Source organism: Rosa chinensis, chromosome 4 (genome assembly GCF_002994745.2).
Source record: "Rosa chinensis cultivar Old Blush chromosome 4, RchiOBHm-V2, whole genome shotgun sequence".
NCBI lineage: Eukaryota > Viridiplantae > Streptophyta > Magnoliopsida > Rosales > Rosaceae > Rosa > Rosa chinensis.
In genome coordinates, this window is record NC_037091.1 from 48,969,612 (window position 1) to 49,041,543 (window position 71,932).

The following is a 71,932-nucleotide window of genomic DNA, read 5'->3' on the forward strand; positions in this document are numbered from 1 at the left end:
TCAATAGATTTAAGTCACAAACATATGAAAAAGACATATAACTATAATTTACTGTACTACGAAACTTAAGTTCTTTTGTATACAATGGTACTAAGCTATTTCAATCATATTCTTGACTCTACTTGATAGAATTTCTAACTAGGCCACTGATTTGGAGGTTAACTACTACTGCTTCGAGATGGAGATGAGTACTTCTTTGAAAATGGAGAAGAAATGACAAACTTTTGCTACTGCTTGAAGATCGAGACAATATTGAAAGTTAGCGCTACTACTGTTTCGAGATAGAAATGAGATGAAGGTTAGCTTTGAAATTGATGATACGTCTTTGGGATGGAGAAAGACTTTTGCTATAGCTTGAGAAACATGGAAGAAACCTGTATCTTTTGGCACATTGTTCCTTGTCCTAAATTTGTTATACACAAATTTCTTCCCATGCATTTCCACCGCTAAACTGAACCTATTCATATCATGATCATCATCAAAACTACCAAAAACCGGGAAATTATCACATGGTCCAGAACTATAGTACACGTGGTGATATTATTGGCCCACGTGACTCGTAATTATTTCTGATTGACCTCTTAAATTAATTTTTCTTTTCTTTTTTAAACTCATGCATTGTCCCCATTACATTCAAGTGATATTATTGGTTGGGACCACCACATGACAATGCCACGTGATACTCCAGGACCACAAAATAATTCCCCCAAAAACCAAACCGGCTCTCCTTTATACTTCAAAAGTAAAATGAGCAAAACAATCTTACCTTGGAGAGCATTAACAAGACAGCACGATCCTCCGCACTAAAAGCTAGAACAAAAAACCAAACAACCACTACAAAATCAACACAATTTCAGTAACAAAATGCTAGACAATTTCCAATTAAACCATAGAAAACACATTAAAGTCCATCAAATCACAATTACATTGATAGAACAGCAAACCAAATCAACCACCAGAGCTTTTGTTCAACCTAATCAAAAACTCAAATCAAGAGCATTTGCTCATTCTTTCCCAGCTTGTGCTTTTGCTCGCACTCATTTATATTTTCCACCAACCCATTCATCCAGGCAACGTTGTTGGCAATGATTCTGGTCTGAAGGCCCTCACCCAATGCTCTCTGTCTAAAAGTGTCCTCCTCCACCATGCCAGTTTCTGCTTCTTGGTCGTCGACTCTGAGAGAGATTCCGACAGGAAATGACGGCCACGGGGGAAGACGAAGAGAAGTAGCGAGAGGAAGACGGTGTAGATGACCCATTTATCGATCCGAGTGAAATTGCATCTGGGATGGTGGAATTCAGCGTTATGGGGTTATTCTACCTACAATGGCATAGCAGTAATTTTAATAAAAAATTGTTTGAAGAAATCTTTTTTGAGTTCCCAATCTATTAAACCTCTCTTTTTTGTTAATTTCTTTCTAACGCCCTTATAAATTTTTTAATACAATTTGACTATTTATACCTTTGCAATTCAATTTAGATACGAGCCTTCCCTAAATCCCTCTCAAAGAATTCACGAATTGGAGCTAAAATGGCGGCATCGATCTCCTACGGCGTCTCACATGCTTAGAGTGCTCCGGCAAGCGTCGTGGCCTTGGTGTCCACATGTCTCTAGTCCGAGAAGGAGATTATTAGCTTTTGTGGAATTTTCGGTTATCGAAAAAATCTAGGGTTTTCAAAACCTAATCTGTCACACCCTGACTTGGGAAGTGACTAATGACCAGAACTATCCACTGGTTCATTCAACCACCACAGGTAAATTCATTGGGATTCTAATCCTTGCTCTAATACCATTTTGTCACACCCTGACTTAGGAAGTGACTAATGAATAATCAAGTAAATTATACACCCATATTACTTGAATTGATTATCTTAACTGACTCGAACCATAATATTTTCAGGTCACCATGTTTTTTTTTAAATTAACAAACAACATTTCTTTAGTTTTCTCTTTGCCCCGGTTAGGCCCAATATCTCTCGAATTAAGGCCATTGAGAACACCCCGAACAAGTGGACAACCTCAGATTAAGGCCACCGAGAACACCCCGAACAAGCGGACAACCTCAGATTAAGGCCATCGAGGACACCCCGTGGATTCCTAATTGTGGGTCTTTCACCCTAGGGAGGCACAATCCCTACTTAATTATCCACTCGAATCCACGAGCCCCAATCAGGTTTAGGGTCTTTCGCCCAAGGGAACTTGATCCCTCCTTAATTATATCCCGGGCCTAACCAGATTTAAGTTCATTAGTATTCACAAAAATTCTTTCCATTTCAATTTCATTTCAACTCTCAGAACCTGTTAACATAACAACAATCCTATTTGTAATTTTGTATTTATATAATCATTCTGCAAATGATTCCATACATGAAAATTGTATAATTGTAAGCATAAGGAAAAATACAAACCTTACTAGCCATTAAAATAGAATTGGGTAAACACAAGCAATTACCCAATTCTAATTTTGTAATCGGAGGAGAAGCATAGGCTATGCGTCTCCAATTTCATCGGATCACGCCTAAATAGATCGTCACCTCACCCCTGTTGGGAAGGTTCGATCTCTTCCCTTTCTTGTTTAACCCGAGATAATAAAAAGACATGCATAGAGGTAGATTACAGTGGAGCAAGACGAGAGATCGAAAGAGAGAAGAACACGAGATTCATGTCTCTGTCTCTCTCTCTCTCGTTTTTTCTTCTTCTTCTTTTTCCCTTCCCCCCAATTCTTTACAAATAAAAGAGATAAAGGGGGAATGAGTTGGTTGCGAAAGAGACAAAGAAGTTGAGAAAATTTCTTGGTTTTTCTCCATATTCTATACCTTTCTTGACTCTTCCCTAAAACCTCCTCTTTCTCTAATCTTCCCCTCTCCTCTAGATGCTTCGTTCCCATCCCCTTATTTTTTTGTCGGCAAACATATAGTCTCCCATTTTGCTATTTGTTTCATTTACACTATTTATTTATTACTATTATATTGAAACTAAGTCGATTTTTATTTTTTATTTTTCCCAACTAAATTCTAAATTCAAGAACTTTCTTGAAAGCTATATTATATTTCCTAAAAAGAAATCCAGGTTATCACATAATCGGAGATCACAACCATGGATTTTCTGTTCCCGTACTCACCTATGGAGGTTGTGATGCTGAGCTTGGTCCAGTTCAGCATTCTCACACTACTATAAAAAGTTAATCACACAACACTAATCACACAACGGAATAGAAATTTTTCGTTGTGTGTTTAAGTAAAATCTATTGTACAACGGTATTAATAATGTTCTATTGTGTGAATGTCAACAAAGTAATAACTTTTTTCTCAGAACTACATTGCACAACACAATTAAGTGTTGTCCGTTGTCTGAGTCTTAAAAATTTAGCGGCAGATTTCCCTCCACTCTCGAGTCTTGGTTGCCTCTTGAAATCTGAAATTTGGGGTACTTAGTACAACGTTGCTTGACATTGTCCGTTGTGTGATTGAAAACTAGACACCAAATTTTGAGGAAGCTTGCTTGGATATCTTCCACTAGGCAAACTTTGTGCAAGATGTAAAAATTAGACAACAGAAGTTATACTTTTCTGTTGTGTGAAGTGGGAACATAGGTGGCAGCATTTTGAGCCAAAATGCAGCAGGCGACATATTTCCCTCCATGTTTTGACATTTTGATTTTATGTCATACACTCTTACGACAGTGTGTTGTGTTTCTGTTGTGGGATGGACTTCAGAAGTAATATTTGAAGTTCAAATCATTTCTTTTCCTATCATTCTCTCTCTCCCCTGCATCATGTCCGAAAGAAAAAAAAAGAAAAAAGAAAAAGAAGAGAGCTATAACCACTCAACCTGCTGAGCCTGAGCCTATCTCTCAGTCCGAAAGCCAACTATTTCCTCTCTCTCTCTCTCTCTCTCTCTCTCTCTCTCTTTCTCTCTTTCTCTCTTCTGTCAAAATACTGAGCCTAGGACTCTCTCTCAGTGTAGGTCCTCGCTTATATTTTTTCCTCCTCGATATACCAACCCAAATCCTCTACTCCGATTTACTCTTCTCCTTGAAACCCTAATTCCCCAGTTGTTCTTAGTCTTCAGCGAGAAATTGGGGCTTGCTCTTCACTTCTCCATGAAATCTTAATTCACCTATTGTTACTGATGTGGCGGCAGAGGAGGAGAAGGACGCTGAGGTTTCGGAGGAGGGGGGAACGTTGCAGCCGGTGAGGCTGTGGAATCTGAGGACGAGGAGGGCTCCAATTGGTGGTGGTAGCAGAAAGGGGTTGAAAATTGAGGAGAGAAAGGTGAATTACTTGCCGTCGGAGAGTAACGCTCTAAAGAAGAAGGACGGGTCCAAGTTCTCACTCACTCTCTCCAAGAAGGAGATCGAAGAGGATTTCATACAGATGCTCAGCCACCGCCCTCCCGCTACCCCAAGAAGAGGCCCAGAGTGGTGCAGAAGCAATTGGATATAAGTTGTTAACGTTTGGATCCGTTGGGGATCTCTAGTTAGCTTAAGAGAGAGAGAGAGAGAGTGACACGAGATTTATAGTGGTTCGTCTCCCGCCTTAGCGGGAAACTACGTCCACTTGAATGTGTACTAGTGTGTCGAGCCTTACGGCCTAACAAGATTACAAGAGATGTAATGGGATTGATTTTGAGTTGTGGGAGGAGGCATTCCTTTTATAAGGGAAGGAGGCTCCCTCATTTACATTTTCTTAGATGTGGGACTCAAAGTCACTATTCTAGTCTAGAGAAGCATATTGTGGAGGCAACTTGGCAAGGCCAGGAAGGTGGCTTCCCGGTGACGGATTTGCGACTTCCGGATACCGTAGCGTAGCTTGAACATAGAGCTACAAGATGCAAGTGGCGGTTGGATCCCATGAGGGTGTTGTTTATGCTTGGTGAGGTAGCAAACTAGCCTTGCTAGTAGAGGTATCTACAAGTCCCCGAAGTCCCCGAGTAAGAGGAGCTTCTTGGTTGGGGAGTTATAATCATGAAGTCATCAAGCATAAACAATGTCCGAGAGGCGCCTAGCCCCCACAAGTCCCCGAGCTCCGTAAGCAAGAAGGGACTCCTTTAACCTACACAATGAGACAAAAACGCGCATATGTAGAATGCTTGTTGTATTGGTTATCGCTCGTATTAATGGAATGCTAAAAGAATTCGTTTTGTTGTAAGCAACAAATGGTAGAAGAACTCAATATTCCATTAATGTGTATGAACATGTAAAATATTGGTAGTTGTATATGTGGATCTTATGGCCATACAACACGCACAATAGATAGTGGCAAGTGTAATGGGTGTCCAAAGTAATTTTGTGGGAGTAGTCCCGGTGACATAGAATGAAGCGTTTGTGAACTTGGGGCTTAAGTAAAACATGTTGGACATGATCGAGCAAGTTGGGTTGTTTGAGCAAGTTGGGTGTAGTTGAGTGTGTAGGCGTTGTGCGAGCATGCGAGGCGTGGCCCAAGCGCAAGTCGTGGCCGTACTCGATACCCAAGCGAGTCGTAACCCGGGCAAGTCGTTTATCCGAGCATGTTTAATTAAGTCGTAAGTTTCACTAGCTTCTAGATGCATGTCACATGAAAGTGCATTTAAGCATGTATGTGTGTAGCATGTACTTGTAATGTGGATGCTAATAACATTTTGTAGGCATGCTTAAGGGTCATGAAGACATGTATAATCATGGCATCGGCGGTAGCTCAAATTGTAAGAGCGTAAAGATAAGAGGAAGGCACTTATCTTATGCCGATTTGGAGCTAGTTGGAATTGGATTTGACACAAGTACCCAAATCATGTTGGAGTTGTCCAAGCATGACGCTCCAAAATTGCTTCGGCGAAGTTGCTTAGTAGAAGGATGGTGATTTTGCTAATTTTGAGGGGTGATTGGTGATTGTCTCCTCGCAACAAAAAATAGGTGATTAGCGTGTGTGTAAAATCAACACTAATATTTATGTTTTATTTGTGGTAGATCACGTAGAAGAAGTACAAATAATCAAGTAATGCTAGCGGTTGAGTCGGAGCATGTACTTATGTGTGATAACTACCTCAATAGCATATGCACAGGTGTCCATAAGTTGATAACAAGGCACATGCAGCTAAAACACAACTGGAGGGATATTAATTAGTATGTTTATGTGTAATAGTTCACATAATTAATTGGGCGGTGGGGGCGCAGGCATATATCATGTACAGCTACGTATGTGTGTGTCAACAAGCCAATTACTTTGTGCAATTGTGTGGCAACGTAGTCGTCGTCATGCAATTAGTTGGATTAAGATGAACTATGCATGGGGGCACACACATGGTATATAATATGTAACTGTGTTCAATAAAGCAGCATATATATATATATATATATATATATATATATATATATATATATAACCATGAATCACATTAAACTCTGTGGCGCCCCACACCCATGCATGAAGAGCATGTTGGAAGTGAAGTGATTAAACATGCTTGTGCTGTATGTGTGCATGGCAGACAAGGGTACATGGCATAGCACTTTAGTTATGTCTCTGTTAGGTTTCTGCTTTAACTATGCGCAAGTAGAAAGCACGTGTCGTGCATATCGAAATAACACAACTTATCTTGTTGGTTGGCCCTGCTTCAAGCTCAGTGAAGGGATCAGGGGTGCCAGCCAGTGATTCAAAGTGAACGTGGGGATGAAAGCTCGGCGGATTTGCTGCAAATTTGGTGTTGCCGCTGACCCAGTGTGGCGGTGCCACTGACAGCAGCCCCGGCTGACTGAGCCCAGCCATTTCCACTGACTGCGATGAGCGGGAAAGGTGCCGTACTGGAGTCAGGCGGTGGCTGGCCTTGCTGCCATTGATGGAGCTTAGCAGAGTTTGTAGATGGTTGTTGCTGACGAAGCTCGGCGGAAACGTGGCCGGCGGAGCTTGTTTCCCGCTGATGAAGTTCGGCGGACCTGGAGCTCGGTGGAGGCTCCGAGTTCAGCGGTGATGGCTAGCTAGTTATCCGGCGGAATCGAGCTAGCGGTTGTCCGGCGGAGCGGAGCTTACCCGTGGTACCGCTGATGGTTGGGCTTGGTGACGGAGGATGGTGGTTAGCGGAGTTGAGCGGAAGAGAGGTTCCGCTGAAGTAGAGTAGCGGAGCAGTTGAAGTTGGCGGTGCTGGCTGCCGGTGCTGGTTCCAGCGACCATTGCAACTGATGGAGCCTAGCGGAAGAGAGCTACCGCTGACAATGATTGGCGGAGGATGCCGGCGTTGCCGCTGGCGGAGGTACTCCCTAGCGGTGTCACTGGCGGTGTAGCTGGGAAGCATGCTTTGGCGCTGGTTGGAGCATTCGACAGAGCTCGGTCAGCGGTGCCTGGAGCTCGGCGGAGCTGGAGTGCAGCGGAGGAGGTCCGCTGACGGATATTGGCGGAAGGAGTGGAAGAATATGCCGCTGGATGTGCTTAGCGGAGGATTTCCTGGCGGAAGCTGTTGTTGGACTTGGCAGAGCTGCCAGGCCTGGCGGTGAAACTCAGCGGAGAAGCTCGGCGGAGGTTGCCCAGCGGAAAATTTTCTCCGTCGAAGCCGCTGCTGCTAGCGGTACTCTGTAGCGGAAGATGGTCTCTTGAGTCCTTGACGAAGTGCCGATGATGAAGGTTGGCGGTGCAAGACTTTCTGATCTTGTTGAGCTCGGCGGTGATGAAGGTTGCTGACAGAGAGCTGATGGTGACGAAGAGTTGGGTGCCCATAGTGAATTTCTGGGTGTCCACAGTAAATAGGCACACCAATTTTTTTTTTTTTTTTTTTTGTAGGTCAGCGTTGACCTTTTGAGTTGGGCGTTGACCAACCTTGACTGGCGTTGACCGAATGTTGATCAGCCCCAATGGGCGTTGACCAGCCATGATGGGCGTTGACCAAGCATTGACCGGCCCAAATGGGTCAAAGTTCGTGGTAGGTGACGAAGCCTTTGTGTGTCGGCTTCCCACAGACGGCGCCAATGTTAACGTTTGGATCCGTTGGGGATCTCTAGTTAGCTTAAGAGAGAGAGAGAGAGAGTGACACGAGATGTATAGTGGTTCGTCTCCCGCCTTAGCGGGAAACTACGTCCACTTGAATGTGTACTAGTGTGTCGAGCCTTACGGCCTAACAAGATTACAAGAGATGTAATGGGATTGAGTTTGAGTTGTGGGAGGAGGCATTCCTTTTATAAGGGAAGGAGGCTCCCTCATTTACATTTTCTTAGATGTGGGACTCAAAGTCACTATTCTAGTCTAGAGAAGCATATTGTGGAGGCAACTTGGCAAGGCCGGGAAGGTGGCTTCCCGGCGACGGATTTGCGACTTCCGGATACCGTAGCGTAGCTTGAACATAGGGCTACAAGATGCAAGTAGCGGTTGGATCCCATGAGGGTGTTGTTTATGCTTGGTGAGGTAGCAAACTAGCCTTGCTAGTAGAGGTATCTACATAAGTCAATTCCAAATTATTACTCTTTCTTCACAATTTCACTCATCTTCTTCATCTCTCCTAAATTAACTGTCTTTGCTCTTCTTCTTATTCTTCTTCTTCTTCCTTTGGTTTCTCTGGAAGCAAAGTAATGACATTCATGGTGGTTTGGATTTACAGGCATTGTTTTCCGATATATGGTTGACGGAGTCTTAGCTGATTCGTACAAGGTTGCGGAGTTCCCTGAAAATGTCAAGGTATATGCTTTCGTCGGGGTTCTCTTTGAAAATTTCAAAAGTTTCGTGCTTTCATTGTAACAGAATGATAACAAATAAGGGCCCTAGTAGTTTAGGTCTCTAGCTTCTGGATTATAAAGTTTTGCTTCAATGTAATTGAGTACTTGTGTTGTGGGTTCATAAGAAGAACATGGAATTCGAAGTTCCTGCTCTTCTTCTCTTTTGTCACTAATCTATTTAAGTATCAATGGATGAACAAAATTTGTTTAAGTTGCTTCTTGGTTTTACTTACTTGAGCTTGTTTTCAATGAGTTGGAGTTTTCAGAAGTTTGGCTCCTTAATTTTGAACTTGATTTGTTATGCAGAGGTAGCAATTTGGAGCGAATGTTGGCTTGTTTTGATTGTTTTAAGGCTCGGTTTTCTGACTTCTGGTGCTGCTAGTAGCGCTAACTAGTGGTAGGCCACGACACACATTGTGCAATGGGAATTTGATGAAAGGTATTTAGTTCAAATTTGGTAAAAAAAATGAAGAAGAGGAAGTATACATGCTGTCTCTAGCTCCTTATTTAGATACAAGTCCTATGTTGTTTAGAAAAGAAAGAAGCAAATATATATATATATATATATATATATATATATATATATATATATATGCTATAGGAAAGGATGTGGATAAATGTCAAATTCATTGATTCATCTTCCAAAAGCATTTATCATGAAAAATTACAACATTAACTTTATTCCAGTATACTGCTTTGTATTCTTATATGAGATACCTACAGGTGGACATTGTATGTGGAGGATCATATAGATGCGGGAAAGCTTCTTGTGGGGATCTGGATATTGTAATTACACATCCTGATGGAAACCGGCATGAAAGCTAACTTTTCTTTGCCTTCTTTCCTTTGCAGTAAGAACTGCCAGCCAAATAAATAGAGCAATTAATGATATTTTGTTGTTAGCGTGATTTTTTTTTTTTGGTTATCAATGTTTTTCTTTAATCATTGTATCATATCTTACTTTTCGTCACTACTATAGTTGTTTTCTTTCTATTCACCAATCTAGTTTGTGATTTTAGTTTTGAAAGGCCGACTCACTTTGGTCTTTTGTTCGCAATCATAAAGGCGTTTTACCAAAATATATAAAGCATTTAAAGGATATGAAGTCTCTAAGGGCGGATCTGGTTTTCAGTACACAGTGAGGAGGTAATATGATGTTCTATTTGTTTTAATATTCATTTTCATGAATTTTGTGGATTGCATTTGTCAGTGTTATACATGGGGTCTAATGAATGGAATTCAGGTTTGCAACTAGTGCTTGAATGGATAATTTTAGGAAGCATTTGGTTTATGTTAAGTAGGATTTGATGCTGAAAGTAATCATACATACATAGTTGTTTTAACATCAAAATATATGATTTCCGAATGTATAGCCAATGAAATCCTTTAACTTTCTCTGAATATATTATATTTATTATGTAGATTAACATGCATCTTATTATAATAACATGATCAGGGAACATGCATCTTATTTCAGGGGCAATACTTCATTATGAAGCCAAAAGAAACGTTAACTCGATCATTCAAACTTTACCCAGGAACCGATCAAGCTGCAAAATACATCTGTGCAGGTATGATCTGCCCAAGCCATATAGTGATGATAAAATGGCCTAAAGTAATCATGAATGCAGCTATACTTAAGGACTCCAATTTTATAACCTTCTACAGTTGATTTATATGAGCCACTCAAGTCATTACGTGTTGCAGGGTAATCCCTTTAAGTCACCAAAGACAGGAACAACTGGTTTCTTTGACTCAATTGAAAGCTTTTGGAACCATGTGTGGAAGACTTTTATAGATTTCATCATTGGAAAATCTTGCAAGTACTTGTTGCACAGTGGAATAATCAAAATTCTGGATCATTTCTAACTGATATACTCTAGAGTCAAGATATTCAATACTGGAAGTGGCTATTGAGTCATATTATGTGTAACATGGCTAATGCCTGTTCAATGTGCTGGTTGCATTCAGACCATCCTTTCATGGCTCATAAGTATGATCAGAAACTAATCGTCTCTAAACTATCATTTCTCTCATTCTGTGTGAGAAAGCATGACATATATATATATATATATATATATATTTTCTCTATATACACATAAGCCAAGCCTATGTAATGGCATTTGGAATTGCATCTACTCAGTTATACAAAGTTTCATTCATTTCAGTTCTTCATTTCAGTCATCTGTGAGGGTACCCTTGGCCTGCAGTTATTTGGTTGCTAGTGCACTAGAATTTTTAATCAATGACTCAGTTTATGTTTTACTGCCTTGAATTTGTGATATGAGTCCATGCCTAGCCTGGTTTGATTTGTTTAGTATGCATTGCTCTAGCTCTGTATACATTTGTCTAGGACTTATTTCGGGTGTTATAGAGTTGCTTTGTCTTGCAGGCATTGCTCTTTGGCATCGTTAATTGATCGTTAATTGATAGAGTAAAAACGTACTGCATTGATAGATTCATTTATCTTTTCTTAACTAGACTATTGTTCTTTCTTTGTATGATCGTCTCTGCACTTAAATGACAACGTCTTAAATACTAATGAGCTATTCAAATGGCATAAATGACAGCAACCAATATGATTATGCATCACCACTTAACTCTCTTTAATTCATTCTCTTTCATTTTGCATCAGTTATTGCTGCATATATTGTCATGTAACATTTCATTTAATTTTTTGGTCCTTTTATGTTGCTTATGTCTTTGTTAACATTTTTCTGGTTTTCAACAGTCGTCAATTATTACGGTGAGGACTGGGAAGGAAGACATTAGAGCCATAACAAGGATGCCCACTCTGCGGTAATGATCCAAATCTCGAGAAGCAGCGTAAATGAATTTTGGACTGGGATCTTAGAGCTCGAGAAGCAAGTGCTATGGATTACCTCCTTTCAGCATATGAGCTACCAAGTTTGATTCATGGGTCTAGCGAGCAGCTAGGAATAATGCTTTTGATTCATGTGTAGGTAGTAGCTAGGAAGGCTTTCTTGTTTGGTACATTATCTAATAACTTGAATGTTTGGAAGTTTGAAAAACTTATATGATATGGATTAATTAGTGTAGTTCTATGTGGTAATATGGACCATTATTTATGAAAAGATATTCCAGGTATGGAATACATAATGAACAAACAACAGCTCAAAACAATGTTGTGAGAACCAAGCTCGGACAACAAACCTAATGTTGCTCACACAATGGTTGATAAAAAGAATTTGTTGTGTGAACTAACAACCAACAACAAAAGAAAACAAAATTCTGTTGTGTGAGATTCATAACACACAATGGAAATAAAATCATCTCTGTTGTCTGAGTAACCAACAGACAAAGGAGATAATTTCACTTCGGTTGTGTGTTGCTTACCTCAGACAACAAATAATGAGTTATATCTGTTGTCTGTTATTAGTCTCAGACAACAAAGAATAAGTTATACCCGTTGTGTGTTATGAATCTCACACAACAAAGAATAAGGGATTAATTACAGTTTACCCCCCTGAGGTTTGGGGGTGTCATCATTTCACCCCCTCTACTTTTAATTTTGACTTTTTACCCCCTAAACTTTCCAATTTCAATCAGCCGTGTCCAATGGAATAGTCCAAATTGGACATTTAGTCTGACCCTTGAGGGCTAAAATGGTCATTTCAACATAAAAAATAAAATAAAATAAAAAATTATTATTATTATTCTTTTTTCTGTTTTTTAGTTTTTCAGTTTTTAGTTTTTTTTTTTTTTTTTTTTTTTTTTCTGTTTCTTCGTTTTTTTTTAAAGAGTTTTTTGTCTTCAACTTATACACCACAAGTTATAATAGGTTTATAAAAACAAAAAAAAATACTCTAGGTGGTTGAAAGCCGCCCGTTGGTCTACGATATTTGTGATATATCTCCGATAAAGTGAAGAATTTAGGATATATCCCTAATAAAGTGAAGAAATATCTGTAAAAAAATAATTTTACACTTTATTTGTAAATAAATATGTGTAAAAAATGATTTTACACAGATATTTCTTCACTTTATTGGGGATGTACAAATATTTCTTCACTTTACTGGGGATATAACCTAAAATTCTTCAATTTATTGGAGATATATCACAAATATGTAGACCCAAAATGATTTTACGCAGATATTTCTTCACTTTATTTGGGATATACATATATTTATTTACAGATAAAGTGTAAAATTATTTTTTACAAATATTTCTTCACTTTGTTGGGGATATATCCTAAAATTCTTCACTTTATCGGAAATATATCACAAATATCGTAGACCAACGAGCGGCTTTCAACCACCTAGAGCATTTTTTTTGTTTTTATAAACCTATTATAACTTGTGGTGTATAGGTTGAAGAATAAAAAAAAACGAAAAAAAAAAAAACTAAGAAACAGGAAAAAAAAAAACTAAAAAACAGAAGAAAAAAAAATCTTTTTATTTTATTTTTAAATTTTTTTTATGTTGAAATGACCATTTTAGCCTTCAAGGGTCAGACTTAACGTCCAATTTGGACGGAATAGGATAAATTGGACACGGCTGATTGAAATTGGAAAGTTTAGGGGGTAAAAAGTTAAAATTAAAAGTAGAGGGGGTGAAATGATGACACCCTCAAACCTCAGGGGGGTAAACTGTAATTAACCCAAGAATAAGTTATACCCGTTGTGTGTTATGAATCTCACACAACAAAGAATCAATTATATCCGTTGTGTGTTATGAATCTCACACAACGGCAAATTTCTTTTTCTGTTGTCTGACTGTCCAGAGGCTTCCCTTCACATGATATGCCTGCGCAGAATTCACACAACGAAAAATGGAATTCTGTTGAGAAAAGCATTATCACACAACGGTGAAATCACCGTTGTCTGATTTTTCAATCACACAACACTCACTTAGACCACGGTGAGTTTGGTCATCACACAACACAAATCCACCGTCGTCTGATGGCTTTTTTGTAGTAGTGTCAACCCTGACGAGATCCTAATTCTCCTTTCAATTTTTCTTGTTTTCCTTTTCCTCGATTCTCTTTTTGGTAAAAGAAAATAGTAGATTTTGAAATTTATTTGTGCTCTGCTTGAGTAGAGAGAGTACGTAGTTGTGATTAGTAATTGGAGGAAACCTTAGGGTTTCGGAAGCATTTGTATGTGTATTGTGTGCATAGGCGAATGTCAATGCTAGAGGTCGAAGATGGCTGTTTAATGCTGAATGAGATGCTGGTGAGAGGTACCTTAAGTGATCCTTGGCTCGATCCGATTGACAGGCACAATAGGTGTAAGACTTTTGCCACCTCCGGGACTAGAGATTTCAAGAGTTACGCTGACTCCACCAATGTCCCCAACCTCCAATTCTTGTTTTACTTGAACGATTGCAACGGCAGAGCAGGTACGTACAGTCTCAGCAGGTCAAGGATGTCAATGTGTATGACAATGCCTATGCATTTGGGTTTGACTCAGAATTGATGGCCGAGGCTTCCAAGTTCTGGCATGTTTGGGCTTATACATTTTTTTTTTCAATTTCGTCGTTGCATAATGATATACCCTTGTTTTGTTGTTTGACTTCACTCTTCTTCATCTGAAGAGAGAGATGGATCTTTGATAACAATGAGGTAGTTTGTATTTTGTCTACAATGTAACTTCAGTTTTTATAGAGTTTAAGCTGTTACCACTTTTTCTCTGTTGTTTATATTGAGGGCTCATTTACATGGAAGGAAGTGTTGTTGGTGTATGCAATTTACAGGCTTTGATAAGTAGGTCCAGGCCATGGGGCACTTTCATCAAAATGAAGATCATAGATTTATGGGGAAATATCACCAATAGTCATTGAGTTATGATTTATTCGAAACTTAACTCACTGTATTTTCAACAATATCACTTAACTCACTCAGTTTTACATCCGTCTTTCACTTAACTCACTGCCGTTAATTCTAACGTTAGAAGCCGTTAAAATTGAGGGGATATTTGTCAAAACACTTAAAAATCATTTTTAACTTAAAAAAACTACATTTATTAGACTTTTTTCCAATTTTTTTAAATTTCTGAAATTTCTAATAGAAAATGATTTTTTTAACTTAAATATAATTTGAAAAAAAATTGTCTTTTTTAAAAAAAAAAAAAATTTAGAAATGTATTTTTTTAGTGTTTAGACAAATATACCCTCAATTTACATTTATTAGACTTTTTTCAATTTTTTAAATTTATGAGATTTCTAATAAAAAAAAAAAAAATTTAAATTAAATATAATTTGAAAAAAAAAGAAGTTAGAAATGCCTTTTTTTATTGTTTAGACAAATATACCCTCAATTTTAATAGCTTTTAACGGTAGAATTAACGACAGTGAGTTAAGTGATATTGTTGAAAATACAGTGAGTTAAGTGTCGAATAAGTCATAACTCAGTGGCCATTGGTGATGTTTTCCCTAGATTTATTCATTACTTGTATAAGAGTGGCATCAACTTCTTAAAGCAGTTTCATCTTTAATTTCCTTTGACTGATTATACCCACAAGACTGAAGCATATAGTTGGAGTTGTTTTGCCTCTTTTTACATAAATGTTGACTTATTATATTGGTCAATGAAAATGACACTTAAATAGAAAGGAATGGTGTTTGACAATTGTTTATTTGTGAGGGTGTACTGGTGTAGTTACCTCTTTTTCTTTTAATGAATCGCATGTCAAATAAAATGAAGGGAGAGCTTTTAATGAGGACTACTAAAATGAAGACTAATTGAGGACATTTTGTGAGACCCACTTTTTAATCATATTTCAGCAAATCAATCGTTAGATATTTAGATATTCATGTATAGATCATTTATGCAATGTTTCAACCAAATTGAAAATTGTTAAGGAATTCATAATCATGATTTATCAATTATGAACATTAAGGGCGACAACACCAAACATATAGGTGTTATATTCTTCTATAATCAGCAACAACAAACTCTCCTCAAGATTAAAGTGAACCAAGTTATATATGAGGATAATGTGGCGAACTTATTTACTAAGTCATTGCCTAAATCCACATTTAAGAAACATGTGCAAAGTATTGGTCTACGAAAATTATCCGAACTCCCATAATCTTGGTCATCAAAGACATCAGTCTCTTTTCCCCCTTCGACCGAAGTTATTTTTGTCCTACTGGGTTTTGTTACTCGGCAAGCTTTTTAATGAGGCAACTTGAGGAGCATCAATGTTTGGACGACACAAGGGGAAGTGTTGAAGGAAACCTAATCTGTGTGTGCCTCGCCCAAACATGATTACTTCTTCTAGCTGTAATAGGATAGGATATTCTAGATATCCTAATCCATATTTAGTTAGGATACCTTGTCGTACTCCAATGAATTGTACATGTTCTCTATATAAAGAGGCTCTTATTATCAATGAAAGCATCTTAGAAGTTTTCCATCTATACTATTATTAAGAGAAGAGGTTTTATTAGCCAAAACTGAAAAAAGAACCAATATAACCTTGAAATATTAATAAACTTTAGTACTAAGAAAATATACAGGGATAATATAGTCAAATTACAAAAGAAACAGAAAAAAAAGAAAAAAAATGGTGAGACAGATAATTAAGTGGGAAAAACTATCCACTAAATCTATTTTCTCAGCATATAACATTATTTTTTTTTTGTATTTTTTAAAATAATTTTTTATAAAAATTACAAGATAAGTTGTTAATTAGTTCCATAATTACCTAGTAATTATTCCCTTAATTTTGTACTTTTGCTTGATCTTTGTGTTTATTTAAATATATTTATTATGTTTCCCTTATCATGCTAGGAAATGATGGAGAAGCTTGGAAATGCACTAAAAAGTCAATCTAAGGACCTTTTCCTACTTCGACTAGGAGAAACCGAGCTAGGCAAGGAAGAAAAAGCGGCAGACAAACAAATGATCTGAAATTTTACAAAAAAATTCTAGACATCTTGAGGATTATTTCTTATGAAGAGTATAAGAGCTGGTTTGGAGTGGAAGACTTTCAAAATATCCGTGCAAATTTCTGTACTAGAAGACGAAAACTGCTTAATATGACATATACGGATTCCGTCAGCATTTTCGGCCAAACCACCAGGAACCAAGCTCTGAAATTTTACCAAGATGATCTACACATATGGAAGAGCATTTGGTATGAAGAAAGTAAAGACCAATTCCGAAGTTGTGGTGGACATTGAATTGAAGGAAGATAGGAGAAGAAAGTGAGCAAAAGGACGAAAAAGAGGGTCAACACTGGTCAATGCAGGATTTCGGCCAAGTTGGCTTGTCAAGAACATGTGTGGAGGACAAGGAATAGCTGTTGACTAGGATTAGGGACTTTAGGTGGGAAGATGTATTGTAGGTTGTTTTGAAATTCAAAATTTGAAAGATGACAAGTAGTCTCCCTCTTACATCTTACACTTTTGTATCTCATTTATTACCTTGTTTCCTTACACAATGACCCTCATACCCTTACTTTATCTCCTCCATCAAAATATCTATGAGCTTTAAAGTCATTTTAATGTGGATTTAAAGATTAAATCCATATTTTGTGCTTACACATTTGTCCATCACATCCAACCCTTCACTTGCTTTGATCTCCACCCTCCATTCATCACTTTTGGCCTATATATAGACCCTCCCCTCACTTTGGACTTTTTTCATATATTTCTTCATCCATTTCATCTCCTTTGTATCCGTTTCCTCTCCATTCTCCCTAGTTCTTCATCTTGTAGTTCATAGTTCTTAGCTTTTGTGTAGAGAAAAGTGTATAACTTGTTGGGTTTTGTTCTAAAACCGAAGAGTCTCTACATCTTTAATCAATCACACTGTAGTTCCATATATACAAGCCTTGTTCTTCATAGCTTCTATGAGATTTGTGGATTTGTATGGCAATTTGGGTTTGAGAAAATCAAAATTTCCATACTTTGAAACATCTCTCACTAGTTTTGCATCAAGGGGAGCTGGTTTGGTAACCAACCACTTTCTCCACTCTTCCTATTTTTTGCTTGATGTTATTATGTTTATGGGTTTGACTATGTAACTATGGGTTGTGAGTAGAATAAATTTGGGGTTAGGCCTTAGCCCTAGCCAAACTTATGTATAAAATAATGTGATGCCATGTTTTTGATGAATATGCATGTTTTGAATCTTTTAGCTACTTTACTTTAATGCTTTCTTACATGTGTTTTTGGATTTTTCACCTATAAGCATGTTACAGGAATTAATGAAATCGGCAGCTTAAGCTTGACAATCTTTTGTAACTGAGAAGCATGTGTAGCTAATAGGGTGGTGGTCTAGCTTTTTTTTATTTTTATTTGAAAATGAGGATCAAAGGATTTCACTCCTACCCCCATGGTGACTCGAACCCATGACTTCGTCATTAGGTAGTGGGTGCTTTAACCACTGAGCTAATAGGGTGGTGGTCTAGCTTATTCTTACGGGAAGAATTAGATTGCTTGTGTTTCTTACCTAGAAATTAAAGCATGATGTTGTGAGTTTAGGTTCCTGAAGAATTTAGACTCAAGCACCATAGGTCATTTAGGATTTGGAAGATTTGAATGGTATAAAGGTTGTGTAATTTAGCTTTGCTTCGGAAGAGATTGTTAAATTGCATGACTGGTTGGTTTCTTGGTAGCTTCATCAAAGCACTAAGGGGAAATTTATCAAAGCATATTGTTATTTGAAAATGGGTTACATTATATGCATGAGGAAGGCTAGGTGTACGTGAAACCTATGCTCCTATTTATCTCATTGATCAAAGTCTCTATTATATTTTTATTTGCTTACTTTATTTTTGTGCACTTTAATTTTATTTGCATAAAAATTAAAATCAACCAAGCCGTTCACTACCACAATTGTTAATACCACCCTCATGATCTTTAGTTTCCAAAGGGCTAAGATTGTGAACTTTGTAAAAATGTAGACTTTACATGTGTTTAAGTGTTTTCTAGGTTCTTTTTTTTTTTCTTTTTTTTTTCATGGTAATCTAGCTAGGGTAGAGTTACTCAATCCCTTGGGTACAATACTCTCATTTTCCCTTTACTAAAACTTGACCTCCTATACTTGGGAGTAAGACACATCATCCATAAATTGCATACACATTCATGCTCCATGATGGTCCAACAGAAGTTTCTTACACATGCAGAGTATGTAGTTGCAGCCTATTTTTAAATAAAGTTAAACAATGAAATGAATGAAATTTCAAATTATTGTTGAATAACCAACTATGTATCAGTCCAATGGCATTTCTCTTTACATTTTGAACGAGGTGCTTCGAATCACCCAATTTCAAAGTAGAAAAGAGAGGTTATGAATTTGTTATAAAATATAAGTAATTTGTTTTATGAAGGAGTTATTTATTAATTTGTAATTGGAGTGAAAATGGGCACTTCTACCATGTGTTTACTAACTTTTATAGTAAATTTTATATAAACGATGTTATTGCTTTGCTAAGGTTTTTATGTAATGTAGTGGAGATAACGACACCAAGTTACAGACGTCATTAGGGAAGGCGCCTCACGCACTTAATCTAAATCTAAGTTTCACCCTAATTTTCTTACTCATCTATATTTAAGAGAAGAGGTGTTCTCAACCATAGGAGACTTTTTTTCACTTCTCTAATCGTAAAAAAAAAAAAAAAAAAAAATGGATAACATTTTAATCATCAGGGACAAAAAGGTTGTTTGGCTCCAAAACCAGTTGGCTTGCAAACTGTCTCTTTTGGGCGAGTGATTGCGCAGGCGTGCCAGCACCGCGGGGTGCAGTCGTTGGGGTAGTCCCTTGACCTGACTTCTTCTTCAAGTGCTGTGGACGAGGAGAGCACCAACCTCGTCACAGGGTTCTTCTCTTGCCTTTCGGAAAAGGACTTCTTGCCTTACGCGGGTAAGGGCTTTGGTTGTGGTCTCTTTGCGTTCACCGTATCGATACTCAACGTTGAAGGTTGAGCAGAGCAATCACTGGGAAGTTGGAGAAAGCACGGGTTTTGCTAAAGCGTGACTTTAGCTTCGCTGGGTTGCGAGGGCGTTACCCTTGCTTCGCTGGTTGTATCGGTGGCAGTAGTACTGGCAGTCGGCTCGCGAGGAGACTAGGACTGTAAGCACAGTCGCCGGGTTGTTCTGGTGATGCTGACAGTCGGCTCGCGAGGAGACTAGGACTGGCGGACGGTCACCGGGTTTCAACGAGGTTGAAGGTTTGCTCCGAGGAGGCTTTGTAATCGCTGGGATCGATTGATTGGAGAGCTGTCCTTAATTTCGTCGCTTAGCCCTGTATTTATACCCTAGGGTTTCGACTGCTCCTTGCCTTAGAAGGACTCTTAATTGGAGTTTCCTGTTTAGTCTCTACTACTCGATTTCAATAAGGTTTCGTCTCCTTATGAAACACGGAATGGGCGAAGCTATAACCCAAACCCGAGTGGTTTTATTTTTGGGCCGCAGGTATCGGCCCGCTGGTTCGAATCCACTAAAGGATTTTTCCTAAAATTGCTTTTGGGCTCAAACATTGCCCCCCAGGCCGCGAAATCAGGCCCGCTGGGGTGTAACTGATTGAAAGGGACTTAGAAAGACGTGCCGGTCGCTTGAAACGATGCCATCAATGAAGATCGCGTCCTTTCGTTTGTGAAACACTTTCTGTCGCATCGTTTCCCTCACAAAATCCTTTATTTAAACTCACAGCAGCAACCTTGTCACTTCAGAAACCCTTCCAGTCTCCTAAGCCCAGAAAAACCATTTCTGCCAACATATTCTCTGCAAACTAACCAGAAATGGCTCCCCCTAAGAAAATCATCATCGATCAGGAAGAAGAACTAAATGAAAACGCCGCTCGGACTTGGGGCACCAGCATCGGTGCCCGCATTCATCTTGAAACCTCAATTCATCGGCCCCTACTCCTTCGTTTTCCCGACCATCACACCGGGTTGGGCCCAGCACCGCAAGGCGTTATTCCGGACGATGCCATCGCTCTATACGGCCTTCCTATTCGCCGGCCCATTCCAGTCCTCCGAAGGACTCCTGGAGACTTTAGCGGTTGGGGTGCCCAGAACCATCGAGCCAAGATAGGGAATTGGCCATCTTCCGTTAGTGCACAGGAGATTTCCTGGTATCGCGAGACGCGGGCACGAGATCTAGCTCGCTGGAACGCGGCAGGTATCACCCACACTATCGATTTGTGTTTCCATCTTCCTCGCGGTGGTAATCGCTCGCCGCTCGCTGCTTTCCTCTGTTTTTGGAATACCGCCACCAACACATTTGACTTTAGATTTGGTCAAATGAGCATCACTCTGTTGGATATTCTCGCCATCACTGGCCTACCCATCGATGGCGAGCCTTATGTGCACGGCCAATTCGACTCTGTCAACTTCACCTCGACTATGGCCCAACACGGTCGCAGGGCTCACAGTGGCTCCTACCCGCGATGGTTGGCGTATTACAGCCGGGAACACAACGCGACCGGTGGAATCGCTTTTCTTGAGTATTGGCTGTGTAAGTTCATATTCTGCACCTCTTCCTGTAAGCCCACTGGCACCTGGACCTTCTTAGCAATGGCCCTCTACAACGGCCGCAACATTGGGCTCGGACAACCGGTTCTGGGAGCCCTCTATCGCATGGTGTACCAAGCGACGATGCATCCATTTGAGACCAACATATCTAGTCCTTTCTGGATTTTAGATTTTTGGATCCAGACTTACTTTCAACTCTTCCGCCGCGAAGATATCCCGCTACTTCCACCGGCCGACCAACTCTTAGGTCGATGGTTCTGCCGCGAGGACAAGTACTCATCTCCCCCTTATTCTGAATGTTTTTCTTATCTGTACTTGCTAGATGATATGCCGTACTGTGACCTAATTCTGAGCAGAAGATTCCCATCTTTGCTCGAATATAGTTTTCTTCCTGGCGATCCTCGCTATTCCGACCGCGCTCGCCTGGCTTTTCGCCCCGCGGTCTCCTGTTTGGATATCAGGATCGCCGCTGAAGAACTCAGCTACGAGCTCTATGCTCCTAATCACTTTGCCCGTCAGTTCGGCCTTGTCCAATTGGTACCAGTCCCCCTATACGACGCCTGGAACTACAACACCTCTTGGCGCAGATTCGGGCCCCCCTCAGGGCCCCCGCCGGCACAGAGCACGCTCGCGCTAGTCGATCTCCCTGATTGGGCCCAGGTCATTGACGCTGTAGACGGAACTGAAGAAGGCTATGAGATTTGGTGGGCGGAAGTCTCCGTCAATTGCTGGACCCCACCAGACGACGAACTCTTTGCAACTATCTTTGGCGAGCTGAGGAATCCTTATCCTGTCGATGTTGACATGCTCGCTTGCTTCTCTGAAGACATTACTGGGCCCCGGCCGCTTCAAGTGATCCGACCGGCGCGAGTTCCTCGCCCGGCCCAGGCTGGAATCGTAATTTGCGAACCTCCGCCGGAGGTAAGTATTATAACTTTACCCTCTGCAAGTTCCTTCACTGTTCTCTCCGTTTACTCACACTTCTTTGTACTAGGGGAGTGCGCCGTGCCCTGGCCGCCGCACAACCAGTGCTTCCCCGGCCGCCGGACAATCTGGAAAACAGAAAGCAGTGCTCGCTGAACCTGCAGCCGAAGATTCTTCTTCTTCTGATGACGACGATCCACAAACCGTAAGAAATCCTCTATCCTCAGGATCACGTTCTGTGGGTTAAGTCCTAACTCCTTGATTTTGACAGGTCGCAGCTGCTCTAGCTCGCAAGCGCAGTCGCTCGGACCCTCGCGCTGACCCCTGGGCAGAAGATGAACCACCGGCTGATTGGTTGGTAAGAAGCGATAAGCTCATACTAAGCATTATCCACACCTTCGCCCAAACTTCCATAACCTTCTCTTTTGCAGGTTCGTCGCTGGCGGTCTGGAATCGCTGGGGAGGGCTCTTCAGCTGCTAGTCAAGGAACAACTGCTTCACAAGCGCCGGCGCCCGTGGGCCCTGAAAACCTTCCACCTCCTATCAACACCGTTGGCGACTCGGCCTCAATTCCTGTGCAGATCATAGAGGACAGTTCACCCGAGCCGGAAGAGAATGCACCCCTGCCAGATGCACCGCCCGAGGAGCTGATCGCTGTACAACCCCCGGCAGACGTATCGCTCAATCTTGACCCCAACGCGGCAGTTGGAGAACCTGCAACAACACCAACTACAGACGAGCCTTTAGTTGCACAGGTAACCCCCATTCCAAAATCCCTGCCTCATCTCTTGATTGACTCTGTATATCTTGATAAACTTTCCCCAATCATAGAGTAACGTCCCTACTGAGGAGGTCGCTGTCGTTGATCCTGCTGGGCCCGCTGGTGAAGGCATGGTGGCTCAAGAACCTGCCCCCCAGGTTCTAGAAGTAGGAGCTGAGATAAAGGTAGCACCGGAACCAGTCGCGGCCACAATCGTCGAGGCCCAAGAAGTCCCTGCCGCGGCCGCTGTTGACGCTAATGCTATTGCCATTGTTCCTCCTCCCGAACCTCCTAACAGGCTGGAAAGGCTTGTTCGCGTACTCGAAGTGGCTCCTCCAGGAGTCATAGACGAAGCGAGGTACGGTCTACAACGACTTCTGGGTCCTGACATTTTACTGCCGGGCGCGCCTGCCAGAGCTCAAGAATATTTGACAGTGCTTCGCCACGAGCGCACTATCACCGATGCTGAATTTGTTGAGGTATACGAGCTCCTACAAAACCTCCCTGCGCGGATTAATGAGAGAGCGACCTCGTCCGCGCAGGCTAGGCAGGTTCAGGCTCACTATCGTGGCCTTTCGCAACAAGCAGAGGCATCTCGCGACTCCTTAGGTGATCGAGCTATTCGCGTCAGGGACCTACGGATCTCGCAGAACCACCTTCAGACCCACATTCAGGACCTGCAAGCCCAACTGATCGAAGCAAAGGCCCAGTTGGTGGTGGTGACGGCCCAACTCGAGCAAGAAGAACCTCAGATAGAGCAACCCTTAGCAGCCTTCGAAGCGATGACTCAGAACTTGGCTCAATCACTCGAAGCAGTCCGACAAGCGGAGCGAGCTGCTGCTGACGCTAGCTTTCGTCTAGATGAACACTTACTTCGCTTGACCCATGCAGGTCGTAAACTTTAGACCCACGCGACCCATTTTGCTTTGTATGAACAAACTTAATATTTACTGTGTAATATTTAGCCCGCTTCGCTCGGCCCAAATATCACTTACAGTCTGACAATTAATGATAAGTAAAACCATTGAAAAGATAACCCCAATTTGGGCGGTTACCTCCTTGGAGACTGCCCTGCTTCCCACGCGTTTTCAATATCTTCCATTTCCGAGATTATAGCATTTAACTGCATTGATTCTCTCATTGATGGCGTTGAAAGTGCCTCAACTGCTTATCGCGTGGTGTAGAGTTGGTCCTATAAATACCGGTTTCCAAAGAACAACGATAACCAAACCACCATGTCTTTCCCACAGATACCCTCGCAAGACCTGTTGCTCTTTCTTCAGTTTCTAAAATCTTCCCTTCATGATTTCAACCTTAGCCACAAATTCTTAGGCTTCATGGCTTAATCTCAAGACCTGGGTAGGCCTCATGGCCTAATCTCAGGTCCAGTGGCATGTCTTTGGTTTCTGAAAATCTGGATGAACTTGCCAGTCTCAGTTAAACCGAAGAACACGCCACGCTCCTAACGCGGCAGAATCAGATTCTGAAGAGGCTGTCTCTTCAGACTGTCCGCGAGGAGCATGGGGCAGAAGGGCGGAAGGCCACCTTGAGGTCGCCTGTTCTTCTCCCGCGGTCTACCTCCTTGGCCTGGTTACGAGGCTTCTGTTTTTCCCCAGGAGGTAGATGTAGTTGTGAGTCGTGCTTGCTCCGGACCCCAACTCCTGCCTGGAAGAAAGGCTCAGGGAAGGAATATGATGGATTGTTTCCTTCCCCTTTCCTCTAGTACCGATGACAGCAGTGGCGACTCAGATCGGAGGAGGATCTAAGTAAAGGGGGGAAGAGTGCTCTGAGGTAGCGCCTAGATCCTTCTCCTTGCAACCAGATCCGGTCACTTTTAAACTTTACGTTCCTGTCAAAGCCACTTTTGGCCTTGTAATTGCATGTGAAATTGTATTGCTCTATTCTGTTGTATGCTTCTGGCCGCAAAGCCACTTTATGTATGAAATTCCTGCTTTAAACAGAAATCTGCAAAAAATTTGTTAGTTGTTAGTCTAAAACAAAGCCTCTTGTATAGGCTTTTCACATCTATTCTTCACACACTTTGTCAAGAACGCTTTCAAATTGAATTGAAAAAATTGAGGTTAACTGGGATAACTTGGATAATGAATACAATAATGATAAAACAAAGCCTCATGTATAGGCTGTTACATAATAAAGCCTCAGATAAGGCCTATTAGATATGGAGTTGCCCCCCAATGTTCATCGGGGAAGCAGAGACAAGAACTATAGGCCACAGAGAAAAGGCCGAATGATGCGAGCCGCTGAAGATTAAGGTTGCCCCCCAGCCTGGGCAAGAACAGGATCAGGTGGATCTTCGAACTCCCAGACACTTGGGTAATATTTCTTCAGGAAACGGCCGTTAATAGGGTTGCGATGGATGTCGCCATCTACGTCTCTGAGGTGAAAGCCTCCGCGCTCCAAGATCCGGTGGATAACAAAGGGTCCCTCCCATCGCGGCGTCCATTTACCGCGACCGGTTAACTTTTCACCGAAGGGTAAAATGGCCTTCCAGACGAGGTCACCTTCTTTGTAACTACGACCACGCGTCCGCTTATCATAGGCGCGGGCGATACATTGTTTTTCCATCACCAAATTGTCCAAAGCTGCCAAGCGCTGCTCGCTTAAATCTTCGTGCTCCTGCCACATTGCTTGAACGTAATCCTCGCCAATCAAATGAAGCTGTTCTTGCACGCGTAGAGAATGAACGTTAATTTCTAACGGTAAGACAGCGTTGTGACCGAACATAAGTGCATACTGCGTTGTGGCGGTGGGGTTCCGTTTAGAAGTGCGATAGGCCCAAAGTGTCTCATACAGAGTGGCATGCCATTGTCGAGGGTTTTCTACCAACATCTTCTTTAGTAAGGTGATGATTGTCTTGTTGCTAGCTTCCGCTTGGCCATTAGATTGAGCATAATACGGAGTGCTATGTATGAATTGAATACCAAAATCATTGACCAGTTCCTCGACGGGGCCTCCCATGAACGCTGCCCCCCTGTCCGAAACCAGCACCTCAGGGATACCAAACCTGCAGAGAATGTTACGGAAAATAAACTGGCGAATGGTGGCACCGGAAGCCTCCTTCAAAGGCTCTGCTTCAACCCATTTAGTAAAGTAGTCAGTGGCGACGATGATAAACTTGTGCTGAAGGGAAGAATGAGGATGGATCATCCCAATCAAGTCCAGCTCCCAGCCTCGCGCAGGCCAAGGCTTAATAATAGGCTGCATCGGAATGTTAGGAACATGCTGGACTGGACCATGCACTTGACAGTCCTCACAACCTTTGGCAAATGCGATACAATCCTTCAAAATGCTGGGCCAATAATAACCATGACGTCGCAGAAGCCAGCGCATCTTAGGTCCAGCTTGATGGGCTCCACATATCCCCGTGTGCACCTCGCGCATCAATCGTTTAGCTTCGCGACCATAGACACATCGAAAATCTATACCATCCTCCCCAAGTAGCCGCAATTCATCGCCTCGAAGGAAGTAGTTCAGTGCGAGGAAGCGAATCCTCCTGTCAGCTCCGGGGTCCGGTTGTTTGGGGTACTCAATCAGCGGGATTCGCCAATCCACATCAATAGGTTCTAGTACCTCGACTACGGGATCCTCTGGTGGATCAGGTTGGGCAAGCCACGAAGGTAATGTGCGACGCTCAACTTTCAAAATGCGCTCGCGCACTCCATACTTCAATGTGATTCCTATGGCCAACTGAGCGAGCTCATTAGCTGCAAAGTTACGCTCGCGTGGTATATGTTCCAGATCGACATTGGTAAATTGGTCCAGAAGCTCGATGGCGCGATTCAGATATGGCACGAGCAACCAACTCGCACAGCGATATTTTTCCTGGAGCTGGTTTATAACGAGCTGAGAATCGCCGCGAATCTGAACGTCCCGTACACCCATTTCCAGTAAGACTTCGAGTCCAATGATAAGAGCTTCATATTCAGCCTGATTATTAGTACATTGGAATGTTAGCTGGAAAGAATAAGAGAAGCGGTCACCAGTCAGGTTTTCCAGAACAATCCCCGCGCCAGCCAGTGTGTCCGTTCTTGAGCCATCAAAGAATAATACCCAAGGCTGCAGGGAGACCGTAGCTTGGTACCAAACCGCGTACTCAGGGATGCACGCCAAATCTGGTCGAGTTGTATTGGTGCAGGCAATCTCTAACTCCTTTAGTGCGGGTATCTCTAACGTAGGATGATGTGCGAGAAAGTCTGCGATGGCCTGCCCTTTGACAGCTTTCTGTGGTACATATTGGAGCGAAAACTCGGAGAGAGCCAATACCCATTTGCCAATGCGACCTCTCAAGATAGGCCGGGACAACATGTATTTAACCAGGTCGGTATGAGCGATGATGCACGTAGTAAAGGATAGCATGTAGTGTCGTAACTTGCACGCTGAAAAGTACAGAGTGAGGCACAGCTTCTCCATAGGGGTATACCTTGTCTCGCAGTCTGTCAATGTGCGGCTAAGGTAAAATATAGCATGCTCGACACCTCCCTCATCGTCCTGAGCGAGCAGGCTGCCAATGGAGGCCTCAGCTGCTGAAATGTATAGCTTTAATGGGATCCCGGCTCTGGGTGGAACCAGGACTGGTGGGCTTGCCAAATAGGCCTTGATACTGTCGAAAGCCTCTTGATGTTTAGCCTCCCACACAAACTCATTCTGCCCTTGTAACCTTAGTAATGGCGAGAACGGTTGGATTTTGCCTGCAGAGTTAGAGATAAAGCGTCTTAGGAAATTGATCTTACCCAACAGACGCTGTAATTCCTTTTTCGTCAGCGGGGGAGACGCGTTGATAACTGCGCTCGCCTTGTCGTTGGGGACCTCAATCCCTCGCTGATGAACTATGAACCCCAGAAAGTCTCCTGCCTGGACCCCAAACACGCATTTGGCCGGATTCATCTTGAGTCTATGTCTTCGCATGCGCTCAAATACTTTCCTGAGATCCGCGATATGGTCCTCCTTCTTCTGAGACTTGACGACTACGTCATCGATATATATCTCTAAAACCTTTCCCAGTATGTCGTGGAAGATCAAGTTCATGGCTCTTTGATACGTCGCACCAGCATTCTTCAGGCCAAACGGCATGACCACATATTCAAAAACTCCCGCGAAGCCAGGGCAGCGGAAAGCAGTCTTATGTCTGTCTTCTTCAGTGACCGGAATCTGGTGATATCCTGCAGTACCGTCCATGAAGGATAACAACACATGTCCTGCCACAGCATCTACCAACATATCCGTGACCGGCATGGGGTAAACATCCTTAGGTGTAGCGAGATTCAAGTCTCTATAATCGACGCAGACTCTCATCTTGCCATTCTTTTTCCGGACAGGCACTATATTAGATAGCCACTGATTATACTTGGCGACTCTTATAATACCCGACTTGTGCATTTTCTCTACCTCCTCCTTAACGAGAATCTGGGTCTCCGAATTCATTCGTCGAGGTTCCTGCTTGACCGGCCTCTTGTCAGGGAGTGTTGGTAGTTGATGACAAACCAAATCTGGTGACAGGCCGGGCATGTCTTCATACTTCTCCGCGAAGCAATCCTTGAATTCTAGTAATAAGTCAGTGAGCCTCTGTTTCTCGCTAGGCTCTAGGTAAGCGCTGATAGATACCTCCATAGGCTCGCTCACTGTGCCCAGATTGACCTTCTCAGTAGGGTCTCTAACTTTAGGAGGTGTATCATCCAGCGCTGCCGGGGCAAGTTGAATGCGGACTTCATCTTCGTCCTCCGGATCAGAAAGTTCTTCATTAACGACCTCTAAGGTCGCGATGCGATCATAAGCCTCTTTTTCCACCATGTATGATGACAGTCGTTCATGTATCGAGTGGAAGGCCTCTATCCCCTCCTCCGAGAGGTCGTAATCCATTAATCGGTTAAGGGTTTGGGCACAGCGTGGCCAGGCCTTTCCAAGCCTTCTTTTGCGAGCGTGAGCCCCCACTGTGCCAGTTCAGAGGCCGTCACCCCTGTGGGGCGGCCCTTATCATCGATGCCACTAACCTGCAATGGAGTGATAGGCTCCAAGTAGTATCTGGCATCTACATAATTTGTGGAGACCGGGAATGGACGGGGGTCTGCTTTGACCACCTCCGCCGTATCTGTTCCCCTATTCCACATAACCAGCTCTTGATGAAGTGTCGAGGGTACACAGTAACTCCTGTGGATCCAGTCTCTGCCCAAAATGGCACTGTAGGCCGCATAGCAATCCGTCACGAAGAAGGCATAGACCCCTTCTGCTGGGCCGACCTTAATGGGCAAGAACAATAGCCCTAAGGTTTTTGTCACTGTGCCTGCGAAATTTTTGAGTGCAAGAGACGTGGACTGGATTTTCTCCCGCTTAATCCCAAGCAAGTGCATGGTCCGAGTAGTGACGACATTAACGGCTGCTCCGGTGTCAATCATGATTTTGCTAACTTTGATACCGCTGATGTCTGCCGTAATGTATAATGGTCGCACGTGCTGGACCATAGCTGGCGTTGGCTTGGAGAAGTGCATGAGTGACCCCTCGTTCGGAATCTCTTCTGTTTCCTGCTGGACTCCATCTTCTGCAGGCGTTGCCGCTGCTGAAGTAACCTGCAATGGCTGTACACCCTCTTCTTCTGTCCCCACGCAATCCTGAGCAGCGACTGGCAATGCATATCTCGTGGGGAGTACATAAACCATGTTGCAAGAAACGTCAGCTGTCTCGGTCCCTTCCATGTCATCGTCCAACTCAAGCTTGGGCTCTTCGACCGGGATATCAGTTTGGAATTGCTTAGCCAAACGATCTACCAATGACTCTTCCGTGAGGCCTTTTACCTCGCAATGTTCAAGCTCTTGTGATTCCAGTTCCTGCTCCACAACCACCGGCTTAGCGCTTTCCGGTTCCAAGCGCTCCTCTGAGGCAGAGATGACTATACTTTGGATTTTCTTAGGTCGCCACTGCAAGGTGTCACCAGTCCTGTCCTTGCCCCCCAGCCTCTCAAAGACTGAAGCTTTGACCACTGATGCTTCACGGAATAGCCGGCGCCTGACATGCGGACGCCGAGTTGGCGAGCTCTCCGTTCGCGCAAGAGGTGGTGAGCGCTCCTCTGTAATCCTGCAAAACACATTGGGCTTTGAGGCCCCTGTTAGTGAATCTGTTTGTTTGTTAAAACCACGGGGAGGTCTTAATGGTTTCGCAGCCAGCGCTTCCATCTCTTTCTGGTATTGTTCGGGCGACTTGACCAGTTGGGAAGGTTTGATTAGGCCCTGATCTAAAGCCTCTAGAGCGCGTTTGGCTTCTCCAAACCTGCGCTGCAGTTTCCGTTTCCTGGACGAGCTAATCTCCACCGCCTTCCCCTTTTCCCTGGTGTACCATCTGCCCTCCTTGATAGGGTTAGCTGACGCAGGTGGTATATAGGGCTTGGTCAGCATATCTTTGCAATCGCTCCTGGACTCGTCCTGTTTCGGACCAACCGCGGCTGCTTTTAGTTTCATGAATAAGTTGGAGTCTCTGGGGGATGGTGGTGATTTTGTCTTCTCCCTTTCTCTTGGACTGGAAGGTTGATAGTTCCGTGACGAGGAAGCCCACTTGATTGGTGGTAGGGAGCCAAAGTGAAACGTCTGCTCGACCTCCTCGTGCGGTATTTGGATACCGCACTCCTCTTTACATCGCGAGCATAGGATCACGGGTGAAGCCTGATTGGTTGATTCAATTCTACCCTTGGCTGGCGTTTCATCCGTGATAGACCTATCAGTCTGCTTGCTCGGAACCAAATCCAGAGTTGTTTTCCGTCGCTGCTGCTTGTTCCAATCCACATTGACCATATTGATCCCGGTGTCAGGAAAGGGATCCACGTCAACTAGCGCAGCCGCTGTGATTGGAGCCTCTACCTGCAAACTACCGTTATTAAGCCATACCTGAATCTGGTCTTTGAGTTTTACACAGTCCGCGGTATTGTGGTTCCACAGATTATGGAACTTGCAGTACTTCTTTCCTTTCAACTGCTCTGGCCGCGGAAAAGGCCCAAAATCAGTCTTCACCATCTTCGCAGCGATCATCTCGTCGAGGATCTCGTGAGCTTTATTGGCATCATAAGTATATGTCGCGAACTCCGGCTTGGTGAAGGCCATTGATTTGAGCTTAACAGGCTCCTTTGAAATCTTCAACTGCTTCAAGGACGGGTTCTTCTTCTTGGTTAGCTCATAGGCTGCTATATCATTATCCTCGTCCTCTTCATCATCCTGGACCGTTTCTCCAGTATTGTGATGGTAATAAGGGTCGTAGGTGGCCGGCTGGTAACTCAGGGCCGCTACAGTACGGTGTTTACCTGGCACATAAGTCCCTCTGGAAGCATTCTTCCTTGCATCTGTTTCTCTGAGGAGATGCTCGAAACTGTCCACCTCTGTGATGAGCTCCCCCATCGACTGAATCATGCTGCCATGCTGCTTCTTTCGTTGTCGGGGCTCCAAACCTTTGACCGCCAACTGGACTAACTCCTTTTCGGGCAGAATGACATTCAGTTTGGCTTTCTAGATTTGAAAGCGCTGAAGATAAGCGACTGCCGATTCTGTAGGCTGTTGGGCCATCTGAGTGAGAGAGGCTAGGTCTACTTCAGGTTCAATAGTCCCAAATGTCTCACGGAAAAGTAGTTCCATTGCCGGCCAATCCGCCACTGTCCCTGGTCTGAGTTTAGAAAACCATCTGAAGGCAGCGCCCGACAGCGAAGTGCCAAAGATCCTGCACTTGAGGACATCATCATTCTGGTATTGGCCACATTGTACCCTAAACCTGGCCAGATGTGTTGCCGCATCTTCAGTGTCCTCCCCTAAAAAAGTAGAGAAAATAATGTTCTTATAACCTCGGGGGAAAGGTGCGAGCATGATGTGTGGCGGGAAAGGTCCTTCATAGACCCCATCCGGCTAGGCTCTAGGGTTTGCCAATCTGATCATCTCCTCTACCTCATCACGTCTCACATAATCTGGTCCCGGAGGCGGAGGAGGTGCCATCGTGGCTCGATGGGTAGCTTGCCCAGAGGCTGCCTGGTTTGCTGTTGCTGATCCTTCCCCGACATGCACAATGCGGGTAGTAGCCTGTTGCTGGAGAGTTACTGCAGGTGCAACCTCTTCCTTCGACAAGGCTGTTATCTTGATCGGGGCGCCAGTCTGGTCGAGCGCATAATAACTCCCCGGCAGTTCTTGATAAACTACTTCTGCCCCGTCGCTGTCGTACTGGACGAAAGTCACAGGTTCCGACGCAGTTCCTGCGCCCTTCGAGACTTGGTGTTTCTTGGTGGCATGTCCGCTTGATGAAGCAGTCTTTTCTTTGCTACCATTAATAACCAAGGCTTGTTCTTTGTTCTTCGACGGAGCAGTAGCAACAGTAGCTGAGGAAGAAACAGCATTCTGGTTAGTCTTCTCGTGCTGATTTGGTGGCACGTACTTGCCTGAACCGGATGGCTGGCCAAGAGAGCCAAGGATAGCATTAGGATCCCCTAGGGCTTTGTTCAGTACATCTCTCACCTGGTTCAATTCGGCTCTCTGCATAGCCACCTCAGTTGCCAGGTTGGCCCCGTCCTTGCGAAGATCTGTTATATTCGACGCGGTCTGCTTGGTATGATCCGCTATAGCGTCCAAAATTGCCTTATGACGCTGATCCTGTTCTCTAGCGATACCTGCAGCGTGTGCCTTCAAGGCACTTTCTGATTGTGTGATCTGCTGTCTGGTACTCTCCGTATGTAGAGTCATCCGCTGCTCAATTTCGCAAAGAAGCTTTTCCGATTTTGCGGTTTCCCTGGCAAAGTCAGCGTCCATCTTCTTGCGATGGTTTTCGACATTCTCCATGATGATCGCGAACTTGACCTCAGCGGTCGCTCCTTCCGGAATAGGCTTCAAGACAAAAGCCTCTTCTTCTCCACCTTCCACTGTGGTGTCGACAGTGGCGGGGATAACAGACTTGCTGGCCTGGTTAACATTGACGCTCTGACCCTCAGTAGCGGTCGAGCGATTCTCATCTTGTGCAGTTGACATACCGGGTGATTGGGGCTGATGAGAGAATCGTTGCATCACTTGTTCTTCAGAGAGACCACGACAGTCCGCGCAAGAATGCGGTCTGTAACTGGAGGTCTTATGCTTTGAGCAGTTAGCGTAGCCCTTTTGGTAAGGGTTATCGCTAGACTTCCCAATGGTTGCGTTCACAAAGAAACACTATTGTGGTCCCACTGGGCGTGCCAAAATGTTTGGCTCCAAAACCAGTTGGCTTGCAAACTGTCTCTTTTGGGCGAGTGATTGCGCAGGCGTGCCAGCACCGCTGGGTGCAGTCTTTGGGGTAGTCCCTTGACCTGACTTCTTCTTCAAGCGCTGTGGACGAGGAGAGCACCAACCTCGTCACAGGGTTCTTCTCTTGCCTTTCGGAAAAGGACTTCTTGCCTTACGCGGGTAAGGGCTTTGGTTGTGGTCTCTTTGCGTTCACCTTATCGATACTCAACGTTGAAGGTTGAGCAGAGCAATCACTGGGAAGTTGGAGAAAGCACGGATTTTGCTAAAGCGTGACTTTAGCTTCGCTGGGTTGCGAGGGCGTTACCCTTGCTTTGCTGGTTGTATCGGTGGCAGTAGTACTGGCAGTCGGCTCGCGAGGAGACTAGGACTGGAAGCACAGTCGCCGGGTTGTTCTGGTGATGCTGACAGTCGGCTCGCGAGGAGACTAGGACTGGCGGACGGTCACCGGGTTTCAACGAGGTTGAAGGTTTGCTCTGAGGAGGCTTTGTAATCGCTGGGATCGATTGATTGGAGAGCTGTCTTTAATTTCGTCGCTTAGCCCTGTATTTATACCCTAGGGTTTCGACTGCTCCTTGCCTCAGAAGGACTCTTAATTGGAGTTTCCTGTTTAGTCTCTACTACTCGATTTCAATAAGGTTTCGTCTCCTTATGAAACACGGAATGGGCGAAGCTATAACCCAAACCCGAGTGGTTTTATTTTTGGGCCGCAGGTATCGGCCCGCTGGTTCGAATCCACTAAAGGATTTTGCCTAAAATTGCTTTTGGGCTCAAACAAAGGTCAAAACAAAATAAAAAAATAAATTAAAGAATAGGCGCCTTTAACTACTCACTCACATAAGCATAATCACCCACAACTCCCACACTCATCAGGTATATAGGCAATTTCTAGTAATAATGGCTTCACTAATCACATTGGTAGAGTTGTAAGTGTGTGGGTATCAAATTAGCCTTAATACCAAAGTTAAGAGATTGATGGTGAATTTTTCTCAAGATAAAATGGTTCTAAAAAAATTAACAAAAAAGTGCATGGAACTATAATATCATTGACTCATTGTAGAAAAGAATTGGGCTTACATTAGATTGGAAAACCTAATAATAATAATCAATTTATAGGCAAAATGGTATTTATGGGTAATTTTCCTAAAAACAAATTATCGAGCTACAGTATCTAAACTTACATGATGCCAGAAACAAAAGGGACCCCGCTGGGCTGAACCCACCTATCACCCTCAAACCACTTTTTACCGCTGTAGGCTTTAGCTTGTTTATCATCAAGCTTTTTGATGCTAGGCCATCCGGCTCTGCTGGACATGTCAGCGCCAGGTCCCCTGTTGTCGTACTCCCCGAAAAATGACGTCATGTGGAACTTGGCGCCGTCCCAAGGCATGTACCCTTCAGGTTGAATCACATCATCAATCTGTGACTGCATGACGACGGTTTTTGCGAAATTCTTCCATGGCCGACCTAGGTATCCCTTGTTCTCGTACTCTTGGTCGCCTCTGATGGTGCAGTTTTGGAGCACGATGCCGGTGACCTCATTCTTGTCTGTCTTTCCTTGGGCAGTGACGATGCAGGTCTGATTGTCCATTGGCTTCCTCACCACAATCTCGCAGTTCTGGAAGAGCGAGACAGCGTCACCGAAGATGAAGTCAATGGTGCCAGTGATGTTGCAGTCGCGGAAGTAATTCCTGTAGGCTTGGACGTATAGGGTGTTTTGGTACCCGTCAATGTGGCAGTTGTAGAAGATGGAGAAGTCCGATTGAACACGCAGTGCCACCGCTTGGTGCCCTTTCGCTCCGGCTGTGTTCTCAAACCCTATGTCCTTGGCAACAAAAAAATTTCCAACTACAGCTGCATGTACGCATGGATGAAATCTAGTTAATAATGCATGCATACCAGCACTAGGGCATGAAATATGAATTCAGTAAGGGTTAGGGTTAGGGTTTATGTACCAACTGTTGCAGTGTACATAGTTCTGGTTCCGCTAGCAAAGTTATTGTCACCGGAGATCCTGGACCTAGTAGGGCCATCACCAATCATCACAACATTTTCCATCATACCTGCAACCGTCACACGTTCTTTGTACACTCCCTCCTTCACGTAAATCACAAACAAGTCGTTGCTCTTCTTTGGGACCAGTTTCAAAGCTTCGTTGATGGTTTTATACTTACTGTTCCCATCTTGAGCCACCGTCACGTTGGGCTTAAGGGTTTCAGGCGTAGCTGTCAGAAGATCCAACTTACGACCAGTGAGCCAAGAAGGGAGACCCTGATTACTTTTGTTGCCATTCTGCTTGTGTTGATTATTCTTATTATTGTTGTTATTCTTGGATGGCGGCGATGAGGCCAGGAGCCGGCGTCGGTTCGATTTAAAATGAAGGGAGTTCAAGGCGTTAGTGATTTCGGTGACCATGGCAAGTGCATTGCTAGTGCTTTCATGAGCGGACTTCAAAATTTCCTTCATTTTCTTGCCGACATCTTCGGTTGTGTTTTGAGATTCATCAATGCAAGTTGCTTGGTGACTAACAGCCCCACTCAGCCAAACCTCAACATCTTTCGCGTATTCATCAACCTTTTCGAGATCTAATGCACCCATTTTATTGAAAGAAATTTTCAAATCGTACATAGAAGCATTCAACAGCTGGTTGCAGATATGGAGAGCTTGTTTGGTCATGGGATCTTTGGCCTGATCTGGCAAGGTTTTGGAGTTCCTTATAGCCTCATCCAGTTTGTTAATGGCCACCTGTATCCCCACTCTTGCGAGATCTTTCGGGTCTCTTTTGTCTCCGGCCTCCTTTTGCAGACTATTCTCACATTCTTGTTTGTAGTTGGTGGGCTGGCAAATGGCTACAATTGGCTTTGAAGTACGGACGGCGTTTTTATCTCCGGGTTTAGAGTCTCCGACTCCGTCTCCGTCTCCGTCTCCGCTTCCTCCTCCGTGTTGCTCCTGTTTTTTGTATTGGATCACACCAACCACCGCACCGACCACCATGGCCACCAGAAGCGCCGAAGAGACCGTAATGATTATGATCCTCTTATTACCACCAGGGACGCCCATCTTGAGTAATTCTCCAAGTTAAAACCACAGCTTAATTAGTGGCTTGAGGGATCAACACTACCCTAGCTAGTAGGGTAGGAGATCGAGAAAGAATCAGGGAATAAACCAAAGTGTGTTTTTCCTTTTCTTCGTTTCGTTTCTTTTTCCGGTGAGGGGAAGAGAGCTCTTAGGGCTAGCTGATATGAGCCTTTGTTTGGAACCCTAGGCTCTGCTCACCTTCGGAAGGGCCTTTTCTGATTTACAGTTAATTCTGTTAGGAAATGTCAGGTTGGAGATCAGTCATTTGGTCCCAACAAAATTGAGGGTCGACAATTTTAGACACACTGTTCATTGGGAGCATCCACACAATTACGATATAGATAGTGGTAAAAGGTCTACAATTAGGTGTCTAATTTTAGAGATTGGACAGGTCTTTTACGAGGTGCCAGCTATATAAGAGGAAGATGAATATCACCTTTATCTAGGGGAGGTCGGCAAAAATCTAGTTGATCTAGTGATATCAGTCCAAGGGAACAAATCTCTATTTTCGATGATAAAAAAATGAAAAATAAATATTAACAGATTAGCGGTTTATGTTCCACATATCTATTGCTACTGAGAAATTGGAGTTATCTAACCATCTTTCCTTTAGTTTAGTTCCAGACTTCCAGCAATTCAATTTCAAATTGAATCATTTGGTTTCTGAGAATGAGAGTTAATACATAGATATTAACATAAAATCTAATGAAGTTGAAATTGCATTTGTAATCTTTATTAGCACATTATATATATCTCTTCTAACACGTATACCGATTATCACAGTTGTATCATCACATGATCATTTTAACTGCTTTTCAACATTGAAAGAGTAGTAACCATTAATTGGACAAGATACAGAGTAGGGGCTTACTTTCAACACGTACATTGTGGACTTCCTCTTCGAATTGTTACATTTTCTTTTGTTTACAGCATATTTCTTTTGATATCAACATTATTGATCTTATCTCTCAACTGTATGTTTGAAGTATGTCGTATTGATCTTATTAACTTATTAAGATTTAACTAGGGCAAAATGCTTTCAATGAAATAAGCACTTGGACTTTCACGAACTCAACTGCTAAAAGTTCCTTGTTTCCTGGTTGATATATTCTCTGAAAGTTTCAGAGTTTGGCTTTAGCTGTCTGTAGTTCTAACTTGGCAATGGTACCCAAGTGAACTTCATCCGGACCATCTGCTATTCTCAATGTTCTTGCTGTGGCCCAAAGATGAGCCAGACAAGTGTCAGAAGACAAGCCAGCGCCGCCATGGACTTGCATTGCCATGTCCAGCACCATCAGAGCCATGTTTGGGGTTGCTACCTGCTCCACATACCAGCAAGAAGAATTTGATTGACAGTTAAATGAGCGCCAGATCAGAAATTGAATCCTGCAGTTATAAGTGCAAACAGTAATCATATACCTTTGCCATTGCTAGAGTTCCGCGGGCCTTTTTGTTTCCAAGTCTATCAAGCTGGTCGGCTGCCTCCAGAACCAACAATCTGGTTTTCTCTAGCTCTATTCGACACTGAAAACAGAGAGCCAATTTAGAAGATTCAATTCAGATCAAGAGATTTGAATGGCTGAAGAGCCTGGAAGAATTCTAAATGAAGCTAATAATGGTGTATTTTATCATTACCTTTGCTATATCAGAACGAAAAGAGCCTTGTTCAGCAATCAACTTCCCAAAAACTCTTCTACTAAGAGCCCTTTCAGCCATTATCTCCATGCCTCGCTCAGCAGCTCCTATCAGTCTCATGCAATGGTGTAACCTTCCTGGGCCTAACCTACCCTGCAAGAATATTAATTAAAGTTAATATCCAAACTGAACGATGAACCTCAAGTACCTGAGTTGATAAAACCAACCAGAACTCAGAACTCACTCATTACTGCTCTCTAATTGAAGTCCCCAAAAATGAACAATTATCTTAAATTCCCTACAAAAATCTCAGAATTTCTTTTTGCTCAACATGAAGCATGTGGTGCTGCACGTACTATAATTTTTTTGAGGACATTGTGGCAGATCAAAGTTCATCATGGGAGGAAGTAATCATAATCTTCTCATTATACAACTTAAATTTTAAATTTTTGATTTTGTAACCAACAAGAAAAAAAGGAAAAAAAAAAAAAAAAGAGCTCAAATTTCCAAGTAAAATCTGGAATTCAGTCCATATAAAATTTTGAATAAGAACCAAACAAATTAGAATACTGATCTAGAAACTGCACTAGGTTACACAAAAAGCAGTGCAGAATACCTGTGCAATCTCAAACCCACGTCCTTCTCCCAGTAGAATATTCTTTGCTGGGACGTGTACATTGTCAAATAAAACTTCTGCATGCCCATGAGGTGCATCATCAAAGCCAAAAACTGTAAGTGCTCTCTTTATATGTACACCTGGAGTCCGGATATCCACTAAGATCATAGACTGTTGTTTATGCATAGCAGCATTGAAGTCGGTTTTTCCCTACTCAGAAAACATTGGTTAGTTATATTAACAACAAACTGAAATTACTTAAATGACATACAAGAAGAAGAACAAACCATGACTATAAGAAGTCTACATCTTGGATCCATAGCCCCACTTGTCCACCATTTTTTTCCATTGATAATATATGAATCTCCTTGTCTATACATATAGTTGAGTGACAATCATAAATATACATTATCTATAAATATATCCAGCAGAAAACAGTAGGAAAAGGCATAAAACACATCCAATGCAAGTATCTGTTAAAAGAAGCTTGGATGAAAATACTGAGATAGGCTTCCTATATAATTGCAGTGAAAGCTGCTGTTCTGTTAATGACAGAAATAGCACACCACCTTGCACCATAGAAAGAGGAATCCCCATCAGGAAGATATTGCACAAGCTTACCTACTAATAGAACACTCGATGTTAGTTGCATCAGAGGATGCAACTTGGGGTTCTGTCATTGCAAATCCTGACCGGATTCTCCCCTCAAGTAAAGGAATAAGCCATTCAAGTAGTTGTTCTTTGTTCCCATAACGCAACAAGACCTAAAATGCAAAGGCATGGAACCAGATCAATAATCATGCAAAATGACAGACATATCTTACAAGTAAATTATATGATCCATTGCTATTAAAACATATATGTAAATATCCTATGAAATTATATCAGTAATTTATTCCTTAACCCAGCTTACGAAAAGTGTTTCCCTTAGATTTGCAATTTGAAGATTTCAAGAAGAATCCCCAAGATAAATAACTCATTAGGATCAAGAGACTCATATCTGGATAGGGAAGGCCGGATGGATGATAGACAGAGGAACTGATAACACTGGTTGATCATTCATAGTCAGTAACTGATAAAAAAAACTTTCATACCTCCATATTTCCTGTATCAGGTGCGCCACAGTTGAACACTTGTGGAGCCCAAATAGAACGACCCATAATCTCACAAAGATATCCGTATTCAAGGTTTGAAAGACCAGCGCCCAATAACTGATTGTAGGTATCATCTGACTGAAGTTGATTGGTCCCATCAAAAATTAATTTTTTTGCCCTGGCAGCACTATCAAACTGCACACAAGTACAAAGGCAGGAGCCAATTACGTTACTGATCTGTATGTGCAGCATAAAGTAATTTTCAAATTGGGAAGTGAAGATCAGACACTTACAGGTATAAATAAGTTCCATAGGCCTTCTTTCTTTGCGAGCTCCTTTAACTTCTCCTCCTCTGGATGCACTGTCCAACGTGAGGTAGACTGAGCAAGTTTGTAGAATTCTTTTTCCATGGGATATATGTGATCTTCCATGAACTTGACCAACCTTTTTCTCAATTCTAAAATCCTTTTACTGGGGACAAACTTTCCTCCCCCTTCTGAAAATCCTTGATCTTCACTCTCTTGTCCCAATCTTTTCAAGCAGTTTTGAGCAACAAAAGACCCTTACGAAAAAATTTTGTATATCAATACTCTTGCAAGCCATAATTCAAAATGAGAAAAGTAATCAATCAATATGCAGAAAACACGTACGACAAGGCAAGCATCATTCTTAGATAGTGTAACTACCTGATGGAGGATGCTCAGGAAGCACAGATTCTCGTCTAACAAATGCCCATGCATAGTCTATAAGAAAATTAGCTTTGTCACCTGCATGCTGGGCACTCTCACCTCCTGCAGCATTACCCTGCATTTGATGGTTAATTAAATTACGTTGCTACATCCAATGACAAGCTTTTTGCACTGAACTGAAAAATTAATATTAACAATTGCTTCAGAAGATACCATGGTCCATCTACTATAGATGCCCGCATAAATTGATGCGCCACGGAATAAAGAAAATGCTATATAAAACTTCCACTGAGCAAAAGGCCATGGCTTTCCCTGCAATGCAATATTTTCAACGCAAGTCTGTCACTCAGCAGAATTTGGTCAAAAACTGAAAGTATACTATCTACAGAACCATCAGGTGGAAAATAGTTGCTTCACTAGAAGTCTCTTCTTAAGCCCAATGTCTATCTCAGAGATATGCCCACAACATTGCTAAACAGCATTCACAGCATCATGATATAATTAATTTATTCCTAATACTGAAATTTAACCCAACTAACATATGTGGGTCAAAAGTTCATCACATAACTTTAACAATGGGCAATGATAAAGCATCAGCACCATCTCTTAGTACTGCCTTTGATAACCAATACGTGTCTTATTATTCAAAGATATACTAAAATTCTTAGATGAGGAAATGAATACATGGATCAATAATTCACTATTGTTTCAGTAGGATTGTACAGCTAACTTACAGATGAAGAGCAGTATTCTGCCACATATTCTGCCTGAGAAGGAATCCCTTCTGGAAGCCCAGTATGTTCCATACCTTTACCAAGTTGATCTTTGTCAACCCCCAAGTCTGTGATGTAAGGCTGCAAAACAGGAAAGTAGCAATCAATGAGATGCCCATGATTTTACAATTATTTACACTATCTAGTTTCAAACCAAAAAGTTAAGTTTGAAAAGAGTTGGACACTGCAAAATACCAAAGAACAGTAAGCAACATCACACATTTGGTTTCCAAGAGTAGACAATTCCCAGTCAAGAATGCCAACCACTCGATCCTGCACATTGAGAGTTTTGCATCAGATATGCACTCAGACTGTTAAGCTTTATAATTACTGTAATATTAAGATCCATTTACAGTATGCCGTAGAAAAATGAGGTCGGCATGCATTTTATTGTTGAACATAAATTCAACGATTAAAATGCATCATTCTCAAAGACTAGAGTCCAGAAGCAGCAGTAGACTGCTTAGGAAATTTTCTATATTTGACATGAAGACTGCAAGCAGGTAAATGCATATAGGTACATGTAAGTATCAAATCAATTATTCGAAAAAAAAGAAGAAGTATCAAATCAATTAAGGGTATCTGGAGTGCCAAACCTCAATAGGATGAAACACAAGATTATCGAGGCGAAAGTCCCCATGCACTAAGCCGGTTGCACCTCCTGAAGAATCTTCAAGCGGAATATGCTGCTGTAACCAATCAATCAGCTCAAACATCTTCGGATTTCTCTCAGGCTTGCCTTCACCAGTGGAGGCAATATATTGTTTTGCCCACCTCTCTACCTAAGAACAGCATAGAAGTGTAATCCCCCAAGTAAGCTTTAACAAAATTGGATTCTAATTAATAGAACCTTCAAGCCCAGTTTAAAATGTCTGCACAGCCATATTAAATTTCCTCTCTTTCAATTCTAATTAAATGGTATACTATTCAACTATCTACAGCATACAAAGACATAGAATTGTCTGAGACACTAAAGTGTGTAAAATTTCATGCACCTGCCGTTTACAATAGTTTTCACGACGCCCATAGTTTCCTAGTCCAATGGCATCAACGTCAGCAGAATGCAGCGATGCTAAAGCTTTTGCAGTCGCTTGGTAAATAGCCCTCCTGCTCGCAGGCTCTACACCCTGATCAAACAGAGTAATAACATATCTCAACCCCAAAAGCAGAACATTATTTACCATAAAAAAAAATAAAAAATCAGCACACTGTGCTAAACGAAACCAAATTTGAAGAGATATATATTAAGAACACTCCAGCTATACTAAACAAGTACATCAATGATAAAGGAAGAACTAATACCGGTAGCCTGGGGTCGACAAAAATGCGCCCTTCCAAAAACTCCATGATGTAAAAAGCGGTTCCAATCACGCTTGGATCAGTACACAAACAGAAAACTTTCGGAACCGGAACTACAGTATGATTACCCAATGCTTGAAGAACCTGTAGCTCCGAGATTAAAAAATTACAATACTCTCAGCTCAGCATATGATCTTGATTTCAAATTCAAACGAGCATCAGGAAGTAAATTACATGCTTTTCACACATCTTTCTCAAGCAACCCAAAGCCAAAATCAAATTGGCACAAAAATAAGAACAATCAGAGAGAGAGAGAGAGAGACTTAACCTGGAATTCTCTCTCCACAGCATGAGCAGACTGAAGCAGCTTCCCCGGCGGCTTCTTTCTCAAAACGTAGCGTTTCACCGACGCTCCCGATCCTACTTGCATCAGATAAGTCGGATTCGATTGTCCATGCCCGAACTACAAGTTCATTCACAAACAACACAAAATCCAATTCTCAAATTCCAGAAATACACACACACATATAAAACTTTAGAGAGATAGCTAACCTTAGAGACGGTGAAATTGGACGGCGAGGGAGGAAAGCCGGTGACGTTAGCGGCGGCGTAGCGGAGCAAGGCGTCGAGGTCGAGCTCGTTAGCCATTTCGATTCTCGCCAAAACGAAGACGGAGCCGTTTTAGCTCGAGTTCTTCTGGATGTTTCACTCCTTCTCGATTCCTACAGTTCGCATTGGATTTGGCGAGGCCAAAATCGATGTCAAACTTGTATTATGAAAATGAAAGACGAGGGAATACGCGCCAGAGTGGGGAGGTAACAACTACTCGCGGCAATTTTGGGTAAGCCCATAAAAGTCCGCCAAAAAACAAAAAAAACAAAAAAAAAAGACCCATAAAAGAGACGGACTAATTTGGCGTATTATCTGGCCTAACTTGATCCTAACGTCTCGTTTGGTTCATGGAAGAGAAATTAATTTCCTTATTTTTCTCATGGGGAAGAGAAACTAAAGACACTTTGTCAGATTTCTTTTCTATTGTTTGGTAAAGCAAGGAAAGTATTTAGGAAAAACCATTTGATTTCTCTTCCGGTGTTTGGTTGGGGCAGGAAAGGAGAGTAAAAATATATTAATATTTCAATAATACCCTTGTATTTTAAAATAAAACAACATCATAAAAATTCAAAAGTGTGTGTATTTTTATGCAAGAGAGGGTATTGTTGTCCAAAACTTTTGTAATAAATGCTGGGAAATAGGAAGAGAAGATCAATCCCATGGGGTCTGAGTGAAATGATTTTCCCCCTTACTTTCCCCTCTGTCAGGAAGTATTTCCGAAGTTTGTGGTTACCAAACAAAGGAAAGTAATGACTTTCCTTCCTGAGTCCTCAATTCTGCGAACTAAACGAGGCCTTAGCAGACGGCTTTGGTGCCAAACCAAGGTAACAATATATAATCTCACATGAAAACATGAGAACGTGGTTTATGAGTGGTCTATGAGTTTATAAAGATTTGATTCATCCACATCGATTGATTTTAGTCGTGAAGTTTAAATTACTTATCAAGCTTAACATGATATTTTTTTTGGGCTAGGTGTTAGGACCAAACTAGGTGTTAGGACACCCCTATTCTATAATTCCTTATTGTTTTGGGCTACTGTCTTCAGTTACCTAAATGGGTTGTTTATCCATTTTGGGATCTATAATTATATGGTAACTGGACTTGGGTCGGGTTATCTTGTAAACGGGTATCTAGCGTTGGTTAGTAGAGGTATATAAGGCAATCTGTCTCCATTGTAAGAAGCTATCAATGACTATGAATCTTATTTGAATTATTTTCTTTAAATTTCCTTTAATTTCCAGTTCCAATTTCTTTTATGGATTCTTATCCTAACACTAGGCTAAAGGTTCGGTCCTAATAATTACATTTCATATAGGTAGAGGTCGAGAGCCTGAGACACTCAGTTAGGACTATATTAGCTGTTTTTTTTTCTTTTTTTTTTTTAAAAGAGGATCAAAGGGTTTTACCCCTGCCCCATGATGACTCGAACCCATGATATATTATCTGTTTAATCTAATAGTTACGTCTAAATGCCCATTTACTCATATAGGTAGAGCCGCAGAGGTCAATTTATGGTCATCTCTAAATCTGGATTAACTCATATAAGTAGAGGTTGGTAACCACTGCAAGTGGCCTAGTAGTTCTTGCCTAGTTGAGTGTGCTCCCCAACCTAGGTTCGAACCCCGAAGCTGTCAAAATAGTCATGCACAGTTGGAGCATTTCACATGCGCCGAATGGGTTTATCTTGGGTTTAGGAAGCCTTTGGGTTCCCCTTGACAAAGTCAAAAAAAGTAGAGGTTGGTCAACTTAGTATAGACTACTTCCAGTCATTGACTCTGGCCAATAAAAAGGAGCTCTTTATAGGCCATAAATAACTAGTCATTTGGCCGAAAATTCCCAAATATCACTACTTTTACCATATATCTTCAATCAATTAACGGGTCAAACCAATTCATTGTTTAGACCGTCTAACCCAAGATCTTCTCCTGAGGTAAATAGCCGAAGATAGATGTTACAAGCAGAATGATTTAAAACACCTAGAAAGATGTGTAATTAGTGAAGCCACATGCCACATTCGAGGCTATCAAGGGTAGGCCTCGACGCCTCGTGGGTTCAGGCAAGCGATAGGTTTATAAATAGCCTGAGCCTTTATCTTGCCAAACCTTTGTTTCTTCTTCAGAGATGTCAGTGCCCGGTTGTTTGCGATGGACCTTGCTCACTTTAACCTCGAGTACCAGACATTCAGATTCAAAAAGCTTCGGTGAATCCTAAAGCTACGATTCTCTCAAATGTGGCATCTTAAATACAATGATTATCTGTCTCTAGGCCTTGATTGACCATTTTTCTCTATCATAACACACTGATCATGAGTTAAACCCCAAATACATGCAGCTAGTGTTGAAAGGGGGAGTGTCAAAGTCACTCGCTTAAGCTCGGGTCTAGCAATGACCCTGAGATATGATTCCTACCCAGTTCATTTTGATCCTCGGTTTTACGACTTGGTTGGACACATCAATCTCAAATACAGATTTCACATGTCCATAAAACTCGAACATCAACTTATTTAATGTAGATTAGCATGAAGTTCGAGCAGGCTTCTAACACAGTCTAGTGAATTAGGAATAACAACACATGCTTAAACCAAACGAAAAGAAAGCACAAGTGCACAACATGTTCTGCATATGGCAGTTGGGCAAGTTCAACAACACACATGCATATACCAAGGGGTGCCAAGGAGACGGCTTCAATTCTTTGGCATGTTACCGTAGTTCAGTGCTGCTCATCAACAGCCAGCGGAATGTTCTTCACCTGAAAGATGATCAGAATGACAGCAACATAAGAGCTAGCTAGACTGAACAAGACATGATTTGCAGTCACTAATTACCAGGACACATGTAGAGTGGGTTGAAGAAAAATCACCAAGGAATGCACGTGCTATTATGTGGATAATAGTTTTAACTCAAAAGGATATATAACTAACCAGACTTCGGTACTTGAGAATGTAAAACATTTCCAGATATCGCCTTGCCTCTCGCCTCTCAAGCTTAGACACGTGCTTCCAGAAGCCATAAACCCCAGCTAATGTGAGCAGCCTCTCAGAATATATCTTCCATGTGTACCTTGAGAGATGAACTCAAAATTAGTTAACAGAGCTTGACAAAGATTGTCCAAGACTCCAAGATGGTCTATCTGAAAGTCGGCCAAGAATATGATACCTTTCATAAATTCGTTTAAGCCCGGCTCCAGATATCTTTTCCCAGTGGCTAGGATCCTTTTGGCACTGACCAAAGAAGTCGATCAGAGTTTCAGCCACTTGATCAGGGTGATAGGGATCAATATGGAACCCTGAGACACCATGCTCAATGATCTCAGCAGGGCCACCATGACAAGTGGCAAAAGTAGGAAGGCCGCAAGTCATGGCTTCCACAACAGTGAGGCCAAAAGCTTCGTAGAAAGCAGGCTGCAACAGATAAGAGGATATTTTAAATGCGGTATGTTGATATATAGTGGAACCATTTTAAAGCATTCCATATCTACACCACATACCTGCACAAAGACGCCTCTTGTGTCTGCAATGTAGCGGTACAGCTCACCATTACGGGCACGGTTCATTTGGGCCGCTATCCATCGAAACTGGCCATTCAAGTTGTACTTCTTAATGAGGTCATGCATCTTTTCAATCTCTTCCATTTCTTCTCTATCCCTAGAGTTCTTGGCGTCCATGTAACCACCAACCACAACAAGATTTACCGTTTCTCTTAGTTTGGTGCTCTTACCATAGCACCCAACGAGTCCAGTTAAATTTTTCACTCTATCAAGTCTTGCCATGGAAAACACAGTAGGCTTTGATCGATCAGCCAAGAACCCACTGTATCATCATAGAAGAAGTATCAGAAATTGTACCAGGAAAATGAAGTAAATGTAACACTAACATTTATGTAAATTAATTACACAAGAGGACACAAAAATCCACAGAAATTAACTAATAACATTCGAAGATACTCACATATGCTCATCATTCTGCTCAGCCCCATAAATAAGTTCTTCAATTGTGCCATGCAGTGCTGTAAGTCTTTTTTCCCTGTCAGAATATGAAAAATATATGCACATATCTGCTCCTGGAGACACAATATTAAACTTAGGATCAAAAACATCAACCCCGTGAACAACTCGATACAGCCCAGGAAGAGTGAAAGCTGTGTGGCTCTCATACTGTCCAACATTGTTCTGGCTGAGAAAAAGAACAAGAATATCAGCTTTCTTGAGAAAAAATTTACACAAAAATTCGTAGTTTGAAGGCAGAAATGTGCCACATGCAGCCCACTTAGTTGTAACAGAGAAGTATTCGAATTTGTTATCATAAATATGCACCAAATTGTATTACTAGATTACAAGTGAAAATGCAGAAAGAAGATTAGAAATACTGAGATGCTCTTTTGTGAAAGATTACCATGCAGTCAATTCACATTCAAAACAACTAGACAAGTAAGCTAACCTTCCCGCAATCTCTTGGTATGTACTGGTGACTATGAAATCTGCATTGTTCATTGCAATGAGATCGGCAGTGAATTGACTTGAGAAATGGTACTTGTCCTCGTAACTTTTCCAAAATATATCAGAATCTGGGTACTTTGTCTTCTCCAATGCATGAGCAATGTTGCACTGCTTTGAGAATTCAATATTGAAATATATAAACCACTATAAGACCTTTGTTCTTTCACATTTCGCGAAATAAATGATTGAAAAATCAAAGTTCACCTGTGTGATTCCTAGTTTATAAGATAACAAAGTTGAAACAAGATTTCCATCACTGTAGTTTCCAATGATCAGATCTGGAACACCCTGTAGCTCAGCGGCAATTTCGTTTGATGCATCCTAAAAATAGCCAGAAGAAGAGATAAGACTGATTATGACCAAGTATTAAAACCCCAAAAACATGCATGGTAAAGTTTGATAGGAACCCTGTTTCTGCTTGATTGCTTACCTCTGCAAAGGTCTCCAAGTAAGGCCAGACATCAAACCTTGAAATCCATTTCCGGAGAATTCCATTCTTAGTCCTGAAGGGTACCCGCAAGATATATGTGTTTTCTGTACCACTAACTCTTTCCAATCTCTGGTTGCATGTTGTTCCTTTTGCATCAGGTAGCAGTCGAGTAACCTTAAACCATTATTGAGTGAAAGGTACGGTCAATATATAATTAAAATACCTTATGTCAACTTGACAACTAATATCACTTAAACTTTGACTTAGCATGCTTACAATCAGAATCTTTGGAATAACATCCAGTCCTTGCTTCTGTATTCTAAGAAGCATCTCATTCTCCAGGGCCCGCACTTGATCCAGTATATAAACAACCTGTTATTAGTAAGAAGCAATATAGATGTTTAGTGGTTCTAGGAGAAAAAAAAAATGTAAACTACTAGATCTATTATATCATATAAAGCAATTACTATATGAAAAAAAGAATTAAAAACAAACACAAGAAAATGACAGTGAAATGTAAGCAATACCTGCCCACCCGTGTCCGGCAAACCCAATACATTTGCTTGGCCAAAGTAGCCGTGTGGAGACACAATGACAACATTGAACACCATAGGAATCCTGCCAAGAAATGTTTCGAGTGTAGAAGGATCTGGAGCCTGAAGAATTTCCAAGAGTAGATGCACCATCTCTGACATCCGTCCTACAGTGTCACCCCACCCTCTCTCAAATCCCATTCCTTGTAACCTACACTTAGAGTGAAGAGGATAATGGTAATGTCTAAAGAAATCAAGTCGCCTCTTTAAGTTACAGGACATCAATTTATTTGAAAATAGATGAATTGCATACTCAAACTCAAACTCAGAATATGGTGTCATTGGGGGGAACTTAGAAAGATATTCCTCTGCCTTGGCTAAAGCAGACTGAAGCTTGGGTATGCTCTGAATTCGATCATTCAGCATCATTGCCTATACAAGATAGCAGAGCTATTGTCATTCAGTCCATATATGGAACCTCAGAAGATTTCAAAACGTTAGATTCATATTAACATTGGTTATATGGCTCGAGGAAAGAACATATACTACTAAAAAACTGAGGTTGAAAATAGCTTACACTAAATTCGAAAGCAAGAAAAGAGAAGTCAGTAAAAATACACTAAAGAACCAAAAGATTATCATGATAATTGTAAAAAAAGGAATGCATATCCAGCAAAACCCATGCTTTTCAAACTTACATGGCCATCATGTTTATGCGTACGAAGGAAATCAAGAAGAGGCTCCAAACTTTCTTTGTTACGGAACATAATTGAAGATAAGTGACGGTTAAGGAATTGAACCCCATTCCCAATGGATGATGAACGGGTTGGCCGAGGGAATGTTGCATTAAACGGCTCCAAATCAAGTTCAAGCACATAATTGTCATTGCACCTAGGAAAATCATTTCAAATTTATATTCATTGATAGGTAAAGGAATAGAAAGAGTAACCAAAAACCCAGTAACAATACAGTTCACATATACAGTTTAACATAGAAAATTCAATAACAAAGATTTGGATTGAGATCTCTTACTCTCCATCCAGAAGTTCTTCTTTGAACAGGAGATACTCTGCAACACTCAGATGATCCACACTGAGTTCATATACATTGACACGGACATATTCCCATACACCAGGTCTTGGACGAAGAGCAAAAGCCACAAAAGGAGGCAGAACAATTGCTTCCTAAAAAGGACAAATAAGACTGAAATCAGAACACCAAAACAGCAAAGACAACTTTCACAAGTGTCCCCCTCCATTGGACAAATCATGCAACTCATAAGACAATGCTTCTTTAGTTTCGGGGACTTATTGAAAGCCTATGTGTTCAATGGCTTAACGATAATGCATGTACACTAAAGAGAAGCCATAAATTATGATGACTGAATTGCCACCGAGTGTTTTTTACTTATTTTGCATATCACTTGCGCAACAAAAGTAGAAACACGAAGTTAGTTCTTTACAATCCAAAGAAAAAAAAAATCCACTGCATGGCAAATCAATTCACCATATGAAATATTACAGCGCTACCTCTGTCCAAGATTCTACAAAAGCGAGGGAAAATAAACTGAATCCGATTCACCTGTTCCTCAAATCAAAAGTTTACACCAACCAATTTACAACTAACAAGCCATGCAGACTGAAGATCACAACTTTCTGAAAAAGAAAAGGAAGGTCTTAAATAATTCGATCAGTTCTCAAAGTAAACAAACAGGTAGATCAGCATTCAGCAACACACTAAAATTCCAATATCTAAACAGTATAAAGAAATATAAACAGTAAAACTCTCCTCAAATCATAACATCAGAAACTAATATATATGTAGCTAATTGATTGACCTGTGCAGACTGTAGAACTTTGCTGAAGGGGCTATCCTTTAGCTTCTTCATCTTCTCATCCTCTTCGATAACCTTTTCGAGCTCGTTGATTATCTGATGAGGCTGTAGTATCCCATTTCCTCGAGCAACATACCTTCCAACACATCACAAAATCCCCATTTTCACAGAAGACCCTCAAAAATAAAAAATTCAACTAGACCAGAACATTCAAGATCTGCGACATGCAAGCTCAAACATTCAACTTACGAAGACATGCAAGTACAGATTGAGAAAGAGAAAGAGAGACCTGGAGAGAAGAGAAACAAGTTCGTTCCGGTGTGCGGCGAGCGTGTCCTGAATCCTCTCCCGCATTGTGGAAGCTTAGGGTAAAATCGACAGAAAAGTAAAGGAGAAGCAAGGAGAAGCGAAGAGAAAGTGAGCTGAAGCAAAGAGGAAGAGAAAGAGGAATGGGGAGGAAGAGAAATGGATGGGGATGCATTAATTTATGGGACGAAAGAAACGGTAGTGAAGCAAGCATCGATAAGGGAGATGAGAATGGGGACAAAAACGGCCATTGTCTGGTCTCCGTGAGTGAGTGAGAGAGAGAGAGACCTGAGATGGTGATTAATGTTGAATGGGGGCACTTGGCGATGATTGAATGAAGCTAATTTCAGAAAATGGGGGGCTGCTAGCTGTTATGCTACACAGCAGCCTTTCCCTCGCTTTTTCAAGTCCAAACGGTGGGGGAGAGGCGGAGATCTCTAGAAACTTCAGGGTGCAATTGGGCTCGAATAATTAGACCGAGAGAGAGAACCAATTTTCTTGGCCCAAAAAACAAAGGACGGTCAACTTATACGACTCTACTGGGGATCAAACCCAGAATCTCTGGTTTCGTAGACCTGCGCCTTATCCATTGAGCCATGGAGTCGCTTTTTCTATAAAAGAAAATTTCACAAATGATCTCTCAACTATAACTCATTCGATACTTTGGTTACTGAAGTTTCAAATATATCACTTTGGTCACTCAACTATTACACTGTCAATCACTTAAGTCACCCAAAGAGTATTTTTTATAATGAAAAAAAATTAACAAAGTGACTTAAGTGATTGACAATATAATAGTTGAGTGACCGAAGTGATATATTTGAAACTTCAGTGACCAAAGTGTCGAATGAGTCATAGTTGAGTAACAATTTGTGCAATTCTCCCTTTCTGAAAATAAAAACTTCTACAACTTTGGCCACTCTCAAGAGTCCTTTCGTTCAATTAGCTATAAGGTTTTTCTTGAGGATTGACACTCCCATTTTATAATGGGGCCGTGAACACTTACCAAATTTTAGCCTAAAAATTGCTCACTTACTCCACTAAGAGTTTTTTAACCCCATTTACTCAATCCGATAGTGTTTGATAGTATTACCCCTATTAATTAACTCTCTCTCTCCCCCCTCCCTCTTCCATCCATTTTCTCTCTCCTCCCCCTCATCTCTCTCTCTCTCTCTCCCTCTCCCTCCATGTCTGCAGATCCGACGCCGAATTCTGGATCGGATGCACACCTATAGTAACGATGCACACCTCTCTCGCTCTCTCTCTACCCCCACCCCGGAGACGGATTTCGAACCCGACGTCTCTGACCCCAGCTCACTCCACGAAGGAGGCTCCGGTGAGCTCGCGACAGCGTTGCAGGTCGTCGTTCGTCTGGGCTGAGCAAGGCGGAGCGCTGAAGCACCGACGATCTGATCCCCTCACTACTACAAAAATCGAAACACACAACACTCATCACACAACAGAACCAAAATCTGCTATTGTGTGTTAACACTAACTCCATCATACAACGAAACAAATCTGCATTTGTTGTGTGAATACAAGGAAATTGAAAACTTTTTTTTTAGGAAGACATTGCACAACTGAGTTAAGGATTTTATGTTGTGTAAGTGTGAGGCCTAGAATGGAGGGAAATGAGCATATGATTCCCTCCTAGAACGAGCTCAACAAAATGCAATTTGAACTATACACACAACAGTTTTTTGTTATCTGTTGTACAATGAACTGTTGTATAAATTTTGAAAAATCCCACTAGGCACACCTAGTGCAAGATGCACAAATTTGTACAACAGATTGTCATTGTTCTGTTGTCTGAACATGGAAGAAAATTGCACAGCGCGGCAAAGTTTCAATTTGATGAGACCTATGTAGGCACAAGCGCCAAATTTTCCCTCCTAGCCTGCTTTGTCATTATATTGTCACACAACAGTCATTTTCATCTGTTGTTGGAGAAACTTAAGACAAATTGGACTCTCCCACCAAACAACTTAATTGAAGCCCGACAACCACTCTTATTCCTTTACTTTCCCCCAATTACTCCCACCAAACCCACAATTGCGTGCTCTTACTTAGCTCTTTCCAATTCAAAACAGCAACCCATGCGTGTACTCTTACTCGAAACCGAATCCAAAATAGCCCGCAACCAAAGGGAAGAATTAAACCCTTGAAATCAAACCCCAGGAATCAAACCCATTTCTCTACTAAGATCCCTACTACAATTTGGATATCGATTTGGAAAATTAGGGCTTCGATACAATGTTTTTCAGGTTCGTAGATCTAAGGTCTGTTTCAGTTTTCTATGTTTTTTGAATGAAAGAGTTAGTGATTATAACGGATTGAGGGTTTGTTTCAGGGTTCGGTTCTAATGGTGGACTGAGGTTTACTCGTTGTTGCTTTGGAATTTCTTTCCCCAAGAAGGTTTGCTCTTCTTCCTGGGTTTGTTCTTCTTTCTGGTTTCTTCTTCTTCTTCTTTCTGGTTTCTGCTTTGGATAATGTAAGTGGATTTGTGCAGATTTCAGTCTGTCTTGACCATCAACCACCATTATCTCTCTTTGTCGGACTGTTACTTCGTCGGTCGACGTTATCAAGCTGATTCCAGGTCTGCTTTACTTCTCTGGTGAAATTTGGGCTTTTTTTTTTGCAAGAACGTTCTCGGGTTTGTTCTTCTTTCAACTGGGTTTCTCTGGGTTTACAGGAAAAAGTTTAAGAGGTTGTTATCCTCTCTCAGTCCTCTCTCACAGTCTCTCGTGGCAGATTTGGGATTTGGATCTCTCTCACTCTGACAAAAGGTTTGTTTACAAAAAAGACTTTATCTTTGTTCAAATGATTCCTGGGTTTAGTGGGTATAGTGCTAAAGGTTGAAACTTTACGTATTGTTCTTCGATTTTCTTGTTTCTCTGTGTAATTTGAAGTACAAATTGTGGGTAATTGCAGTTTTGTTTCTCTGGGTTTATAGGAAAAAGTTTAAGCTTATTCTTTTAGTTAAGTCTTTACCAGAATTATGGGTAATGCTGTGAGCAATGGGAAGTTTCTGGTTCAGCCTCACCTTATGTTTCTCTAATTACTAAAATATAATTCAATTAGCTGTAGTTGGTTGTTGAAGTTTGAAACTTTAGATATGGCATTGGTCAATGGGTTTCTAAGCAGGATAAAGGAGAATGAAATAAATGTCTTATATATTGATTATGTTCTGAAGAGTAATCATATAGTTTGAAATGTGTAGTTTGTGATATGCTGCTGAGAAAATTAGTCAAATTCTGGATGTGCATAGGCTTTATGAACATTGTGTATGCTCAAATCATCCATATTTATGGTTCGACATTGCTTTCTGACGTTATTGCATATTTGGAATAGCAAATTTAATAGTGATTAATATAGGCTTCATATTATTCTCACAATTACCTTTAAGTTTGTGTTGGTATTAAAGCTTTAAGCTATTGAATAGTTGCTGCAGATTTGGTACAGAAGTGTATGTTATGTGTTTCTTTGTGAAAACCAAAAAATTGATGTATTGCTTGAGATTACTCAATTGTTTAATAGTGTTTATCCACGGCATTATGTTTACAATAAGTTGATGACATACAGCAATCTTCCTGTTGATATTATATATACCTACTTATTTGTTCTGATTGTCTTTACGTCTTCCTTTCAGATTACGTACCATATCTTTCACTGGAAGAAGGAACACCATTTGCTGATGACCAGCTCACTTGAAACAGAAACTTTCTAACTGTCGTGCCTGTTGTGTTGTAAGTACTTTAAGCTTTCAAGTATTTTGAGCTTTCATGTATGTTTCGAAAGTACTTTAAGCTTTCAAGTATTTTCAGCTTTCATGTATATTTCGAAAGTACTTTAAGCTTTCAAGTATGTGATTAACTTTAAGCTTTCCAAGATTTTTTGCTATTAACTAGCTTTATCCAATCAAATGTGTGAATAACTTGGCTCTGTATTAGTGGATGATTGACTAAGCATAAAGAAGATTATACTGTTGAAGATACATCTGAAATTGAATTATCTTTGTGTGAATTTTTTCCTTCAATGTTCTGATCTTCTTCTATGTTTTTATTTCAATTATTTCATCTTAAATGAAAGACTGGGTTTCTGCTCTGTTACTTTTGTTTTTGTTCTAAGTTTAATATTAGACGTTGTAGGAAACTTAATTATAATTGTTAATGGATTCTGATTCTGCTGTGAAGTTAATTTCTTCATTTTGGGTTGGACAAGCTTAGCTTCCTTTAGTCGGAAATAGTGAGAATCTAACTCAAATTATTGTGAGTTTCAGTGTTTCAGTCACCTCTCAATTGTCGGAGTTGCGTCGACCTTATTTCTCCTATTGGAAGAGAAGCAACAAAGAAAAGGTTCAATTTTCTTTTTTTTTTTCTGGGTCATCGCTAATTTCTTCCTCCTATACTCTATGATTTTCAGTTCTTTTCTAATTTCTGGAATTTCAGGAAGTTTCGTGTGTGAACCCAAGCACAATCACATGAAACAATTATCAGCTTTTGATTCATGCATGCATTGGTCTAGCTAGACTAGGAATGCTTTCTTTGTTTGTTTGGTAGTTTAATTATCTACTTTGGATGTTTAGTTGTACTCAACAAATTCAACTTATATAGTTACACTAATGATATGGATCAATGTGGCTTTATATGTATTGTTCATTCGGTAATGTACTGTTTTTGTGGTAATATACATGCAGCATTGTTTCTGGAAAATTGTTCCAGCTAGTTAGGTCATGATTGAACAAACAACATTTCACAACCAAGTTGTGAGAACCAAGCTCATACAACAGACCCTAAAATAATCACACAACTGGTTTATAATGCTCACACAATGGTTGATAAAAAGAATATGTTGTCTGAGTTCTCCTCACACAATTCGATAAGGCAATCTCAGTTGTCCAAGGTTCAGTCATACAACACAATGTAGAATAATATGTTGTCTGACTGTAAAAGGATTCAAAATTAAGGCTTCTCGTACAACAGTTACTAGATGTTAACCAATTCGATTACAATATTCACACCACAGTTAAGACAATATAGCTGTTGTGTGAACAAACAACCAACAACAAAAAATAACAAAATTCTGTTGTGTGAGATTCATAACACACAACAGAAATAAAATTATCCCTGTTGTCTGAATCAATCAACAGACAACAGATATCATTTCATTGAGTTGTTTGTTACTTATCTCAGACAACAAAGAAAAAATTCTATCTGTTGTGTGTTATGAATCTCAGACAACAAATAAACAATATAGTTGTTGTGTGTTATGAATCTCAGACAACAAAGAAATCACAACTGTTGTGTGTTATGAATCTCAGACAACAGCTAAATTTCATTTTCTGTTGTCTGAATGGCCATGTCAATGCCGAGGCATCCCCGCGCATGCCATGCCAGGCACATGCCTGCGTAGAATTCGCACAACAGAACTAAATATCTGTTGAGGAAATGAATATTGGACAACAGTGAAATCACCGTTGTGTGATTTTTCAATCACACAGCACTCGTTTAGACCACAGTGAGGCTGGTCATCACACAACTACAAATACCCGTCGTCTGATTAACTTATTGTAGTAGTGCCTTCAACGAACCAATGTTGACAAGAGGTTTGAAGGAGGAGAAGGATCTTCTCCGACCGGTGCCCAGAGCTTTTTTTTTTTTTTTTGGGTAAACTGTGGGCAGAAGAATGAAATAAAAAAAAAAAAATGGAAAGTCGTGACTGGGCTTGGAGTCGAGTCGCCTGAAGAATGGGTGCATGTTTATTGCCCCAATAATATGTTTATTGGAGGGCAGTAATATTATTATTGGGGAGCAGTAATTTGACTATTGAGGGTAATAATATGATTATTAGGGGGCAATAATATGATTATTGGGAGGCAATAATATGGTTATTGGGGGGCAATAATATAGTTACTGGGTATTATTAGGGGGCAATAAATTCAAATGCTGGAATCCAATCATTAGTCCGATCGCCGGATTCGGGATTCCGATGAACTGTCGCCGGATTCCGGTCACCGGAGTTGGCGGCCGGCCACTGGTCATTGGAGTCCGGCAAGGTCTCTGATGACTTCTCCCTCTAAGTGAGAAAGAAGGAGAGGGCAAAAAAGTCCCAAAAATAAATAAAAAAGAATAAAAAAAGAATTAATTGGGTATTAGGGAAATAATCTCTTAGAGTGTTTGGGTAAGTGGGCAATCTCTTAGAGTGTTTGGATAATTGGGCAATTTTTATCCTAAAATTGTGTAAATGGGCATTATCCCTTTTATCCCTTTCATGCTTTCTTTTTTAGGATCTTAAATTTTTTTTCTTTTTTTTTTATAGTATGGATTGTAAAATGTAATATTAAGATACCAAGAAAAATAAAACATTAAGTGTGAATTGTAAAAATAAAGAGAGTGAATTTCACTCACATTTTTCTTTCACTGTTATCTATCTAAGGCTACACTAAAATATGGATTAACCCAAATATCATTTAGTCGCTCATGATGAAATCATCTAAATACTGTAGTATTTGTAATAAATAAAAGGGATTTTGTCCATTTACCCCATTTCTAGGGATTTTTTTCCCACTTACCCCATTAAGTTTTTTTAATTCTCTCTTACCCAATACACTCTAAGGGAGTCTTCCCTAATACCTTTTTTTTTGTTTTTAATTTTTTTTTAATACCATTTTACCCTCACCCCCTTGTTACTTAGAGAGAGAGAGAGAAAAAATAGAAGAGAGAGAAACCATGGGAGACTTCGCCGGAGCCCGTCACCGGTCGCCGGAATCCGGTCACCGGTCGCCGGATTCCGGTCACCGGCCAACGTTCGCCGGATTCCGGCCAACGTTCGCCGGATTCCGGCCAACGTTCGCCGGATTCCGGCCAACTTTCGCCGGAATCCGGTCACCGGCCGCCGCCCACCGGAATTTGCTGAAAATCTCACTAGACAGTTTTTTTGCCCCCAATAGACATCTATTGCCCCCCAATAGATGACTATCAACCATGTAGTGCCCCCCAATAGATGACTATCAACCATGTATTGCCCCCCAATAGACGACTATCAGCCATGTATTGCCCCCCAATAGACGACCATCAGCCATGTATTGCCCCCAATAGACGTCTATTACCCCCAATAGGACTTTCAGTTGCTAAAATGAGAACTAATCTCCCTAAATTTAGACAAATAAAACTTTGATTACAGAAAAAAACAAGGAGATTACATAAATTCAAAACGTCTATTGCCCCCAATAGACGTCTATTACCCCCCAATAGGACTTTCAGTTGCTAAAATGAGAACTAATCTCCCTAAATTTAGACAAATAAAACTTTGATTACAGAAAAAAAACAAGGAGATTACATAAATTCAAAACGTCTACTGCCCCCTGATAATTTTTTTCTTTGTTCTTTCCTTCCTTCTACCCCACTTTACCAAAATTAATTAATTAATTAAATTCTGCACTCATTTTACAAAAAAAAAAAAAAAAAAAACGATTTGGGCACCTAAATCAAAAGCCGGAAAACTCTTCTCAACAGTTACATTACTTGCATCTTTCTCCAACTCAAACTCCTCTAACTCTAAACCACCAGTAGCATTAACCACTATCCCCACTACACCAACAACATCAAACTTCCCAGACTCCGAATCATTTGAACTAGTAACATTACCCAACAATGTGACCACTGAAGCTGAACCAGTATCAACAGGTGAAAAGTAAACATTTTTACCAAAGGGAAGCTCAAAACACTGATTCACAACTACAATAACAACCGCCACACTGATTATCAACACCAGTCTCCGGATTTCAAAGTTGCATAGTCTCTGGGTTAGAGCAGCAACACCCATTTTTGTATGTACAATTCAAACAGCTGAAAAAAAAAAATAAAAAAAAATCAAGACTTTACATCATTATTCCCCATTACATCTCCTAAATCTTAACCCATTTTCCAGACAAGGAATTATATTTAGCCAAATAAGAAAATCAAATGAAGAACTACTAGAGAGAGTACCTTGAAATGGGTTTTGGGTGAGCCCAGAAGAGACCTCGTTACGTTTCTCGTCGGTGTTCGGAGCTCCGACTCCAAAGTAGTTGCATCTGGTCGAGCTGGTCCAAAGTAGATCATTCAATCAATCACAGCCTTAGAGACGACGACGCCGGTGATGCCGAAGACGAAGTCGGTGCTGGAAAACAACGGGAAGAAGGCCGACGGAGGGATTAGTGTGGGGAAGAAGGTTCAGATCGGACTCGGAGCTTTTGTAATTAAGATCCTCCTCCTCCTCGTCGACGACGTCCTTGCATATAGAGAGAGAGAGAGAGAGAGAGATGGATCCTCGTCGTCGTCGTCGGCGTCTCCTTGCAGAGAGAGAGATGGATCCTCGGGTCGTCGTCAACGTCCTTGCAGAGAAAGAGATCGGTGATGAGAGAGAAAGTGAGAGAGAGGGTCGTCGACGTCTTCCTTGCAGAGAGAGAGAGATCGGTCGTCAACGGCGTCCTTGCAGAGAGAGAGAGAGTCGACGTCGTCCTTGCAGAGAGAGATTGATGATGAGAGAGAGTCGGCGAGGGAGATAAGGGTGGCAACCTGTGATTTTTAATTTTTTGGAGCCCAAAATCGTCATTTAGCTATCAAGTAGGGTTAGTGGGAACAAAATTTTGTTGGTGGTGTAAGTGGACTAATTTTAGTCTATTTTTGGGCTATGGGTCAAGGACCCTAAATAAAAAATACATGCATGTAAAAAAATTTAAAGAAATGCGGTAACGAGGCTAGTTTCCTATAAAGCGTTAAGTACTTTTTTAGCACTCAACAAGTTCTTCTAATTTGCCAATATATATTCGTTTTACTTCTATATTTATAAACCTCTAATACTCGATCAAATTACCCAACTGCAATTCCAAAGTTAAAAGAAATAGTAAGTAAAAAAGATGTAATTAAATATAGAAACAAGATTCTGAAAATATAATTTCTTTTTTGTCAAGCAACTTTGATAGTGGAAAGTATCTTTGACTGTTCTAGAAGAAATATAAACCTAATTAGCTCGACAACATATCAAACATATTAGGCTACATTAATCTGTTCCAATCCCAATGCAAAGGAATATAAAGAGTTATTAAACTAGCAGGTTAGGAATGATCCACATTGGTAGATTGGAGTTGGATAGTGAGGAACTCAATTACTTACACATACCTGATTCTTTATTGTTTATTGAGAATAAAATCCAGATACTAACTAATTAATGATCATAATTAATCTAAACCGAAAAGTACTAAAGCAAAGAAGCTGATACGTGACACAAATTGCTTGAAAGAAGGCCTTTCTTTCATTATTTATTTGATTGATAGTATGAAAAAATTAGTTATTGATTCTCAAACGTTTAACAGATCAGTACTCGTTATGGAATTGATGTATAAGTCCACTTTACCTTAAACAATTAATGAACCCTAGAGCCTAGTTGACATATATATATATACAGATCATATCCAGAGCGGAGCTCCGCTTTGAAATTAACATATAAAGTTCGAGTTTTGGGTCACTTTTCGGTCGCATATCCACATCTCGACCGTTTAGTTTCAAGGTACTAGTGTATAGATCGTCTCTGCAAATTTTCAGCCAAATTGATGATCGTTAAGGTATCTAACTCGTTTAAACCAATGGACGGACTGAATCTGTCAACCTGAACCGTACTAGCTTTAAGGCAATTATCAATGCCTTAACGATCATCATTTTGGCTGAAAATTTGCAGAGATGATCTATACATTAGTACCTAAAAGTTGAAAGGTCGGGATGTGGATATAAGCCTGAAAAGTGACCCTAAACTCTAACCTCACACGTTAGAGTGAGGTCTCGCTCTGAAAATTAACGTGTGAGGTTAGAGTTTAGGGTCACTTTTCAGTCTTATATCCACATCCCGACCTTTCAACTTTTAGGTACTAATGTATAGATCATCTCTGCAAATTTTCAGCCAAAATGATGATCGTTAAGGCATTGATAATTGCCTTAAAGCTAATACGGTTCATGTTGGACAGATTCAGTTCGTCCATTGATTTAACCGAGAATTGCCCTGAACCGCGCTAGCTTTATGACAGTTATCAATGCCTTACTGACCATCAATTTGGCTGAAATTTTGCAGAGATGATCTATACATTAGTACCTAAAAACTGAACAGTTGAGATGTGGATATGAGACCGAAAAGTGACCCTAAACTCCAACCTCACACATTAATTTCAAAGTAAGGCCTCACTCTAGATAGAATCTGATATATAGATTCTATCTAGAGTGAGGCCTCACTCTGAAATTAACGTGTGAGGTTGGAGTTTATGATCACTTTTAGGTCTCATATCCACATCTCGTCTATTCAGTTTTTAGGTACTAATGTATAGATCATCTGTGCAAAATTTCAGCCAAATTGATGATCTTTAAGGTATCGAACTCACTTAAACCAATGAACGAACTGAATTTGTCCACCCTGAACCGCACTACCTTTATGACAGTTATCAATGCCTTACCGACCATCAATTTGGCTGAAATTTTGCAGAGATGATCTATACATTAGTACCTAAAAACTGAACAGTTGAGATGTGAATATGAGACCGAAAAGTGACCCTAAACTCCAACCTCGCACTTTAATTTCAGAGTGAGACTTCGCTCTGGATAGGATGTGTGTGTGTGTGTGTGTACACACACACATATAATTAAGGAATTGAGGATGGGGATGTGCATTAGAATCTTCATTTCATCAAAGCAGTTTTCATAGTCAAAATAAATGTCCAATGAGCCCTAAATTATTGAGGAATCTAACTATATTTTGCTTATTATTTAACAAATTATGTTACATCAATCTGTTGATATAATCCAAATGGAAAGGAATATAATGAGCTATTAATTATTTGTTAGGTTGATGGTCATTCCTTAAAAATTGAAAGGAACCTGCTGATATTTATAGATTGGAAGTGGATGGAGACCAACTCGAGTGTGATTAATTAAATCAATAATTTACCACCTTTTCTTGATTCGTTATTGTTAATTGAGAATAAAATCTAAACATAATTGTGGTGTTGAATACTTCTGTATATTACTCAAACAAGATTACAAAGCATATATATACAACTACTGTTTTTCTGATATTCTCACATCTAGGAGTAATTCTAGGTAAGCAAAACAAAGATAATAACTACAAAAGATTACAAAAGATTATCTACTCAATACAAGATAATTACAGAATCAGTTGGGATCCTTTCCTTCAATACTCCCCCTCAAGTTAGGAGTGTAAATGTTGATCACTCGTAACTAGCGCAGCAACACAGTGAACTGATTCGAACTGAGGGGCTTGGTGAGGATATCCGCTGGTTGCTCCTTCGTCTTGACATGCATTGTTCGAACCAATCCCCTTTGCAGCTTCTCTCATACAACATGGCAATCGATCTCAATGTGTTTGGTCCTTTCATGAAACACGGGATTAGATGCTATGTGTATGGCTGCCTTGTTGTCACAAAACAACGTGACCGGTTGCACCTGTTTAACATTCAGATCATTGAAGAGATATAACAACCAAGTAATCTCACAACAAGTGGTGGCCATAGACCGATACTCAGCTTCCGCACTCGAACGCGAAACTGTTGTTTGTTTCTTAGTCTTCCATGAAATGGGAGCATCTCCAACAAAGATGCAATACCATGTTGTCGACCTCCTTGTGTTCTTGCAACGCGCCCAATCCGCATCACAATATGCCTTTAATTCCAATGGTCCTGTAGAAGGTAGAAAAATCCCCTGACCCTGGGTTTACTTGAGATATCGCAGCACTTTGTAAGTTGCGTCCAAATGAGGCTGTCTTGGTTTGTCCATGAACTGACTAAGAATATGGACTGCGTACACAAGATCTGGCCGTGTGATGGTTAGATAAATGAGGCATCCAACAAGCCTCCTGAACTGAGATGCATCTTCTATCAATTCCCCTTCTGCCTTCGTGAGAACGGTATTCTGATCAACTGGAAACTTTGAGGGTTTCGAGCCAAGAAAACCTGTGTCTTCAAGTATCTCCAGTGCATATTTTCTTTGACTCAACATAATGCCTTGTTTAGACCTTGCTACTTCCAATCTGAGGAAGTACTTCAGCTGCCCCATATCTTTTAACATAAAACGACTTGATAAAAAATTCTTGGTTCTGGTGATGTCATCTATATTACTTGCTAGAATCACATCATCTACATAAACCAACAAAGCTGTAAAGATACTTTCATGGTTTCGGACGAACAAAGAATAGTCAGACCATGATTGGCGAAAACCAGCGGACTTGAGGGCTAAGGAGAGCTTCAAGAACCATTGTCTGGAGGCTTGCTTCAAGCCGTATAACAACTTGTGTAATTTACAGACTCTGTACTCTCGCTTTCGTTCGAAACTAGGTGGAAGTTGCATGTACACATCTTCATGAAGGTCCCCATTAAGAAAGGCATTGTTCACGTCTAATTGGTGGAGATGCCAATTCTGTTGAGCTGCAAGGCTAAGTAATAACCGGATTGTGGTGAGTTTGGCAACTGGAGCAAATGTTTCCCGATAATCAAGACCTTCGACTTGGCTGTATCCTTTTGCAACTAACCGCACTTTATACTGTTCAATGGTGCCATCAGGATTATACTTGATCTTGTACAACCATTTACAACCAATTGGTTGTTTGTGGGCTGGAGGAGGAACTAGACTCCACGTATGATTAGCTTGTAGCGCTTGAATCTCAAGTTGCATAGCTTTTCTCCATTTAGGATCTTTAACTACCTGAGAAAAGGAAGTGGATTCTCTTTGCAGAGAAAGATTAGTAGCAAAGGTTATGTGAGAAGAAGAAAGGTTGGCATAAGAAAGAACCTGAGAGATACTATGAGCCGTACTAGGAGAGTGAACCTCATCCGAAGAAGATGACGGAGCGGGTCGTGAGGAAAGGGCTGCTTCAATGTGGAAGTCTTGCAATGCAGAGGGGATTTTGGTGGCATGAGTGGACTTGTGGAGATGTGCTATAGCTAAAGTTGGAGGAGAAGGTGAGAAATGTTGTTCCGAGAGAATGGGAGAAGCATAATCTGTGGCGGTGGTAGAAGGAGAAGAGAGGAGATCAGTTGCAGCGGAAGTTTGGGAATTTGGAGAAAGAGAATTATGTTTGGCAAAACTGGGAGAACTTGGAGGAGAAACTGACGTCAAAGACTCTTGTGTGGGATTTGAAGGAGAGATTGCAGGAGGTGGAGTGTGAAAAACATCATAATGAGGGGAATAAGTCAAAGAAGGAAACGAATTATTTTGAGGTGAAGAAGAAACAGAATTTGTTTGGAAAGAAAACTCTTGTTCAACGAAGAGCACATCTCTTGAAACTAGGGATTGCTTGGTTGTCAAATCATACACCTTATATCCCTTTTTCCCATTTGGATAGCCAACAAAAACACATTCAGTTGACCTTGGATCAAATTTGGAAGGATGTGTAGGATGGGTGGACACAAAACATTTACAGCCAAAAACTTTTAAATGAGAATAATTAGGCTCTTTGTTAAAAAGCTTTTCAAATGGTGTCTTACCTTGAAGATTTGGAGTTGGTGTCCTATTGATCAAGTAAGTCGCAGTGAGGATTGCATCCCCCAAAAAAGATTTTGGCAAATGCATGTGCTTGGAAAAGAAGAGCCCTAGCAATGTTTAACAGATGTCGATGTTTGCACTCAGCCACACCATTTTGTTGAGGTGTGTTGACGCAACTAGTTTGGTGAATGATCCCCTTAGAAGAATAAAAATAAGGGATGTTGAATTTGGGACCATTATCACTTCTAACGACCTTAACAATTTTACCAAACTGAGTTTCAGCTAAATGGATGAAATGGATGAGCAAAGTGCGTGCTTCTAATTTTTGTGCCATCAAATACACCCAAGTGCTACGTGAATGATCATCAACAATTGTCAAAAAATACTTTGCACCCGAATAAGTTGGAACACGATAACCACCCCAAATATCAACATGAATTAAATCAAAACAAGATACACTACGATTGACACTCAAAGGAAAGGGTTGCCTAGTAAGTTTGGTTAAAGGACAAATAGAACAAGAGTTTGAATCACAAGCTTTATTTGTAAGAAAAGAAAACAATGACGAAACTTTATTCGAAGGATGGCCAAGTCGTTGGTGCCACAAGGCATCCGAGCTCGCATGAACCACATTGCATGTTCATTCCCTTTGCAGATTGAGGTGGTAGAGTCCCTCCTTCTCAGTTCCCATCCCAATCATCCTCCCCGATCGTAGGTCCTGTATGAAACAGAGGTGTCTGAGAAAAATGGTAATATAGAAAGAGTCGAATGCTAGCTTGCTCACTGAAATCAGATTAAGATAAAATAGCGGAACACAAAGAACGTTATGAAGAACAAAATGGGGAGAGAAAACAACAGTGCCAATATGAGTGACATGCGTTGTGGTTCCATCAGGGAGTTTAACTTTTCGATTAGGTACTGATTTAAATGAGGTAAGCAAACTAGGACTGCAAACAATATGATCGCTAGCCCTACTATCTAGGATCCAAATTGGCTCTTTACTGTTTTGTGCAAGATAGTAGATTTTACCTGAAAGTTCCTCATAGTTTGAGATGTTACCAACCAAATTGACAAATGCAGGCTTTGTTTGAGTTATGAGTTGGTTGAGGAGACGTTGACACTCTTCTTTTGTGAATGGAAAATTGACAGAAGCAGCTTCCTTATCATCCTTCTGTGCTTCAACATGATTTGCCTTGGATCGAATTTGTCCACCTTTAGTAGCAACATTATCATTCTTCCTTCTGCGACAGTATGCATAGGTGTGCCCTTTGGCCTAGCAGTATGTGCACTTCAAATGTGCCCTGCAATACCCTGCAATGTGATTATCCATCCCACACTTCTCACAAAATCTTAATGTTCCCGCACTAGGATTGAAGTTGCGGTTCTCTCCTTCTTTAGGATTGTAGGCTCTGTTCACTCGCTTGACTGCAAAGGTAGAAGATTCTGATGGAAGTGTGGATTTGTTAGCGGCAGTTTCAGCCTGCTTTTCTTAGCGTAACACCATTGCATAAGCTTTCTTGAGATTGGGAAGAGGATCCATTCCTATTATGGTGCTTCGGGTTTGTGCGAAACTCTCATTTAGCCCCATAAGAAATTTCATGGTCTTTTGATTTTCAATGAAAGTCTTGAACTCCGTTGCAGCCTCACAGGTACAAGGAGGAAAGGAACAAAGAGCGTCCTTTTCATCCCAAAGACCTTTGAATTTTGTGTAAAAGGAATTGACTGAGCTTGATCCTTGTTCACATCCATGTATAGAATTCTCTATATTGAACAACAAAACTGTATTAGTCTGAGAGAATCTATCTTGCAATTCTAGCCACATACCTCGAGCATCCTTGCGGTGAACAACGCTACTTTGATTCTCCTTTGACATGGCTGCCAGAAGCCAAGTTTTGACTAGAGTGTGACATCGATCCCATTGGTTTTGTTCATCCGCGTTGTGTGCCGGTCGTTGTGAGCGCCATGTTCATTGATTGTGCCCACGTTGTGTAGTTATCTTCCATCAATGGTTGTGAGACAAGAACTGCCCCTGGTTGATCCGAATGATGGAGAAAGAGCGGGTGATTGGAATTCTCCCATGGTTCTGCAGTCCTGGAAGTGTTCGAACCCTTGTCTTATTTGATGATCGAATGATCTTCGTCACCGGCCATGAGGTAATGGTTGTATTATGTTCTAAGGTCTCAAGAGCGGTGCTCTGGTACCATAAACAGAATTGTGGTGTTGAATACTTCTGTATATTACTCAAACAAGATTACAAGGCATATATATATACAACTACTGTTATTCTTATATCCTCACATCTAGGAGCTATTCTAGGTAAGCAAAACAAAGATAATAACTACAGAAGATTACAAAAGATTATCTACTCAATACAAGATAATTACAGAATCAGTTGGGATCCTTTCCTTCAATAAAATCCAAAAATACTAATGAAGTAAATAATAATTTTTCTCTATACCGGAAAAAAAAGCGAAGAATCAAGATTAGGTTTTGATAACGACCACATGTGGTCAAGTTGAGAAGAGTCTTAATTAAATGTTGAAACCTCACACCTAAATTCAAATTCTGCCGACTGTGATTGAAGTTTAAATCTCAATATATTCTTGGTGGCCGGAGGGGAAACATTTTGACATAAATACATAACTCCCCAACATGAATTAGTCTCTAAATCCAAAAAGTCTTTAAAGATACTGTGTGATCGATCACGATAAAAAAAAAAAAAAAAAAAAAGGTTTTGATTCACAAACTCATCACGGAATACATGCATGTACAGTTATACTCTGCTTCAGACAACTTATGTTGCCACACCCCGATCGCTGGCAGAAATATATTGCCCTACAGCCTAATTGAGGAGACACAATTATTGAAAATTAACTATAAGTTAACATGATCGATCTCCGTCAGTTCAGACAACTAACTAAAGACGTACGTTTTGGATGGATTCTTGTCTTTTTTTTTTTTTTTGGGGGGGGGGGGGGGGGGTGTGGATTCATTGTTTATGAATCACTAAATTTGTGATGTTATGCTATAATCGACCCACCATTCACATAGATATATTCACACACGATTCATTGCTCCATCGAGTTCAATTATGATTATTAATGGCGGTACTAATTTATAACAGTGAACCAACTAAACATATCAAATTGTGCATAATGTATAAGACTAAACCTAACCCTACATTGATCACCGGCCTGTTCCTTTAATACAATCTAGAAGAAAAAGTGATCCAGGAATCAAATCTCATATACTTGTAATACGTTCTTAATTATGCTAGATGTATGCAGAAGAATATATAAAGCATGCCAATTAATTATAAAAAAGAAGAAGATGTTTATCAAGTGAGCAAAAGTGAGCGTACTGTTTAAGCTTCCGAGAATGCTTCTATATAATGGAGCTTTGGCCGCCAACAACATTTGTCAAAAAAGTAAGCAGATCTACTACTACGAAGAGCTAGATTGCTTCCTATATTTTCTCCAATTTCTTTTAACATGGGGAATGTTCAAGTTTCTGTTCCTCCTCCTACACGGCCTCCTCCAAGAGCTGTTCCTAATTACACTCGTGGGGGACATGATACCGATCGGCATGCATATGCCAACACGAACATGGAGAATCGTGACCAAATTCCAGGAGTAGGAGTGCAGAAGCAAAGACCCGTCATCAACTCTGATGAGGCTGCGCGACGCTACGGTGGGGTAGTCATTACTGAAATATACGGTACTGCTACGAATAAAACTGCGATCACTCGTAATTGGCGTTATTAAAAGCATGCAGGTGATGATCACGATATACGAATGAATGAATGATAGTCCCTAGTCCTTTTGTACGTTAAGCTTTTCCGCGGCTTTATAAAGCTGTTTAAAAGGAAGTTGTTTAATTAATATCATATATATGTTGAAGCAAATTGAAGACTAGCTTAGCTTCTAGTCTTTGATTATATATAAATCTGTGTGTGTACTACTTGATCCACTCTTAGTTAATTGGTATTTGTTTTTCTAGTCTAGTGAATGCATGTCCATCTCTCTCTTTTCATTCAATTGACATGGCCGCCTTGAATGCATGCGCTTCTAAGGAGTTTCAAAGAACCCTATACATACATACAAAATTAAATTAGTCAAATTATAAATCAACGCAAAATCATGCAAGCAGGAACTCATTAAGTAACCCATGCCAAAAGAAAACAGGATTTGGTTGAATAGTACTGAAGCAATTAATCGTATGCTCATTTCTGGCTTTCTGCAATCCTGATGAACAGCTATCCGTCAAATGGTTTAGTAAAATTAATAACTTGATCTCAGAACTTTCCACTTTCTTAATTTCTGAAATGCAAACTACAAAGACCATCACGACAGATATGATACAAACATTAATTAATTACTAATAACATTTTACCTATTACCCAACTAGCATGTTCTATTTCCTAAAAATAGATGAAGGATTGAATATCCCAAAATTTATTTAAATGCGACTTGGTATTTATCTGAGACGACAAGATGGCCAACCATACAAGGTATTTCATCTTGGGCCTAGGAAACCTTTGGGTTCCTTTTGACAAAGTCAAAAAAAAAAAATGTTAATTTGTGTGTGTGGAAGAAAGTTCTTTATTTGTTATCTATTAACATGCAGTTTTTCTACCTTGTTGCGTTCGAAGATACAATTCTTCACTTATTATTGGATCTTAACCGATGTGCAAAAATGCACTTGAAAAAGGTTGAAAACATCATTCGAGAAAAAAGCGAACAATGGCACCAACGATGAATCCTTAGCTTTAGATCAAATTACGGTGACTGATAGCAAACTTAAACATCCTGTCAATCACTTACAAGAGATTTAGAACCTCCCAAGAAGGATTACATTGTAAAAATTTCTTTCATTGCCTTCAAATAATTTGCAAAAGAAATCTTTTTATCCTACAATGTAATCCTTGTGCTTCCATTGTTGTCTCATTGAAGTTTAGTTTTTCAATCAATCGCTTAAATTTGACCTAAAGTTACGGATCCATTGTTAATATGTTGGTCTTTCTTGAAGGGACGCTTTTCAATGAAATATGTTTTATACTCCTTTCTTAGTTTACCCTTTCAGATTGGTTAAATAGTATATGTAAGTTTAGAAGAAATGAAGAATGGTATTTTTGAAAGCAACAAAGTAGAAAAACCATTTTTCGATGGACAACAAAATTTTCAAATTGTTTGTCCGGGGAAGGGGTATATATAGTGAGATTAGATATATATTTACAATAGGAAAGTAAATCCCTAATTAATCTATGATACATGGAACCTAATACAAAAATCCTACTTAATCAGGAAACATAGCTCTAGTCAAATACAAGATGCCATATTAACAACGAAAACTGAGTTTTTTTTTTTTTTTGGTCTGAACGAAAAGTGAAGTTTGGATTTTTCTTTATAAACTGAAATAGGGTTTACTGCTCTATAAAACACTAATTTTGGGACACCTAATTAGTACTATTAATTCCTAATTACACTGCAATTGTTTCATTATCTTGGTGTGGTTAAAATGATCATTTACTTCATTTGATTAAAAAAATTAAGAATTGAGATTAAAATCATTAAATCACATTTATTTAATTTTAACCCTTGAAATAAAATATGGTGGATTTGGTCATTAGGTGATCAACTGCTAAGCGTCTCCGTAGTCCCAAAGATATTAGCCAGATCTATATTAAATACTGAATCGGTCAATATCTTTATACGAACGTACATCTTTGTACTTGCTTTACATCTTTGTACTTGCTTTAGTTAACTGTAATTAATTTACTTGAAATTAAGGATTATTGCCAGCCCCCTTATTATGTTTCAACAATATAATATAGAGCCAAATGGAGGATCAACTTTTGCTCAATTAATGTGATCCTCAACTTTTCCTACAGCAGCATAGCTTGTGTTTGTAGAAGCACTGTTTATAAGATATATTTAAATTATAAAGTAGCCATAAGTCACCGAACGGAGAACCAGATAACATATCTTGATTCCTTTCAATCAAGATATGTTATCTTGATTCCTTTCAATCATTTAAGGGAATCTGGTAGTTAATATCTTCGGTCCAACTGTCCACGTTCAGTTCTGAGAATCAGCTAGATGGTAATCCTAGTCTTATTCATTATTAATTTTTGGAAATGCCACGAAACTTGTAGTGCTATGATCAAGAATCTACCATTTTGACACTTGAATCTAGTTGTAATTATGTAATTATATGCATGCATTATATATCCCAAAATTACGTCAAATAACCCCAACAACCCCCCCCCCCCCCCCCCCCCCCCCAACAAAAGATAAGAACATTCAAAAGTGTAGGTGTTCGGATAGGGAATCACCAAAAGGTCGAAAGAAGATATATATTAAGCATTCCAAGATAATGTTGTTGGATTCATTATCCATTCCGGGTCACATTTTAACTCCTATATAAATGGGGCTTGGCGCCAACCCTTTAACCAGATATCGAAACAGCAAAACAAACTAACATATTTGGTGCATCTGTAATTTTGCCATTTAAACTTGAGCATCATATGCCAAGGCAAGAAGACCTAGCAAAGCTTGCGATGGAGGCTTTTGCTATATATGATAGACAAGCAATATGGCCGGCCCGCCACTGGAAGGGGAACCAGTTATTCTCATGAAGATCATCACCAACCTCGAGCTCATCCTCAGGCCGGTGTTATTAACAGCAAGGATGCAGCTCGGGCCTTTGGAGGGTTAGAGATCAGAGAATATGACCAAAAACTGTTTGGACGTTAGTAGCCTCGCTAGCTAGCTTATACTTCGGTGTAAATTAGGAGCTATATAATTAATAAAGCTGATCATGCATGTACCATATGTGTAAAGGTCATCGGTGGTTCAGATCAATAATATATGTACAAATGATTTGAATATCCTCCTTATATATAATCTAGAAAGTTTATAATTAATAGTATGGGGTGTATATTTATACATGTCATGACTACATAAATTATATGTATATGGACAATTCTCAGATTCACCTCTTGGGTGATGAATTAACATATTCACCATCTTTTGTGATTAACGCATAATAACTTTATAATTTTCTAATTCAACCATTCATACTGTATAATGTAATACAAATATTAGCTCTGTAAAAAATCAATCAAATTGAAGACTTTTTAGTTATTTATTTCTATAAAATACATGGACGGTTCATCATAATAGCAGTAAGTGTTGTTAGAACCGTCCATTTGTTTGACTCAATTAGATAATTAAACGGTTTCCAATTCGATTGATTTTTTTTTACAGAGATGATCTTTAAAGGCTAATTTAAGATATGGACAGTTTGATTATAAATTTATTAAGTAAAAGTGAGCTAATCGACAATGGGGTGAATACGCTTGTTCACCCTAGAAGTGAACCTAAAAATTGTTCTATATATATTATGTAAGCTTTGTTCACTAAGGTTAACTTTACCTGCCTGAGAAAACTGCAAATCACCCTCCCTTGAAAAATTAGTGAAAGCTTTACAGAGAAACTTGAAGAAAATTGCAGAAGAAAGGTAAAGAGAGAGAAGAGGAAGGGAGAGAAAGCACAAAACGTGTGAGGCTACATTTTTACTCATTGGTATTGAATTACAGAGTGAAAAGCTTTTACACTATTCTAAAATAATCAACACCTGACTCGTTTCTTTCCTATGGAGACCCGATCCATTCTCTGTCTTTCAGCAACGACTGGACGTCTGGCCGGTGGGCTTCTCATAATCTCGACGCGATGAAGCAGGGCCTGGTGTTCTTTGGTCCAAATGGCTAGAGATGACTGCGGTTCGAAGCTCAATCAATTTCTAAGTTATTTAGTGGGTAGGTCAGTGAACCAAGTGGACATCTGGCCTCTACTAGCCCACATTGGATGTAGGGGGTATCTGTGATAAGCTCGGGCAAGTTTCCTCAGATTCAAGCCATGCCATGGCGTCTCAACGGTGGCCAAAGCTTCGTCTTGACGTTTCCATTGTGT

At 40.7% G+C, this 71,932-nt stretch overlaps 3 protein-coding genes and 1 long non-coding RNA gene across 4 annotated transcripts; 1 reads left to right on the forward strand and 3 right to left on the reverse strand.

Moving 5' to 3' along the window:
- Window positions 1–4,341: 4,341 nt before the first annotated feature.
- Window positions 4,342–8,879, forward strand: LOC121052425. The gene is made up of 2 exons (XR_005809024.1): window positions 4,342–4,444; window positions 8,556–8,879. It is a non-coding gene; the product is annotated as an uncharacterized LOC121052425 (long non-coding RNA).
- A 25,178-nt stretch (window positions 8,880–34,057) lies between these two features.
- LOC112197394 (pectinesterase) lies at window positions 34,058–36,343 on the reverse strand. The gene is made up of 2 exons (XM_024338041.2): window positions 34,999–36,343; window positions 34,058–34,897 (listed from the first exon to the last, which is right to left on the reverse strand). Exons 1-2 carry the CDS (start codon window positions 36,101–36,103, stop codon window positions 34,221–34,223), a joined length of 1,782 nt encoding a protein of 593 aa, XP_024193809.1. The 5' UTR covers window positions 36,104–36,343; the 3' UTR covers window positions 34,058–34,220.
- Window positions 36,344–36,917: 574 nt separating this feature from the next.
- Window positions 36,918–43,028, reverse strand: LOC112197393 (probable acyl-CoA dehydrogenase IBR3). Its single transcript, XM_024338040.2, has 17 exons — window positions 42,780–43,028; window positions 42,556–42,690; window positions 42,231–42,371; window positions 41,924–42,055; window positions 41,525–41,710; window positions 41,124–41,201; window positions 40,890–41,009; window positions 40,369–40,467; window positions 40,153–40,270; window positions 39,760–40,028; window positions 39,467–39,661; window positions 38,994–39,136; window positions 38,660–38,744; window positions 38,373–38,582; window positions 37,757–37,909; window positions 37,541–37,645; window positions 36,918–37,440 (listed from the first exon to the last, which is right to left on the reverse strand). Exons 1-17 carry the CDS (start codon window positions 42,873–42,875, stop codon window positions 37,243–37,245), a joined length of 2,463 nt encoding a protein of 820 aa, XP_024193808.1. The 5' UTR covers window positions 42,876–43,028; the 3' UTR covers window positions 36,918–37,242.
- A 2,289-nt stretch (window positions 43,029–45,317) lies between these two features.
- Window positions 45,318–50,691, reverse strand: LOC112198236 (sucrose synthase 2). Its single transcript, XM_024339320.2, has 15 exons — window positions 50,423–50,691; window positions 50,137–50,269; window positions 49,332–49,483; window positions 48,998–49,190; window positions 48,613–48,731; window positions 48,294–48,510; window positions 48,043–48,138; window positions 47,767–47,940; window positions 47,541–47,657; window positions 47,278–47,444; window positions 46,789–47,013; window positions 46,329–46,650; window positions 45,998–46,242; window positions 45,763–45,901; window positions 45,318–45,590 (listed from the first exon to the last, which is right to left on the reverse strand). Exons 1-15 carry the CDS (start codon window positions 50,485–50,487, stop codon window positions 45,552–45,554), a joined length of 2,403 nt encoding a protein of 800 aa, XP_024195088.1. The 5' UTR covers window positions 50,488–50,691; the 3' UTR covers window positions 45,318–45,551.
- Window positions 50,692–71,932: the final 21,241 nt, after the last annotated feature.

Bases quoted from the DNA above. Each gene is read 5' to 3' on its own strand.
- LOC112197394 (XM_024338041.2), bottom strand. From the start codon at position 36,103: ATGGGCGTCCCTGGTGGTAATAAGAGGATCATAATCATTACGGTCTCT. The intron at 34,898-34,998 runs GTACATAAACCC...GCGTACATGCAG, and splicing joins TATGTACACTGCAACAGTTG to CTGTAGTTGGAAATTTTTTT.
- LOC112197393 (XM_024338040.2), bottom strand. From the start codon at position 42,875: ATGGCTAACGAGCTCGACCTCGACGCCTTGCTCCGCTACGCCGCCGCT. The intron at 41,010-41,123 runs GTATTTTGCAGT...CCTGTTTTGCAG, and splicing joins ATGTTGCTTACTGTTCTTTG to CCTTACATCACAGACTTGGG. The intron at 37,910-38,372 runs GTATTCTGCACT...ATATTCTTGCAG, and splicing joins GTGGGTTTGAGATTGCACAG to GGTAGGTTAGGCCCAGGAAG.
- LOC112198236 (XM_024339320.2), bottom strand. From the start codon at position 50,487: ATGCGGGAGAGGATTCAGGACACGCTCGCCGCACACCGGAACGAACTT. The intron at 49,484-50,136 runs GTCAATCAATTA...TGTCCTTTTTAG, and splicing joins AAGTTCTACAGTCTGCACAG to GAAGCAATTGTTCTGCCTCC. The intron at 47,445-47,540 runs GTGAACTTTGAT...TTCTCAAAGCAG, and splicing joins ATAAACTAGGAATCACACAG to TGCAACATTGCTCATGCATT.